The sequence below is a fragment of the Lissotriton helveticus genome, chromosome 1_1 (assembly GCF_964261635.1).
Source record: "Lissotriton helveticus chromosome 1_1, aLisHel1.1, whole genome shotgun sequence".
NCBI lineage: Eukaryota > Metazoa > Chordata > Amphibia > Caudata > Salamandridae > Lissotriton > Lissotriton helveticus.
In genome coordinates, this window is record NC_136057.1 from 2,145,529,209 (window position 1) to 2,145,601,297 (window position 72,089).

The following is a 72,089-nucleotide window of genomic DNA, read 5'->3' on the forward strand; positions in this document are numbered from 1 at the left end:
TCTAAAGTCAAGGTCTCCTCCCACTTGCTTGGACAAAGGAAGGTATATTTATACCTGGAATGTTAGCATTGACGTAAAGTTGAGCAGAGGAAGACGTCCGGAACAGTGCTTAATTTATTTATTAGGACCAGGGCTACACGCATCTGCACCTCATATGGCATTGATGATCTATTTACCTCACTGACTCGGGCAGAAAGTATTATGCTTGTTCGTCTCCTGAGTGAGTCCAAGACAGTGAAGAGTTTTGCGGCTGTGAGAGCCAAGATTCACAAGATATGATTAATTTCTGATCCAACCATAGTTGTTTATGCAATATCTATATCGCATGCGCATTGCGAAATTGCTTTTTGCGGCGCAGAGGCAGCACTTAGTTCAGTATTGCCGGTGGGCAGGCGCTGGGCGGGATACCGATTGGGCTGGATTTGGTTTGGTAGGGTGCCTGTGCAGCAGGCAACGTGCACTGATTTTTTTCAGAATGCCATGCGCTGGCACGCCCGCACCCCACGCGTCATCAGCGGTTCAGCTGGGTCAGCCTCGAGGCTGACCCTAGAGCTTCAAGGGCAGGAAGCAGCAGCACCAGGCCTATCAGTTTAATTAACCCCTTCGATGCTGGCCCGTTTCTGCCGCTGTGCGGTAAACAAACGAACATGGCGGGCCGTGACGAACCCCAGCCGTCATCCGCACACGAGCACCGCGGAGCGCGACGGCTGGGGGTCGTCACCAGCATGCAAGGGGTTAAGGCAGAGCCCGGCCGCCCACCACCAGCAAACCATAAGTACTAAGTAAATGAGCGAGCCTTTGCCAAACCAAGGTGCTATTTTTTTTTTTTGCCACGCGTGGTGGCATGACGGTCACCATAGTAGCTCCGGCTGAGTGCCACAAACTGAAAATTCGACGAATCCCAGGGCCCTGGTCAAGCTGTACATTATATCACAATAGGGCGGGAGGGGGTTAAGTTAATGGCCCGGCCCCTGCCCCTTGACCTGGCCAGGGTGCTGATGAAGACCGCGTGCCACTTAACCCTGTGATTAAACACAGCAGCTCCAGAACTGTCTGTGCATGTGTTGGGTAAACTGTCTCAGTGTTGCTGATCATTGGCGCTTGGGATCGAACTCCCTATAAAGATGCCGAAAGTTGTTTTCATTCCTGGCGAGGACCACAACCTGCAGGAACACAACATTGTACTAGTTGAGGGAGGTCGGACTCAGGATCTGCCTGGGGTCAAGCTGAAAGTCGTGAGAGGGAAATATGACTGTGCTCATGTGCAAAAGAAGTGATAGAAGTGCAAAACTGTGACCATGAATTAACTACTTCAAGGTCCGTTTGAGGGGAGTGGTACCTTTTCAAGGCACTTTGTGAACTCAACAACAAACTACTGTTTGGATGGCATTGTAGGATTCTCGGGTGTTGCTAACAGTAGAACAGAGTGCTGCAAGTAATGCTTTGTCTTCATAAAATATGATTTATAGTCATTAAACCACTTGAGGACATTTTGGGAAGAGAACACTTGCTGTTCTTTTCCAAGAGCACATCATTTCTCTCGATGCTCATACACGACCTCACCTGGCCTCCTCTCTCTTTTAAAACCAGTGCCCTGGAGCAAGAGTGTCTCAACGCTACGACTGGCAAGTTGAGAATGTTCTGATGAAGACAAATATTTACCAACATGCAAATAGGATTTACAAATACATTTTAAAATAAATATTTTGCTGACCTTTTTGTGCTTTGTGGAGAACATCTGTATTTGATGAATGAACCCTTTAGTTATCAGAGGTTTACCTTTTCTTTCTGTATTTTTATTAAAGTATTCTTAATGTAATTTGCAATATCTTTTGTGATCTAATCGCATACTTGCTAACCGATGCTATTGTCAAGTGCACATTCTATGTTGCTCTTCTCCACATGTGAATGAATGATATGATTTAATCTTTTTCAAAATGTTTACAGGGTAGGGGAACATCCTATCAAAAGTTTACTATAAGGAAGGCTCCCTTGCTGAAATTCAGATAGAATTCAGATAGGGTATTACCTCTGACTATTAGCAGTGCCAGTTGAGGATGTGAGTGGAGCCAATACAGTAAGTGGGTGGAGCTGGGGAAAAGTAGGTGTGGCCTCCGAAAAACATTTGAGCACCTGGACTTCATATTTTACAAATCAAGCACTGATCAGGAATGAACCCTTAAAAAATAGCGGCTCATGCATAATAAATTAGTTCTTGGGGAAATCAATAATCCTGTGCTAGGGGAATTCCCAAGAGCTTACGGGTCTGGTTTCTAAGAACTCATTGTGACGTTGGGGTTGACGGATGTAGGTGACCATTCCTGTATTTGGATAGCATGGCTAATGCCTAAATAAGGACTGGGATCTTATGCATATATAAGGGTAATGCGAAATGTGCCCATATAAGAACATGTTTCGGGAAAACCTATATACGGACACCTAAAGCGGAGTACAACACCCACTCCACTTTCGAATGAACGATAATACTAAATGCTGAACACTAAATGCTAAACATTAAACTGAGTACCACATGTTGCAATAAAACATTTGTAAAAGCATACTAAAAGAAGTTTTTAAAAAACTTTTGCTAAACAAGTAATGCAAAGGTACTGTACATTTTACAGCAGTTTTTCATTCTGAGCATATATCGGAAATAAATGCAATATGAATGATTAGAAATATATACAGAGGACGAAATGGTTCACAATTATTAAAAAAACGAAGCCATTTCATAACATCGTACTAAATGAAATTGTGGTGAATATGGTGACAATGTGGCCCTGGATATATTCAAAGAAGTCCGTTCTATATAAATAGTTCCACTGTAAGCAGATTGAATTGCCATGTATTTTCAAAAATAAAAGGCAATTTTAGGAAGAGTTTCAAGTTTGGCTCTGTTTTGAAAATATGGAGGCCAAATTCATAACTTGCCCGGTACACTGTGAGCCGAATCAAAGTCAGTGTATTGGTCTGATGTAAACACGAAATGATCTACTCCTGTAGACAAAAGGTTGTCTACCGATGTCGGTGACAGTTGGAACATCTCGTTTAGAAGGTTAACTGCACAGAGATGTGAAGCATCGCCTTCAGCATGGGATGCCACAGCAATGTTCGCGTCCGTTGTTACCTGTGTGCCTGTTGATCCATCTCGTACCTCAGCAGCAGCAGGAAGCATCTGTGAGATCTCAACTAATGCAGTCATCAGGATTGGTAGCCTCTGAGGACAACACAGCGTGGGCCATTATCGGGTCCAGCAGAGTATCGATATCCGTTGGCATGACTGATGGGAGTGTTAGACAGATGTCTAGCGTGCATTCTTCACCGCAAAGCAGGCAGCGTAGAACAGGTAAGATGCAATCTTGCCAGATTGGGCTAAATGACAGAAACCGTGTTGTATTAAGTTCCCGTAGACGAGGTATGCCCAAAAGTTGCACTATGCGCTCATACCACTTCCGTTCTAAGAGAGCTTTCTCCAAGTTGCTGGGAGTGAGCGTGGTGGATAGGCTTGCCATAGCGTAGTAGTAGGAATAAAAATAGGATTCCTGCAACGAGTGCTAGAATTAATGGTAGACCACCAAACACCGAATGCACGAAGTTTGGAATGATTCCGAGGACTGCCTGAAAAGGTGTTAACAGTCCTGAACATATGATCTTAAATACATGTACAATCCCGCACGTATCAGACATGTTTAAGATACGTCCCATCATTTCTACGAAATGTACAGGGCAGTTTGTACGTATTAGAGCTTGGATCTCAGCCGAAGTCTTTGCAATTTGTAGATCATACGTTTCTTTGGCCGAAGTCAAAGGCACATCTGTTGCAAAAGCATGGCTTTCATTCTGCTTTTAGTATCAAAACGTCTAAAAGAAACATTCATTTAAGGAAATAGAGGGGACTCCCTGACTGTGTCTATTTGGGGGGAACAATACTTGCCTACAACAAGTAACCCTGGAGCCATGGGATTCCTGGCAACATGCCACAGCAGCTTTGCTCATTCAACATGAGGTAACTCCCTTTAAAAAATTGGCCAAACGTTGGATTAATCACAGCAGCTGGTGGTACCCTGCATGTGGCAGGACAGATTTGCCACAGAATCATTACAAGCCCCGTGTAAAGAAATGCCCTGACATAAGCTTCAACCGCTCAGTGCATTTTCACAGTGTATACCGCTTTGAAACACTTCACGACCCCACTCCAACACCTGTATTCATGAGGTAAATCCCAGGATGTCTTAATGTATTCTTTACCCAACCTTTCATATTTGCCTGCTTGCATTTGTATGAGGCAATACTGAAAATGAAAAGTAGTGACAGGCAGTGTTATTTTGCTATGGATAAACCATTCTGTAGCTGGTTTTTCTACTACTGTAATTGGTCATTTTTCCAGTTTTTCAATGCTCAGCACTGTATACTCTGCTCCCCTTTGTGCCAGTTTGATCTGTTTATCCGTGAGATTGTATTCTGAAAACAGAGACAACGTGTTGATAAAACGCCATGGCACATAGCCTGCACGCAATGATTGCAGCGTCCAGCCTAATAACATAATAGAACGTAACTGAGACTGGCCTTGTTGTAACATGGCTAAATCTTGTTCCAGTATGTCAATAGCAGAGGATACAATGTTGCCCAGTGAATATATTCTAAATGACAAGGTTGTTAATCCATTGTCGACGATAGTGAGAGATTTCTCTAAGTTAATACGATCAAGCTCACATATTCTTTCTGCGGCCTCCGCCTGTGAAACCTTCCAGATTTCTTTATAAACAGCATAAATGCCAGCATATGTGAAACGTTTTTGACACGGTTGTCTTGGTCCTAGCAAGAAATCCCAAAGGTTGCACCTTCTTTAAGTAAAGATAAGTGTTGTTTCACATCCTTGAGTGTAGAATTTTGTAACCAGTCGAGACACAATTTTCCTACAGTGTATGTTGTTACTACCCCCGGATGCTGTCATTGAGCATAACGTGGGTCTGGCCTATGGATAGTAAAGCCCTGTATCTTGTTCAGGAATCTTTCTTGACAGATGTTTGTGTCTGTGGGCCAGAGCAACCATTTTTTCCAATCAGGATCTGATCTGTTGTTTTGTAGTATTGTGTCTACTCCCACTCCCTGTGTAGTGCTATTACTTGCAGGTGTTGGTAGAGAAGGTGTGTTCATGTCTTTGATCTTGGCTAATCCCAGTCAAGACGTTTGTTGCACAGGGTCATTCAAGCACATTATTTGCTGTGGGATGATACCGGCTCTAAACAAAGCTTCTATACCCTGCCCTTGCCAATCTTTAGAACCCCAGACTGATTTTGTGTCGATTGTGTCTTTCCAAAAGTCAAACCCTTTTCTAGAAAGTTGGGCAATAAAGGCTGCAGAATAAATCTGTTTTGTATTACTTAACATATTTTTCTGCCCTGTTTTGTTTACATTTCTATAGAAAACAAATTCTGGATTTGATGTATTGTACCCTGAAAATATGGAAACTTATTTGTAAATGTTTTTGAACTACCCTTTGGTGGTGTAGGACAATGTTCCCATTGGTTAAACATAAACACATTTCTAGGTGTTGCAGATTTATGCAAGAAATGGTGACCACAGTGCTTAAAACCCTTTAAGTTTTAATTGTTAGAGAATGCAGCAGACCTTTCTAGATCAGACATCATGTTATTAACAGTCCCAATCATCATAATAGGTACTGGAGGTAATAAAGTCACTTAATGAAATTTTAATTAAATGTGGAATCTTGAAAAGTTCAGTTGGGCCGAATATGTCAAAATCGGTTTTGTCCCAAACTATACCATCCTGTATAGGAACGGCTGTGTTGTTCACTGCTGACAAGTCTCTTGCTTCATGATGGGAAGATTTGTGTGGCTTTAAAAGTTTACATTTTTACTTTCAGTGTCCAAAGGAATGTATCTGCCATTCATAAGCACAATAAGAGTCATTTACCAAAGCTTGCCAAAGCAGAAAGAAAAATATTCCAGAAATAATCCTTATTTCAATTCATGGTGAAACCAGATAAGTCGCTTTCAGAAAATAAAAAAAGTCCTTTACTTGTTGTTTGAAAAATTTTTGGGCTGACGTTGTTTCAGGCTCACTTGGATCTTCAGAAAACGTATCAAAGTTAATGAAGTAGCCAGAAGCAGTTTGGTCAATTGTTGAAATTGCATCAGGATTCATTGAAATCGCTGGAACCAGTTGATCACGTGATACGTTGGTGTAAACAGGTATATGTGGACGACCTGTTATTTGTGTTTCAAGAGGAATGAGTTGGATAGCATTGCTGCTTAGTACTTCATTTGTTACTGCTGAATTCTCGATGGTTATGAGTCCTTCAGTCTCAACTTCTTGGATAGTAGTGAGAGGAGGGCATCTGCTACTAGGTCGGAGTCAACGAGGCCTACTATTTAGTATTGGCCACATAGTGTGGTTTGATGAGGTAGATTGACACAAATCCTTTCTTCTTTCTTCCAGCAAGGGGCGGCAGAAGTACTGTTCTTGTTCCGTGGATGGCTGGGACAGGTACTGGTTGTCTGTAAGAAGGCCCAAATTCCTTCTTGTCTAGAATCTTCTCCTTGACTAGATCCCCTACTTTTGGGATCCAGACAGGCCTTGCTGGGACTGCTGTTTTTTCCCCCAGTGGTGGTTGGCTTCAGGAACACATTGCTTTGTTTCAATCTTAGTTCATTTAGATCCTGTAAAACAGTCAAATGATCTTTGATATCAAAGGGTTTATTTTCCACCGCTGTGCCTTTACATTCGAGATCAGGAACCCACATTCTTGTCCCAAATAGGACCTCATAGGGAGTGACCCCTCCCAGATAACTTTTTGGCAAATTATTTAATGAGCGTTGGACCCTATAAAGATGTTTGACCCACCCATCACCCGAACCTAACACTCTAGCTGTTATAGACTGCTTTATGTCCCGGTTTTCCCTTTCCACAACAGAATTTCCCTCAGGATGAAACAGAGATGAGTACCACAATGCTACGCCCAAACTGGCCATAGCGCTGAGGCCATATCCATAGGAACGTTGACTTAGTGTTTGTGGGAATGCATTTGTCATACAGGAAGCCTGCTTGTAGATAGTCTAATGCTGCCTAACAATGGTGTCTGTACTGGGCAGGCTACTTCGTAGTCTGGTGTTTATTTATTTATTATTATTTGTTTTATTTTTAGAGTTTTATATAGCGCGAACCAGACCCACGCTAGGGTATCAGAGCGCTTTACATAGGGCGTACTGAGAAACAATGAAAATGGGAACATTCAAAATAAGTAACATGGAGTAACAACAATGAGAACGCTTATTCTGAAAGACATTTCAAAGATCATTCAAGTTCTAAGTTCTTGAGGCAGCAATGATTAGAGTGTTCAACCAACAAGAAAACAGGTTTAAGGTAGGAATTTGCTCATCAGGAATGATTTTGTTTCCTTTTTGAAGAGAGGGATAGAGGAGATATTTCTGATGTGAGGTGGAAGGGAGTTCCACATTCATGGGGCTGCCCCTGAGAATGCTCTGTTGGAGGTTTTAGACTATTTGAAACATGAGGGTTTCAAAAGTAGATTATTCCCACTCCTAGAATGTCTGTTTCCTCCAGATAGGCTGAATTTTTGGGCTAAGTACTGAGGGGTGTTGTGGTGCCGCGCCTTGTGTGTGATGCAAGCCATCTTTAGGTGAATTCGAGCTTCGTAGGGTAGCCAGTTGAGTGCTTTCAGGTGTGGCGATATGTGGTCAAATTTCCTGGATCCTGTTATAAGTCTTGCTGCAACGTTGAGACAGGCTTTTAGAGGAGCGGTTGAAAGTTTGGGAAGTCCCGCGAGGGTGGAACAACCGTACTCAAGTCTGGAAATAACTAAGGATTGGACAGCAGCTTTGAGGTCCGCGGTCTCAAGAAATGGTTTCATTTTTCTGAGATAGCTGAGATGGAAGCGGGCATTTTTAGCCAGTAAGTTGACATGGTTGTGCATATTCAGGTTCTTGTCTACAGTGACTCCAAGTGATATGGAGGAGTCCACTACTGTTGGCGTACAGTTCAACACCGTGATAGTTTTGTTCCATTCCTTTGTCTCAGTGGCGTTCTTAGGGGGGAAATTAGGAGAAACTCAGTTTTTTGAGAGTTTAGCTTGAGGAAGTTGGTTGATAGCCAATAGACTGTCTTTTAAAGGGCTGTATTCATTGACCTTGTATCTTCAATAGAGGAGATCTTGATATACAGTTGGGTGTCATCCACGTACATGTGGAACGATATGTTCTCCTGTTGAAGTAGCTCGGTAAGTGGTTCTACGTATAGGTTGAATAGCATGGGCTATAGTGTGGAGCCTTGAGGAACTCCCAGTAGGTTAAGGGAGGAAGCTGAGAGCTTGTTATTAATCAAGTAGGATTGCGTTCTATTTTCCAGGAAGGATTTGAACCACTGAAGGACTTTACCAGAGAAACCCATCCTGTGTTCTAGTCTTCTTAGAAGTTTGTCGTGGTTGACCGTATCGAAGGCTGAGGAGAGGTCGAGTAAAACTAGCAGACATGTTTTGTTGCGGTCCAGGGCTTGCAAGGCGTCATCCACTATATGTAGAATGGCTGTTTGTGTACTATGCCCAAGCCTGAAACCCGATTGGTGCGTATTCAGTAGATTGAAGTTCGAAATGTGTTGGTTTAGTTGTTGCTGAACACATTTTTCCAAGACCTTGGCTAGCATGGGAATATTGGTTATTGGTCGGAAGTTGTTGGGGTCGGAGTTATCTGCAGAAGGTTTTTTAAGGATGGGGGTGACTTGTCCTGTTTTTAGAGACAGTGGTCCCTAGACAAGAAAACGATGAAGAACAATTAAATATAGACTAGATAGTGCTATATTCCATGTGTCCAGCCGGACAGTTTAATTTCCAATAGTAAGTATACGAAGTAAATAACAGTGTGATACAAGTGGGACACCAGCCGATGTCCGACTAACACACTCGGGGAAACAAACAGGGGAATTTTAGGCAAGTTGGGGTCATCTGAGTATCATAAATCATAGACAGACAATCCAAAGACATACACATATGCATGCACAGAATTACAGTTCAACTATGCATTTAGTGTATTAGGTAGACGACGTTTCGAACCCTTTAGAATGTAAGGTTCATCCTCAGGACAATAATTGTTGCCTAAAGCACATTGATCTAGCTACAGCCCACACTGTGGGGTTAATTTGCCATAATAAACAGTACAGGAATATGGAAGGAAACGGGAGAGGTAGGGAGAAAGGGGAAACATGAAAACAATTAATTACGGCATTTCAATTTATAGCTCATATAAGGAGGCGTCAACTGCTTGGATACACTGAGTGCCCATCCCGTGCGCAAGTGACTCGCAAATCTGAAAGAAACAGGTTAGTATTAGATTCCTTACCTTAGAATATCCCCAGGCGTCAGTCTGGATCCGGAAACTTTTGCGTAGCAGTACCCCTGCGCGTCGGTAGGCGTCGTCTGCAGGCGTCCCCTGCGGCTCCGCGTCGTCGGCGTTGTGTGCCGTGATGACGTCGCTGGAGTATATAGACGCCGCCTCCGCGCGCTGACGTCAGTTCTTCTTTTTTCCGCGCCAGTTAGCGCAGATCCGAAGAGCAGTACTCCGGTCCTTTGACCTAAGTTTTTGTTAACTCTAACTCTTTCAGGTGCCGGTAGGATGCCCGGTTTTAAAAGTTGCGACGGGTGCGACCGCCTGATGTCGGTCACCGACCACCATCGACTCTGCCTCCGGTGTCTGGGCGCGGACCACGATGTGGAGTCCTGCGTCGACTGCCGGGCCCTGACGGGCAAGGCTAGACGGGAGCGGTCCCGCAAGCTGCTCGAGCTCCGGGTGTCGGCCCCACGTCGAGAGCGGTCCCGGTCCGGACGGAGGTCGAGGGAGCGGTCGAGAGAGCGGTCGCGGAGCCGCCACGAGCGCTCCGGGAGTCGTCACCATTCCTCCGGTTCCTCAGGTAAGCGACACAAGAAGTCGGGGCGTCACCATCGTACCCCCGACGCCCGCGCGATGCGGCCGGGGGTTCGGGTGGCCCTACCCCCGCGGCCCCGCGTGGGTCGCCGACGCCGCCTGCTCCATACCCGCCGGTCCCTGGGCAAGGCGCGTCGCGTGAAGAGGTAGAAGAGTTCCTCATGGCCATGAGGGCGCTGTCTCCTCCGGCGGGGCCTACGGCGCCTGCGGGCCCGTCGGTCCCGTCAGGGGGCCCGAGCGGTTCGGGTGCACCTGCCCCGACGCCGCCGGCGGTTCCGGCCCCGCTGGGCCCTTCAGGGTCGTCGCCGGCTGGTCAACCGGCCTCTCCGGCGCCGATTCCATCGGGGCAACCCGTGGTGCCGCCTCCGCGCGGTGCCGTGCCTCCGACGCCGGCTCCGGCCGGCGTCGGGGCGCCGGCGCCGCGCGGCGCCACCCCCATTCCAGTCGGACCGGCATCGTCCGACGCCGAGTCCAGCGCCGTTGGGGCCCATTGGCTCCGAGGAGCCGGTCTATATCGTTGACTCAAACTATGGCGATGAGGACGATTACGGAGAGGGTTGGGAGGGGTCTGAGGACCCTCTGTCACGAGAATGCCAGTACGACGTGGACTGGGTAGGTGACTTGGGTGATGCCAGTGGTCTGGACGAATCGCCTAACCCTGGGTTTGTCTCGCCTCCCACTGTGGCGTCGGAGGCTGGGGCTGCCTATTCGGTGGTACTGATGAGGGCTGCCAAGGCCTTGAGCCTTGAGCTCCCTGTCGCTAAGGTGAAGCCTAACATCCTCACCGAGGTATTCAAACCGCAGTCATGTCCACAGGAGCCTCTGCTGCCGTTTAATGACGCCTTGACGGATGTCCTTTTGGGCACGTGGTCCAGGCCCGCTTCCGGTTCACCTGTTGATCGGAACGTTGCCAGGCGCCACCGTCCGTGTGCGGACGACCCTGCCTTCCTGTCCACCCATCCCTCCCCTGAGAGTCTGGTGATCCAGGCCTCCACTTCCCAGTCCGCATTCCCGACGGCCCCGCCCGATCGGGAATCTAAGCGGTACGACCAGTACGGCAAGAAGGTCTTCTCGTCTCTGAGTCTGGGACTGCGGTCTTGCAACACCGCGTGCCTCTTGGGCCGCTATACCCACTCTCTGTGGGATACAGTCGCAGAGTGCCTGCCGCAATGCCCGCAGGAGGTACGGGACAAGCTCGGCCAGGCTTTGGTTGAAGGCCGAGACGCGGCGAGGTATTCCATACGGTGTGGTCTTGACACGACCGACTCGCTGGGCAGAGCAATGTCCACGACGGTGGCGATTCGTCGCCATGCTTGGCTGAGAGCCGCCAACTTCTCGCCGGATGTCCAGAATGCCCTGATGGACATGCCATTCGATGGCAGTCGCCTGTTCGGCGACAAAGCGGACAACGCGCTTGAGCGCTTCAAGGACTCCAGGGTCACGGCCAAGTCCTTGGGTCTCTCGACCCAGCGCCAGCAAACGGGTTCGTTTCGCTCCTTTCGTGGCCACGGAAGGGGCGGTCCCACACGTGCTGCCAGCCACGCACCGCAGAACGCTCCTCAGCGCGGTGGCGGCCGTGGATTCCGCCGTGGTGGCGGTCGGGGACAGCGGCGAGGTCAGTCCACACCTCCCCCCGCAGCAGCCTCCAAATCCTCCTAGTCCGAGCTTTCAGGCCCATGTGACGCCAGTGGGTGGCAGGGTTCGCCATCACCACTCCCGCTGGCGCACTATCACATCGGACAGGTGGGTGCTGCAACTCGTCCGAAGGGGCTACTCCCTCCCCTTCGAGACCACTCCTCCAGCCATGCCACCGCAGAACCACCGTGTGTCGGGGGACCACTTGACACTTCTGCAGGAGGAAGTTACGGCCCTCTTGGCCAAGGGGGCCATCGAGCGCGTTCCTGGGCCAGAAGTAGGGTGTGGTTGCTACTCCCACTACTTTCTGGTGCCCAAGAAGGACAAAGGGGGCCTACGTCCTATCTTGGACCTACGGAACGTCAACGGCTTCCTCCGGAAGGAGAAGTTCAAGATGTTGACTTTGGCTCAGGTCTTGGCTGCTCTAGACCCACAAGACTGGATGGTAGCGTTGGACTTGCAGGATGCGTATTTTCACATCCCCGTCCTGCCGGCCCACCGGCGTTACCTGCGGTTCACGGTAGGCCACGAGCACTTTCAGTTTATCGTGCTCCCATTCGGCCTTACCAGCGCCCCACGGGTGTTCACGAAAGTGATGGCGGTGGTCGCAGCTCATCTGCGCCGGTTAGGGGTTTCAGTCTTCCCCTACCTCGACGACTGGTTGTTGAAGGCGGGCTCGCCCCAGACAGTCGTCCACCACCTTCAGGTGACGGCAGACCTCCTGCACCAGCTGGGGTTTTCCATCAATGTGCCGAAATCACACCTGTGTCCCTCTCAAAAGCTCCTTTTCATCGGAGCGGTTCTCGACTCGGCGCAGTTTCGGGTTTATCCTCCGGAACGGCGGGTCCGGGATATTCAGGCCTTGATTCCCATCTTTCAGCCGTTATCCCGGGTTTCGGTCAGGTTGACGCTGCGGCTTCTGGGGCTGATGGCCTCCTGCATCCTTCTGGTGCATCACGCCAGGTGGCGGATGCGGGCTCTGCAGTGGGACCTGAAGTTTCAGTGGGCCCAGCATCAGGGCAACCTTTCCGACCATGTCCTGATCTCGGAGGGCACTGCGAGACAGTTGCAGTGGTGGCTTACGGACCGCGATTGGGTCAGAGGCAGATCCCTCTCCCTTCCCCAACCGGAGCACGTAGTTGTGACGGACGCGTCCCTCCAAGGCTGGGGTGGCCACTTGGGAGAGGCGGAGATCAGAGGCATCTGGTCTCGGGCGGAGTCCCGGCTCCATATCAACATGTTGGAGCTGCGGGCGATTCGCCTAGCACTGAAGGCATTCCTCCCCTTTGTCAACGGGAGTGTAGTGCAGGTGTTCACGGACAACACCACCGCCATGTGGTACTGCAACAAACAGGGCGGTGTGGGGTCGTGGACCCTTTGCCAGGAGGCCCTGCGTCTCTGGCAATGGCTGGAACGTCAGGGCGTGACTCTGACGGTTCAACACCTGGCAGGTTCTCTGAACGCCAGGGCGGACGAACTCAGCCGTCGGTGCTCGGTGGATCACAAATGGCGTCTGAACTCGGACGTGGCGAAAGGCCTCTTTCTGCGATGGGGAGAGCCTTGGTTAGATCTATTCGCCACAGAAGAGAACGCGCAATGTCATCAGTTCTGCGCGTTGGAGTTTCCAAGACGGCACTCGCTCGGCGACGCCTTTCGGCGCGAGTGGAGTTGCGGTCTGTTGTACGCCTTTCCGCCTATACCACTTCTGCCCAGAGTGCTGAAGAAGATCAGGCGCGACCGGGCCCAAGTCATCCTTGTGGCTCCGGACTGGGCTCGAAGGTACTGGTATCCCGAGCTACTCAGCATGTCAGTCGGTCCCTCGATCCGCCTGCCCCTTCAGGAGGACCTTCTGTCGCAGCAGCAGGGGACGGTCCTCCACCCGAACCTGTCCAGTCTCCACCTCCATGCTTGGAGATTGAGCGGCGACAGTTGAGGCCATTTGACTTGCCTCCTGAAGTCTGTGATGTGATTCTGGCAGCCAGGCGTCCCTCCACAAAGTCGGTATACGCCTGCCGGTGGAACAGATTTGTGGCATGGTGCACAGCAAAGGCTGTGGATCCCCTTTCTGCCCCTCTTTCCGAGGTTCTCCTCTTCCTTCTTTCTCTCGCCCAGCAGGGCTCTGCTCTGGGCACTATCAAGGGCTACCTTTCTGCCCTTTCCGCCTTCTTAAGGCTACCTGATCAGCCATCTTTATTCAAGTCCCCTATTGTACTGAGATTCTTGAAAGGCATCACGCACATGTATCCACCTGTTCCGTTCGTGATGCCTCAGTGGGACTTGAACCTGGTTCTGACGTTCTTGATGTGTGCTCCCTTTGAGCCGCTTCATTCCTGTCCTCTCCGTCTTCTCACTTTAAAGACGGCCTTCCTGGTTGCCATCACCTCTGCCAGGAGAGTGAGTGAGCTCCAGGCTCTTTCTGTTAAACCTCCTTTCTTGTCCGTTCATCCTGACAAGGTGGTTCTTAGGACTAGACCTTCTTTCCTGCCCAAAGTAGTTTCTGCTTTTCACATCGGGCAGTCCATCACCTTACCCTCCTTCTTCCCGCCTCCGCATCCTTCAAAAGATGAAGAGCGGCTCCATCGTCTGGACCCAAAACGTGCGCTTTCATTTTATATGGATCGCACACGCCAGTTCCGGGTGGATGACCAACTGTTTGTTGGCTACGTGGGTGAGAAGAAGGGAAGGACGGTACAGAAACGAACCATCTCTCGGTGGGTCGTCCTGTGCATCAAAGCATGCTACTCTTTGGCTCGGAAGGAGCCTCCTGTTGGGCTGAGGGCCCATTCCACTCGGGCCACGGCGGCTACTACTGCCCTGGGCCGGGGAGTCCCTTTGCAGGACATTTGCCAGGCGGCTACGTGGGCCTCGCTGCACACCTTTGCGAGGCATTACTGCCTGGACAGTCAAGTCCGGAGGGACTGCTTCTTTGGCCGTTCGGTCCTCCAGGATTTTCTGGTGTAGGATTGTATTGGTTCGCAGACCCACCACCGGGGTTGGTATTGCTGGGGTATCTATTCTAAGGTAAGGAATCTAATACTAACCTGTTTCTTTCGAATGAACAAGTTACTTACCTTCGGTAACGATATATCTGTAAGAAACAGTAGTTAGTATTAGATTCCTTACCGCCCCACCCATCCTCCCCGTTCTGCGAACTGATACCTAGGGTTAGGGACATCCCTTTCAGGGCCCTAGTTTCAAATGGCACCAGTGTTGGTTCTCACATGGCTCTGCGTGTTCTGGCGCGGAAAAGCTGTGTGCAAAGAACTGACGTCAGCGCGCAGAGGCGGCGTCTATATACTCCAGCGATGTCATCACGGCGCACGACGCCGACGACGCGGAGCCGCAGGGGACGCCTGCAGACGACGCCTACCGACGCGCAGGGGTACTGCTACGCAAAAGTTTCCGGATCCAGACTGACGCCTGGGGATATTCTAAGGTAAGGAATCTAATACTAACTACTGTTTCTTACAGATATATCGTTACCGAAGGTAAGTAACTTGTTCGTTCAGTAGGAAAGTCACTGTGTGGCGAGTGAGGTTCAAGGAAGCATTATGAGAAGGGCTGGGGGGTGCAACACTGTGTACCGCGTGAAAGCCGGAGGATGCCCTGAGTGGAACAATGACGCCGGGTAAAAAATAATGACTGTAGTCAGAGGCGGTTTGTAGGTGGTAATTATCTCATGCAGGCAATCATATTAAAATTAGGGCGAGTGATTAACAAGGAGGCACGAGATCAATTGGCGCAGTCAACAGTGAAAAGGCGGAGGGGGAGGAGCCAAGCTGGCGACCGAGATGGCTGCATAGTCGCTCGGCTCCGTGAGCCTTCTCACCCCGCGCATACATCCTGGCATCTATCCTGAGCAGTTACGGCATATTTAAGTAGGCAAAGGGCAACTTTCACTGACCGTTTGCTCCTGAGGCTTTTCCGTGCGGCGGACCCGTGGAAATGTCCCCGACTGTTTTGCGGCCTTCACGGAGCTGGGACCGGGGTGTCGAGTGAAGAGAGGGGCCTGCCGAGACTGCGACAACAGCGGCCTCTGGTGAGGGTGAGGAGTCGGCCGGAGGACACCGGAGATCAGAAGGGCCGATGGCGACAGTGCCGACCCAGTCCATCTAGTGGAGTGCCTTGTGGGATGTGCGGTGCAGCAGGGTTGAGGGGAGTGCACGATATTTGGCCCCCTTTCCGGTGCTGTGTCCGGGCACGACTCATGACCTCTCCCGGATTTGGCGGGTGACTCCCAGGGAGCGGCGGAGATTTTGTTTAGCCTTTTGGTGGCCCTTCCCTGGGAAGCCTGCCTTGACTTTCCGGGTCCCCGTGGTGACTCCTGTTGCGCTCTGGTTTGGGGCCCGGTCCCGAGGTCAGCTGGAGAAGGACGAGGCCGGATCAGCTAAGATGGCGGACGGCACCCTCCTACGCAGACCGCATCCAGGCAGCGACGCTGCTGTGCGAGAGAGTCCTGTGGTCTGGAGAAACGAGATGGAGCCCACGTTCAGAGATATCCTGGCTGCGTTAACAACCCTGCATACGACCCTGCTCCGGGACGCCCGGGATCTGGGAAGACGGATGGCCGCCATTGTTGTCCCACCGTTCCACCCGGGCATAGTTCGATCTCAAGGAGGCGCCGATGTGCCCGCCCCTGCGTCAGTGATGAGTGCTCCAGCTACGCCTATGTTCGTAGAGACGTTGGAAGACCCGGTCCATGAGTTAGCTTTGGCCAGATCTGTTGTACATGTGAGTGACTTGTCTGGGCACTCATCTACTCGCGGCTGGGGACACGACGTCGATCTATGGCTTGGGATGCATCGGCGGCGCACCGGCGCTTACCGGATGGTGTGACTCTCTTTCCCTGGTTGGTGAGACTGTGTCCGGACTGGAGGGGGTTTTCGGGGTCGATACTGACACAGACGGATTTCCGCCATATATGCTCGGCTGGGTTTTGGTGGCTGAAGTCCCATGGAATAACAACACCGCCCGGTCTACCCGGATCGCTTGGTCCCTCAACGCTGCTCTGTTTGCCGATTGATCAGTGGGCGTGTGTTGGTACTACTGATAGGAAAGGCCAGGGGTGAGACCGTCTAGGACATAGTGGAACTTATTGTTGGCTGACTGTGTTTAGGGGGACACTCAGCGGGGATGGTATTGATTGTGCTATCGGTGATCGATGTTTTCCATGGCTATTCTGATTTTTGCTTTTAGGATGTTTACTGTGCGCGGTGGTGGGGGGGGGGGGGCCGGGCGGCCGGATCGAGGGCCCTTCCCCGCGTTTTTCCTCTTTTTCTTCCTTTTCTTTTCTTCTATATTTCGGGTCTCTATTTAGGGCGACAGGCACGCTGCTGGGAGGGGGATAGGCTGCAGGGGTGCAGGGTGGGGGGTAGGGGGATGGGGTTTGTTAATTTGTTCCCTTTTTTGTTTCTATGGCCCTTTGTCTTTTTTCCTTTTTGGTGTCGTCGTTTTTCATGTCTCCTACAGTATGCTTCATCTTGAGGGGTGGGGTGCGGCCTTGCTACGTAACGTGTTTGTTTTTGCATTTATCCTGACTCGTGTGCCTTACCCCCGATGCTTCCACTGTATTTGCACTATTTGCGGAATTCCTGCTTTGTGCTTGCTATCGTAGGACCATGTATGACCGTATGGCATTGACTCTTAGTATTCTTTATTGAAAAATGGACCTTCTCAAATTCTGAATCATGCACAGTGCGTTTGACTACAAGTTATATCCTGGACGCTTATTATGCCCTGACTTTCGGGCTGCTGTATTTTCTGCATTACTTTGCTGTGTATATGTTTCGACTAGCGGCCGGCCGGAGTGGTTGTAGGCCCGTACTTGTATCTACTTGACGTGACAATAAAGGTTCTTAAAAAAAAAAAACAGTGAAAAGGCGAGTGAACAAATGCCGGCGCGACGTGGTTGTCAAGAACATGCCGGGTGGTCTAAGTGGTTGGTGATTCACTATCAGGGTGGCAGGATTACTAGTGAGTAGCTGGAATTAGCGAGGGGAGCCGTGTTGCTTACCGGGGTAGCTAGAGAACTAGTGCAGCTCGCGGGTGCATAATAGCGGAACCGGAGCGTTCGATTTCTATAAAAAAGGAACATGGAGTTAGAGGTGCAGGGATTGCGTGATGAGGCTAACGGGCCAATGTTAAGGACTGCTTACCGGGAGAAGGATATTCTCGTGATCAGAATCTGCAAGGGAAGGGATTCCATAGTGAGTAGGTGTCACTGGGCTAATGACGGTCTCAGGATAGGGGCAGATAAAAGCGGCGATGGCTTACCTCAAAATGGTGTATACACCGGTCCTCAATGGGAGTCCTTGTGCATGGTGGAAGGTGCTTCACGGATGGGCGACCTGGTGGAGTGCCGGAAGTAGTGGTGTGTGCGAGTCACATGGTTCGGGACGAGCCAATCGAGATTGGCTGCGAATTGGCGGCCATCAAGATCGGGGCAACCGGGAGAACCGAGTCACGTGTTCTCGTGTTGACGAATGGGGAGATGCTCACAAGGATGGTGGCCATCTTAGTCGGGGGCGAATAGGATAGGGCTTGGGAGCCCTCGCGTTTGCGGCGGCCATCTTAGCCAGGTGAATCACATAAGGGGTGAATGTGATCACGGTGACCTACGGGGTGGTGTGGGGGTGAGGGTTTAGGAAGGCGACGAGTGAATGTGACATACATGATTACACAGTCGAAATTACAGTCAGAATTCAGGAAAGGTAATACTAGCGAAAAACATCATGAAGTTACACTGTTACAGAATTGTGCTCTTGGTGACTTAAAAGGAGGGCAGTTAAATCAGTGAGGTCCAATCTTCCATCCGGTTAAGGCCAGTATGGAGGCTCTGAGTCTTTAAAATCCAATGTAGTTCTTCTTTATTCAGGAGATGTTGCAGGTCACCCCCACGGGGTGGCAGTTTGATCAGAGAGATAATTGTCCACTTGAAGTCCAGTTCTGTATGGGAAAGTTCAGTAAATTAATCCACTAGTGGGGCGTTTGGAGTTTTGCATCGAATCCGGCTCCTATGTTGGCACATTCTCATTCTCACTTTGTGGGTTGTTTGTCCTATGTAGATTTTAGGACAAGGACAAAGAATGGCATATACAACATTTGTACTGTTACTGTTAGCAAAATGCTTGCGAGCATTTGTTATTTCATTGAAAGTGAATTCCTTGCCCTCAATGGTGGTGTCACACATAGAGCAGTTGTGTAACAAAAGAGATTGTACAAAGTTCCCCTAGTAAAAAGTCTATACAGAAGTCTCGCTCTCAGTGAGGGTAGTGAAGGAGAAGGAAGTATGGGGAGCCAAAGGGTCCCTTTTCGGAACTAAGAAACCTCATACAACTACAGGACTGGATGACATGTCTCATTCAGCCCTTTTTGATGTTGTTTGCATCATCGGCTTCCTGCTCCTGCGTCAAGCCGGCGCTGCAATGCTTGACGGGTAACAACGTGTGTTACTCTCTGTCGGAGTTCTTTTGTTCCTTGCCGTGATATTCTGGTGTGTGAGGTACAAAAAACAGGTGGAGTAGTGAGCAGAATGTGAGTTTTAAAAAAAGTTGGGTAGTCCACTAAGAAAACTTTATTGGTGTGGCTAGCCACTTTGTTAAAAAGTGAAAAGAGGGGTATTGAGGCCCAGGGTCACCATTAGTATGGCCTCATTTCAACCCTCCAACATGGTCAACATGTTTCATGCCCACACGGGGCAATTCTTCAGGACCAAAAAAGTGCTCATATACTTGATAAGTGCCCTTGAGGAGAGCTCAAGAGTGTGGTTTATACAACCTTGTTGGTCAATGCCCGGAGTATAGCCAAAAAGTACTGTCACACCGTCAGACCAATGTCAAAGCTGTCTCGATCTGCGCGGCTGATTCAGGTGGGGCGTGCGCTAGAGGAATTAACCTTAGCCACGGAGAAACGATGCCTTTAGCAACCTACCCCCACTCGCATCGGCGTGTAGTGCAACGCGAACCAGCCGGTTGGTTCGCGTTCCACTACACGCCGATGCGAGTGGGGGTAGGTTGCTAAAGGCATCGTTTCTCCGTGGCTAAGGTTAATTCCTCTAGCGCACGCCCCACCTGAATCAGCCGCGCAGATCGAGACAGCTTTGACATTGGTCTGACGGTGTGACAGTACTTTTTGGCTATACTCCGGGCATTGACCAACAAGGTTGTATAAACCACACTCTTGAGCTCTCCTCAAGGGCACTTATCAAGTATATGAGCACTTTTTTGGTCCTGAAGAATTGCCCCGTGTGGGCATGAAACATGTTGACCATGTTGGAGGGTTGAAATGAGGCCATACTAATGGTGACCCTGGGCCTCAATACCCCTCTTTTCACTTTTTAACAAAGTGGCTAGCCACACCAATAAAGTTTTCTTAGTGGACTACCCAACTTTGTTTAAAACTCACATTCTGCTCACTAGGTAGGTGTTGTTGGAACCTAAACCAAAAAAGACACAGAGCTGGCTGGTATGTGTTACCACCTTTTCCCCTGCCACTAACTCTGTCACCAAAAGTATTAAGAAGCACTGGCCAGTAGTTAATGCAGGCTACCTAGATTTAGAAAAACCCATGTTTGCTTTTAAGAAGTCCAAAAACATGAGAGATCACTTAGTGCGTGCGGCATTGCCCGTCCCAGACCAAATGGAGACTCTTGACAATCTGCGGGGTCTCCCTCGCCTCACCGGGCATGTGAAGTGTGGGAACTGGTCTATGTGTGACACCACCATTGAGGGCAAGGAATTCACTTTCAATGAAATAACACATGCATGCAAGCATTTTTCAACTGTTACAGTACAAATGTTGTATATGCCATTCTTTGTCCTTGTCCTAAAATCTATATAGGACAAACAACCCAGAAAGTGAGAATGAGAATGTGCCAACATAGGAGCCGGATTCGATGCAAAACTCCAAACACCCCACTAGTGGATCACTTTACTGAACTTTCCCATACAGAACTGGACTTCAAGTGGACAATTATCTCTCTGATCAAACTGCCACCCCGTGGGGGTGACCTGCAACATCTCCTGAATAAAGAAGAACTACATTGGATTTTAAAGACTCAGAGCCTCCATACTGGCCTTAACCGGATGGAAGATTGGACCTCACTGATTTAACTGCCCTCCTTTTAAGTCACCAAGAGCACAATTCTGTAACAGTGTAACTTCATGATGTTTTTCGCTAGTATTACCTTTCCTGAATTTTGACTGTAATTTCGACTGTGTAATCATGTATGTCACATTCACTCGTCTTCCTAAACCCTCACCCCCACACCACCCCGTAGGTCACCGTGATCACATTCACCTCTTATGTGATTCACCTGGCTAAGATGGCCGCCGCAAACGCGAGGGCTCCCAAGCCCTATCCTATTCGCCCCCGACTAAGATGGCCACCATCCTTGTGAGCATCTCCCCATTCGTCAACACGAGAACACATGACTCGGTTCTCCCGGTTGCCCCGATCTTGATGGCCGCCAACTCGCAGCCAATCTCGATTGGCTTGTCCCGAACCATGTGACTCGCACAAACCACTACTTCCGGCACTCCATTAGGTCGCCCATCCGTGAAGCACCTTCCACCATGCACAAGGACCCCCATTGAGGACATGTGTATACACCATTTTGAGGTAAGCCATCACCGCTTTTATCTGCCCCTATCCTGAGACCGTCATTAGCCCAGTGACACCTACTCACTATGGAATCCCTTCCCTTGCAGATTCTGATCACGAGAATATCCTTCTCCCGGTAAGCAGTCCTTAACATTGGCCCGTTAGCCTCATTACGCAATCCCTGCACCTCTAACTCCATGTTCCTTTTTTAAAGAAATCGAACGCTCCGGTTCCGCTATTATGCACCCGCGAGCTGCACTAGTTCTCTAGCTACCCCGGTAAGCAACACGGCTCCCCTCGCTAATTCCAGCTACTCACTAGTAATCCTGCCACCCTGATAGTGAATCACCAACCACTTAGACCACCCGGCATGTTCTTGACAACCACGTCGCGCCGGCATTTATTCACTCGCCTTTTCACTGTTGACTGCGCGAATTGATCTCGTGCCTCCTTGTTAATCACTCGTCGTCCTAATTTTAATATGATTGCCTGAATGCGATAATTACCACCCACGAACCGCCTCTGACTACAGTCATTATTTTTTACCCGGCGTCATTGTTCCACTCAGAGCATCCTCCGGCTTTCACGCGGTACAGTGTTGCACCCCCCCAGCCCTTCTCATAATGCTTCTTGGAACCTCACTCGCCACCCAGTGACTTTCCTACTGAACTTGCGAGTCACTTGCGTACGGGATGGGCACTCGGTGTATCCAAGCAGTTGACGCCTCCTTATATGAGCTATAAATTGACATGCCGTAATTAATTGTTTTTATGTTTCCCCTTTCTCCCAACCCCTCCTGTTTCCTTCCATATTCCTGTACTGTTTATAATGGCAAATTAACCCCACAGTGTGGGCTGTAGCTAGATCAATGTGCTTTGGGCAACAATTGTCCTGAGGATGAACGTTACATTCTAAAGGGTTCGAAACGTCGTCGACCTAATACACTAAATGCATAGTTGAATGAACTGTAATTCTGTGCATGCATATGTGTATGTCTTTGGATTGTCTGTCTATGATTTATGATACTCAGATGACCCCAACTTGCCTAAAATTCCCCTGTTTGTTTCCCCGAGTGTGTTAGTCGGACATCGGCTGGTGTCCCACTTGTATCACACTGTTATTTACTTTGTATACTTACTATTGGAAATTAAACTGTCCGGCTGGACACATGGAATATAGCACTATCTAGTCTATATTTAATTGTTCTTCATCGTTTTCTTGTCTAGGGACCACTGTCTCTGTTAGCAAGTAATTACCCATGGTCCCTAGCTTATTGCGCCCTGGGTTCCCTTGTATTGTGTAAATAAATTGTCCTGTTTTTAAGCACTCTGGGATGTGACCTTGTGTTAGTGAGGCATTGATGATATTGGTCCAAAGAGGAGAGATGATGTGGAAGAGGTGGGGTAAATAGTTCGAGGGGACAGGGTTGTTGAAGTGGTTGTTAAGTTTAGTCGTTGCAATAATATTGGTGATTTCATTGAGATCGTAGAGTTTAAACGTGGCCCAGAGAGAGTTATTTTTGGGCCGTGGTAACTCAAGCATAGTAGGCATATTGACTGGATTGCTCTTTGGGGTGGCTGAATTGAGGTCTGCACCACGCTGTCTATTGCAGTCATTGATAAATATGTGAATCAGTGTATTCATTCCAGGCCACTAGTACATCTTTTTTAATGTTAATATTGTTTTAGAGATCCCCTGATGTGACAGACCCTCCCCAAGATGTGCTTCATGAATCAAAGCTGCTCTATGTTCCATGTTTGGAATTACCCTAACCCCCACTCCAGGGATTTGAGCGAAAGGAACGTTGTTCGCATCAATTACATAAGAGTAATTGAGTAGAAATGTTTTCGGTAGCGCTGCACCACTGCCTTTGCTTGAAGCATTGACAGCAAACAATATCTCACTGTCTATTCTCGTTTTTGAACGAGTGATCACAGCTATGGAAGCCGTCTGAACAGCCCCCTTTTCAGCTTAATCAGCCAACGAATTCCCTACAACGTGAACGCCATCACGTTGATGACTCAGCATGTGTATCACGTGAGCTTTTTGTAGTTCGTTTCTCAACTGAACTACTTGTAAAGCGTTTTATGCTTTATTGTGCCATCTTTTGCATCTTTGAATCCGTTTTGAAGCCAGTTCTGTAAATATTCATTATATGACTGAACACAGTAAAAGGAATCGCAGACTATAGTTTGGGGAATTTGTGATCTGTACTTTCAAGTGCCAGTTTGAATGCTTGTAGTTAAGCTCGCTGAGCTGTGCAATCTCCTAGAGATTTAGTTTTAGTGACCATTGGTAGGAAGTTACCATCGCGCATGCGTCCTTTAACGATTGCGCACGCTGCACTGTAAGCTTGCTTACGCCCTGTAGCGGGTTGTGCTGATCCGTCAGTATAAATTATAAATTTGTACTGATTGAGAGGCAGAATTTCAGTGGGCAGAGGACATTCATGTTCATATTGCAGGAACGCTTGTATTTTTAAATCTGAAAGAAACACGTTGGTGTTAGATTCTTTACCTTAGAATAATCCCAGGCGTCAGACTGGTCCAGAAAGTTTTCGTCAGCAGTACCATTGCGGGTCGGTAGGTGTCGTCTACGGCTCCGCGTCAGTCGTCGGCGTCGTGATCACCGGGATGATGTCGTCGGAGTACATAGACGCCGCCCTCGCGCGCTGACGTCAGTTCTTCTTTTTTCCGCGCCAGCAAGCGCAGATCCGGCAAGAGCAGTACTCTTAGTCATTTTTTGACGAACTTTTTGATCTATTTTGGATCTCTTTCTCGAGTCGACTTCGACTCCTGGTGCCTTAGGGATGCCTGGCTTCAAGCCGTGCAACGCCTGTCTCCGCCTGATGTCGGTTTCCGACCCCCACCATCGGTCTCTCTACCCTGACTGCCTGGCCTTGACATCGAAAGCTAGGCGGGAGCGGTCCCGCAAGCTACTCGAGCTCCGGCAGTTGCTCGAGGTCCCGGTCGAGGAGGAAGTCAAGGGACCTGTCGTGGAGCCGCAGTCGTCACTTGACGAGTCATCGTCATCAGCTCCAAGTCGGGCTCCAAGTGCTCCGGTAAGTCGAGACACTCTAAGAAAAAGTCGAAGAGGCGCCATCGCTCTTCTGACTCCCCACGCTGCTCGCACTAAGTGGCCGAGGGTTCGGGTGACACCACCCACGCGGCTCCATCGAAGCCGCCAGCGCCGCCTCCAGGCCCATACCTTGCGGTCCCTGCCCTTCGAGCTACGCCGGAGGAGATTTGTGACTTCCTCATTACCATGAGGACTCACTTCCCTCCGTTGAGGCCTGCTGGCGCGCCTTTGGGCTCCGCATGCCCGACTGGGGAACTCGGCGGGCCAGTGGCTCCGGCCCCGGTGCCGTCGGGTGCTTCAGCCCCGGTGCCGTCGGCGACTTCGGTCCAGACGCCGTCAGCCCCCGTGGGATCCGTGCCCGGAACCCGGTCGACGCCAGTTGACCTTATGACTCCTCCGCTGGCGCCGACTCCATTGGTGTCGCTCCCGGGGCCGTCCTCAGACGACATCGACCCCGGTTTCAGTCCGGGTCCGGCGTCAGACCGGCACCGCTCGGCGCAGTCTCCGGCATCGATGGGTGAGGCCTTCACCTACGACCGGGCTCCGTCATTCCAGCCTGTATACCAGGACACGGAGGAACGGGAGGACTGGGAGGGGTCTGAGGACCCTCTGACACAACAGTGCCAGATGAGCCAGGACTGGGCAGATGAGCCAGGGGAGGCTAGTGGTTTGGACACTTCGCCGACACTGGATTCATCTCTCCTCCCTCCGTGGCTACGGAGGAGGGTGCGACCTATGGTGTGGTGTTGCGCAGGGCGGCCAAGGCCTTGGCTCTTGAGCTCCCTGCTGCGGCCGTGAGGATTAACCTCCTCACTGAAGTGCTTCAGCCGCCAGTAAGCTCCTCAGAGCCTCTGCTGCCGTTCAGTGAGGCACTCACAGACGTTCTGATGGGCACCTGGTCCAAGCCCTCCACAGTGCCCCCTGTGGATCGGAACGTGGCCCAACGCCACCGCCCGGCTCCGGGTGACCATAGCTTTCTGTCCGTACACCCCACTCCCGAGAGCCTGGTCATCCAGGCATCTGCGTCCCAGACTGCATTCCCGACCGCTCCCCCAGATAGGCAATCCAAAAGGTTTGATCAGTTTGGCAAGAAACTGTTCTCCTCACTAAGTTTGGGGTTGCGGTCTAGCAACACCGCTTGCCTTTTGGGCCGTTATACCCACTCCTTGTGTGACACGATTGCGGACATGCTGCCCCAGTGCCCGGAGGAGGCCCGGACCCGGCTCACCCAAGCCCTTGCGGAGGGGCGGGATGTGGCACGTTATTCTATCAGGTGTGGACTGGATACCACGGACTCGCTTGGAAGGGCGATTTCCACAGTGGTGGCGGTTCGGCGCCACGCCTGACTGAGGTCCACCAATTTCTCGGGCGATGTCCAGGCCACGGACATGGACATGCCCTTTGATGGCCGTCGCCTCTTTGGTGACAAAGCAGACAGTGCGCTTGAGCGTTTCAAGGACTCTAGGGCTACGGGCAAGTCCTTCGGCCTGTTTGGCCAGCGCCAGCAAACTTCTGCTTTTTGCCCCTTTAATGGCCAAGGAAGAGGCACCCCCACACGTCCTGCAAGCCACAGGCCGCAGAACCAGCCTCAACGCGGCCACGGAAGTGGTAACTGCCGTGGCGGTGCCGGGGGGCAACGGCGAGGCCAGTCCACACCCGCTCCCGCAGCATCTGCCTCAAAGCCTTCCTAGTCCGAGCTTTCAGGCCCATTTGACGGCAGTGGGGGACAGGGTCCGCCATCACCTCCTCTACTGGCGCTCCATCACATCGGACAGGTGGGTGCTGCAAATCGGCCGAAGGGGCTACCCCCTTCTCTTCGAGGTGACACCTCCAGCCATGCCACCGCAGTACCACCGCATGTCGGGGGATCACTTGCAACTTCTGCAGGAGGAAGTTATGGCCCTCTTGGCCAAGGGGGCCATCAAGCGCGTTCCTGGGCCAGAAGTAGGACGTGGTTGCTATTCCCACTAATTTCTGGTACCCAAGAAGGGCAAAGGAGGCCTACGCCCTATCTTGGACCGACGGAGCCCCAACGGCTTCCTCCGGAAGGAGAAGTTCAAGATGCTGACTTTGGCTCAGGTCCTAGCTGCCCTGGACCCTGAAGACTGGATGGTAGCGTTGGACTTGCAGGACGCATATTTCCACATCCCCGTCCTGCCGGCCCACCGGCGCTACCTGCGGTTCACGGTAGACCACGAGCACTTTCAGTTTACCGTGCTCCCCTTCGGCCTTACCAGCGCCCCTCGGGTGTTCACGAAAGTGATGGCGGTGGTCGCAGCTCATCTGCGCAATTCAGGGGTTTCAGGTCTTCCCCTATCTCGACGATTGGTTGTTGAAGACGGGCTCGCCCAAAACAGTTGTCTCCCACCTCCAGACTACGGCCGACCTCCTGCACTCGCTGGAGCTCTCCATCAACGTGCCAAAGTCACACCTGTGCCCCTCTTAGAGGCTCCTTTTTATCGGCGCGGTTCTGGACTCGGCGCAGTTTCGGGCTTATCCCCCTGAACAGCGGGTTTGGGATATTCAGGCTCTGATTCCGCTCTTGCAGCCTTTATCCTGAGTTTTGGTCAGGTTGACGCTGTGGTTCCTAGGGCTGATGGCCTCCTGCACCCTTCTGGTGCAACACGCGATGCGGGCTCTGCAGTGGGACCTGAAGTTTTAGTGGGCACAGCATCAGGGCAACCTGTCCGACCACGTCCTGATCTCAAAGAGCACTGCAAGTCAGTTGCAGTGGTGGCTCATGAACCGCGTTCGGGTCAGCAGAAGATCCCTCTCCCGACCCCAACTGAAGCACGTAGTGGTTACTAACGCGTCCCTCCGGGGATGGGGGGGCCACATGGGAGAGAGGGAGATCAGAAGCCTCTGGTCTCCGGCGGAGTCCCGGCTCCATATCAACCTTCTGGAGCTGCGGGCGATCCGACTTGCATTGAAGGCATTTCTTCCCTCTGTCCAGGGAAGTGTAGTGCAGGTGTTCACGGACAACACCACCGTCATGTGATTCTGCAACAAACAAGGCGGGGGTTGGGGTCGTGGACCCTTTGTCAGGAGACTCTGCGCCTCTGGACATGGCTGGAACACCAGGACGTCACCCTGGTGGTTCAACACCTGACAGGTTCCCTGAACGCCAGAGCGGACAAACTCAGCCCCCGGTGCATGATGGATCACGAATGGCGTCTGAACTCGGACGTGGTGCAATGTCTTTTTCAGCAGTGGGAAGAGCCTTGGTTAGATCTATTTGCCACCGAAGAGAACGCGCAATGTCATCAGTTCTGTGCGTTGGAATTTCCAAGGCTGCACTCACTCGAGGATGCTTTTCGTCGCAAGTGGTGCTGTGGTCAGTTATACGCCTTTCCGCCTATACCACTTTTGCCTAGAGTGCTGAAGATCAGGCGAGACCGGGCCCAAGTCATCCTTGTGGCTCCGTACTGGGCACGAAGATACTGGTATCCCGAGCTGCTCAGCATGTCAGTTGATCCCCCGATTCGTCTCCCTCTTCAGGAGGACCTTCTTTCGCAGCAGCAGGGGACGGTCCTCCACCCGAACCTGTCCAGTCTCCACCTACATGTGTGGAGTTTGAGCGGCTGCAGTTGAGGCCATTTGACTTGCCTCCTGAAGTCTGTGATGTGATTCTGGCAGCCAGGCGTCCCTCTACATAAACGGTATAAGCCTGCTGGTGGAACAAATTTGTGGCCTGGTGCACAGCAAAAGCTGTGGATCTGCCCCCCTTTCAGAGGTTCTCCTCTTCCTTCTTTCTCTTGCCCAGCAGGGCTCTGCTCTGGGAACTATCAAAGGCTACCTCTCGGCCATTTCAGCCTTCTTAAGGCTACCTGATCATCCTTCTCTTTTCAAGTCCCCTGTTGTAAATAGATTCTTGAAAGGCATCGCACACATGTTTCCTCCTGTTCCATTCGTGATGCCTCAGTGGGACTTGAATCTTGCACTTACATATCTGATGTGCGCTACCTTTGAGCCACTTCTTAACTGTCCTCTTCGTCTTCTAACTCTTAAAACTGCATTCCTGGTCTAAGATGGCGGCCTGAGAGGACGCGTCTTGAAGAGGCTCCTCGTCCCAAACCCCCAACACACCATTAACGCAATATATTTCACCCCCTGAAACGCTCCACCGGCGGTCCGCTTTGATTGCCAGGGGCCCAGACGATCCTATACGCACCAGTAGTGGAGGCACGGGCCCTGCGGCGGCGGAGAAGGCTGTCCCCGGCCCCGGAAAGGATCATAGCGGCCCGGCCCGCCAGGCGATAGCAGCCGGTGGGGCTCTCTGCGACGGACCGACCAGCATCGCCACAGCACAGTCGACCCGCGTCCCTGGGAGTAGGGACGGGACGAAAGGAGCAAAGGCCCGGCAGCCGACCAGCCCGGGAGAGGTCCGCGGGACGAAGAGACGGCCCAGGCGGTGACAGGCACCACTCGAAGAAGAAGCGACCCTCGGGAAGCAGGCGGCGCTCCACGCTGAGGTGAGGAGCAGGCCAGTGACGCACCCTGGGGACAGCGCTCGGGGGGGGCAGGTACTCAAGCACCTGGCGAGAAGCAGGTCGAGGCCTAGGGGTCAAGGCTCCCTTGCGCTAAGCCCTGCAACCGAAAGCAGCACCACGAGGCAGGTCCGGGGCCCGGCATTACTCGAGGCCCCGGCTTGGGCCTACACAGCCGGAGAAGAAAAGTCCACTTCGGGGGGCAGTCGGCACCCCTGCGCGGAGGTGAGGAGCGGGCCGGAAAGGCACCCAGAGGACAGCACTCGGGGGGCAGATACTCGAGCCCCCGGCGAGAAACGGGTCGGGCCGAGGGGTTGAGGCTCTCTTGCGCTAGACCCCCAACCGAGGGCAGCACCGCGAGGCGGGTCCGGGGCCCGGCACTACTAGAGGCCCCGGCTTGGGCCTGCCCCACCGGTGAGGACAAGCCCACTTCGGGGGGCAGACAGCACCCCCGCACGGAGGTGAGGAGCGGGCCGGAGAGGCACCCAGGACACAGAACTCAGGGGGCGGGTAATCGAGCCCCCGGCGCGCAACCGGTCCGGACCCAGAAGTTGAGACCCATTAGCGCCAGGCCGCGCGACAGCGGGCAGCACCGAGAGGCAGGTCCGGGGCCCGGCACACACCGCACGCCCACAAGGCCATACCCGGGCTGGAGGGGAGTAACATCGCAGGGCGGACACTAGGCAGGCCAGAGGACCAAGGGCATATGCTCGGGGGCACCCATCGAGCCCCCGGGGACCGGAGGTACACCAATCAACGGACAGCCGGCGAGTCAGCCAGACGGGTATATCCACGGGTCCAGCACTGATAGCGGCCGGACCAGAAAGTTCCCAGATAGCCCTAATACGAATCTCAGGCCGGTGGACCGAGGGGCCCGCCGAATCACAACGAGTTCCATATCGCTGGCACCCAGCCCCCCTCTTAGACCAGCCAAGACTGGGGATATACCGAGAGTCATAATGGACAAACGGGGCATCACCGAAACTGAACGGGAGGTATATCATGTCCTCCAATCCTCGCCGAGGCGGCTGCACCATCCCAGAAATGCTGGCAAAGGGCGCAACCAATGGGGAAAAGAGCCCCGATAAGTCAACGCCATCGACTCAACTTAAAGAGAAGGGACGGGATGAAGGAGAGGCCCCAGCCACAAAATCGTTCATGGAGGCCTTATTCAACTCTCTTCGAGAGGACATTCAAACCCTCAGGCAAGACATGGCGGGAGGGTACAAAGAGCTGCGCCGAGACATAGATGGCCTGGGTGAACGTGTGGCAGAGGTTGAGAACACCGGGCACGCCAGAAGCGAGGAGGTGGAACTCCTGCAGCAGGAAATTATCAGGCTCCATGAACAGCAAACAGATCTGCAGGCACACACGGAAGATCTGGAGAATCGCTCAAGACGCAACAACATTCGGGTCAGAAATGTGCCATCTAAGGCGGAAGGAGGAGACATCACGGCCTACCTACAGGACTTATTCCGAGACATTTTGGGGGAGGACGAGGGCTATGTGATAAGAATCGACAGGGCCCACAGAGTGGGCATAGCAAGACAAGCGCCAGCTCCCCCCTGACATTTTAGCCTTCTTACCCGATTATCCCCTTAAGGAGCGCATTCTGAAGGCGGCGCGCCAAAAGCAACCCATTAACTTTAAAGGCCACACTGTGGAATTATTTCAAGACTTGTCCGCCATCACCCTACAGAAACGACGGGCATTCAAAGTGGCTACCACCTTCCTACGAGACAATGAGATCCCGTATTCCTGGGGGCACCCATTTCGACTTATTTTCAAATGGAAAGGGGCCCTCCACCACCTCCAGTCCCTGCGAGACACTTGCGACCTGCTGGGCATTCCCCTGGAAGGGGACACAACGAGCAACGACTCGGGGGTCCGTCCCTCCCAATCGAAATCCCCGCTGACAATAAGAGATGGCTGGCAGAAAGTGAGGCGTGGACGTCTATCTAGAAAAGGCCTTAAACCGCACCCTGAGACCATGGCGCAAGAACATGCAGCAGCGATAGAAGAAGTTTCTAGCGACACGAACGACGGGTCATGAGAGAACATAAGCGGGGGTGTTATCATGCATGGAAACAGCGATGAGTTGGGGGGGCGGACGGGGGGCCTTGAGGCCGCCACTGCCACATTTTCCCTTCACTCGAAACTCCACCACAGGCCTGGACTGCTGTTGCATAGGCCTGGGACAATGTTCACCAGTTGGGGATTCATAGTTGGGGTTGGGGAGGGGCGGGAGGGAGCGGGTAAGGGGATGTCCTTTGAGGTATGCGACGTGGGGGTTCAGGAGAGGGAGTCGGGGAGGGGGGAGGGTTCCGGTGTGTTCAATTCGTTCAGGCAGTAGGCACAAGGGCGAGAGGTGGCATCGGACCGGGACATAGAGGGGCAGGGCACACACCACCGTAAGGCTGACGAGCCCATCCAGGTACCGTAAAAGGGCTCAACAACCCAGTCAAGAGGAGGGCAGTGCTCTCCTTCTTAGAAAACTCTGGGGCAGCCATATGTCTGCTCCAGGAGACGCACCTACTGGCTAATGTTTGGCACCGCATGAAATCCAGAGCCTTCCTGAATCAATTTTACTCCTCCACCACAGAGAAGAAAGCAGGGGTGGCCCTTTAATTCGCCAGACACTTCAAAGGACGGGTGGGAGATAAAGTGGCAGAAATCAAAGGCAGACTCCTGGCCCACACTATCTTTATTGGAAATCTGTCATTCGCAGTCGGGTCTATTTACGCTCCCAACACCAAACAAGAGGCCTTTTTGCTTCACTGGTTTACAACTTTCCCTGGTTGTGGGCCTGCTAATCAGACCCACAGCCTAGCTGTTCTCTCTCTAAATTGACAACAATGTACTTAAGGTGCATTTACCAATTGGTACTGGGCCACCTTATCAGTCCCTGTACCCAGGGCCTAGGTGTACCCAGGGCCTACCAGGGGCTGAAGCATGTATTATGCCACCCCTGGCTGGCCATCTAAATCTGACACAACTGGCTGCATGACAGCTGGGGCAAGGTGGTGTAAACACCCTTTGCTGTAGATATAGTATACCTATATCTAACCCTAAAATGGACACATATATTCCTATCAGTCACTCCTATGCAAGGCCATATCAATCCTGAAGGCAGAGTGCTTGGAATTATGTGAGATGGTGCTCTGGCATGAGCTGAGCCCGTTTGCAGCTTGCGGAACCAAGTCCTAATAGCTGTTCCATGATAACGCTATACCATATACTCTTAAGTGCATTATCAACCTCGCGGTTAAATGCTAAGTCTGGTATAACATTATCAAAACATGTCGAGTAAGGTGTCATACGATTTGGAATACTACCCCCAATTCTGGCGACGGGGGTAGCATTCCACCCTTCTAGAGGGACACGACATGTATGTAACTGTGAACCCCGGTTAAAATTAACTCGAGCCTCAGCATCACAAAATGGATGCTGCCACCACAGACACAAGTCTGACCTCCTGCTGCTGGGAGTCCTTCCAGCGAGGATGGCGTGGACAAAGGGTTTCCTGCCTTGGGAGGTGCTAGCACCACCCCAGACAGGATTTTGTGTATTGAGGTAGGGAGGCCTGAAAGGAATGAGACATGCCTGGGGCACACAAGGTGCCCTGTGCATACACCGGTTCAAACCAGTTGCTGGGGCATCCCTGCCCCAGCTCTGGCGGGAAGCCGGACAAAGGATAGGGGGTGTAGCCACCCCCCTTCCTGGTCCCACCCAGGGGAGGGACCTAGTCAGTAGTGCAGCCCCCTTTAGGAGAATAAAGGTAGGAGCTGGTCCCATTCCAAATGAGATTATCCTGAACTATTCAACAAGAAGAAACTCTGGCCTTCGACGTTCTGCTCCACAGAAGACTGAAGAATCTCCCTTGTGGACAAGGAGTGTCCACCCTGCAACTGCAGGCACCATCAAGCGTCCAGCGGCTTCACTTTATCGTCTTCCCTCGAGGATCCAGACTTCAGAGCCCGACGAGACCCGGATTCCCAGACCTCTACCTACATCTGCAGCAAAGCTGAGACCCGTGGGTGCGATGAGACACGTGGGACTGGCCATCTTGAACGAACCTGCACTTCGCTTCCAGCACGACTCCCGAGGTAAACTCGACCAAGTACTTTGGGGACTGAGAAGCCCCAACCCTGAGCAGCCCTTGCACCGAAGATCAGCCCTCCAGCATCCACGAGATCTGCGTGGGGCCCTTCTGCTTGGTTCCTGCTCGACACGTTGTCTGGTCACTTGCCTGCTGGCTAGTGGCCCCCTAGACGACGACCCTTTGAATTTTCACTGCTGATCTGGTTGCTCCAGATTGGCCCTTGCTCCCTTCCAGAAGAGGGGCACCCCGGACTCTCCTAGTCCGCACCAGACGCTTTCTTCACTCACCGCGTGGGTTGCCTTTGCCAAGGCCTGTTGCCTCCAATCCAACACCGCCGACAGCGAGAGCCTGCGTGGGACAGCTCGTGCCTCCATCCTGGTCGTCGAAGACACCTCCTGGTCCACGTGGCTGCAGAGTCAAGCGTCCACTCTTCACCTGATCGCGACGTCGACATCTGGTTCCTTCCTGGTTCCACTCCAGTCACTGGCTAGTGACTGTGAACATTGTCCCCTCTGCTTTCAGGTCTCCTTCTTCAACAATCCACCCTTGGATTGCACCGGACATCTTCCTCCTGGTCGCCTGCAGCATCTTTTCTTTCAGGCTCCATTGACTTCAACGCGAGAACCCGACGCACTTTGACACCTGTGCACCCGTGGCCCGTGAGTGAGGTAACACGAGCATTTCGGTGCTCAAGGGTAGTTTAACTGTCCTAGTGTCGAGTTCCACAGTCGTTTTAGTCCTACCTAGTCAGGATTGTCTGTACTCACCCTTAACTGGAACTGTACTGTCCCTAGACGTTGATACGCATCTCGCGTGTGAGTTCACTCTCTGCACACGCGTTCCGTGGGCCTCCTATTACTTACCTGAAGTTAGTGTAGCGTGGTCCCATCGATCCTACAGCCTCTGGACCGCTCCATTCCTTTTACTGACTCTCACATTCCACTTACTTAGTATATGGTTTGTCGTGCCCCTGGGGCACCATTGTAATTTTGTGCAACTTGAAGTATTTTTCGTAAGAGATTGTCCTGTGCTTAGCCCTCTGACCTCATAAAGAGTTCAGAGGTGTTGTTATTAATAAATATACTGTTTATTTTCATAACAACCTGTGTGGTGTCCTTTCACTTGGTATTCAAGGGGTTATATTGTGGTAAAACAGCTGGCTTCACATGCCAAAAGAGTTTAGCCTAAGACTGCTTTGTCCATGCTACCATTAGGATAGCTGGTCTATAAGGTTGACTTACAACCAATCACCATAAGGGTTGTTTGGACTGATACAAGGTGATCACTAGAACTAGTGAGCATCATATATCAGGCCAACTTCTCACAGGCGCTATCGGATGTGATGGGTAACGAAGCGAGACACATCTTGATAGGGGGGGACATAAATTTGGTCATGGACAATGAGCGAGATAGATCAGGGCAGAGGTTTGGTGATTCAGGGGCTCTCTCCACTGCAGGGAAGCAATGGCTGGCCAATGGGGGGTTTGTAGACGCATGGAGAGAGATTCATCACAACACCCCAGGGTACACTTTTTATTCCCATGTGCACAGCATGTACGCCAGGATAGATCACTTTATTGGCTCCGCAGAACTGGCCCCCATGGTCCGAGACGTAGAAGTCACCCCAGCGGCCCTGTCGGACCATGACGCGGTGGTCCTGCACTTGATGGTCCCACGTACACAGTCGCATAGGGGTAAATGGTGCCTCAGCGAGAATTTGCTTTCCCGCAAGGGGGTCACACAGCAACTTTCCCAGAGCATCACAGATTATTTAAGCCGAAATGACACGGGGAGGTGGCCTTGACGGCGGTTTGGGGGGCGCTCAAGGCGGTTGTCCGAGGAGAAATACTGGCGATCGCGGCAGCAGACAATAGAGAACGGAAAGAACGGCGCCAAGAGCTGGCAGATCAAGTGCTAGAGCTGGAGAGGGTTCACTGTCGGACAGGGGCCCCCAGTATATGGCGCAAGTTGAAAGCGGTCAGAGCGCAGCTCGCGAGCCTTGATTTAGATCGGGCAGAATATGCGGCACTGCGCCTTCGTCATGCGTACTACGTGGGGGGGGGGGGGGGGGGAACAAGACCGGCCGCCTGCTGGCCAGTAAGCTCAAAGCAAAAATTGTCCGTTCCAAAATCCTGCTCATCCGCGCAGAAGGGGAAGAAGACATTCGAGAAGACGACTGCATTGCGGAAACGTTTAGGGCATTTTATGCCAAGCTATACGCGGCTGACTCAGCATTGGATGAAGAGGAGGGGACAACATATCTAGATGCCGTAGACGTCACGGCCCTCAATGAAGCGAATGCCCTAGCATTAGATGCCCCCATACGCGTGGAAGAGGTGATTTCGGCGATTGCCAGACTCAAACCGCTGAAGGTGCCGGGCCCAGATGGATTCTCCGCGGGCTTTTATAAAACGTTCTGCCCCCTCTTGGCGCCGGTACTAACGAAATTATTCAATTCCTTCCAGGGCCCAGGCTTGATCCCACGGGAGATGCTGGAGGCAGACGTCATAGTCCGACCGAAGCCAGGCAAAGACCCCGACACTATGTGCGGCCTATAGGCCGATTTCGCTCCTCAACCTAGACTTAAAATTATTTACAGGGATTTTGGCCGCGCGGTTGGGCCCATGTCTTCCAGGCATAATAGAACCAGACCAAGCGGGCTTTGTACCCTCCCGGCAGTGTGCAGACAACACCAAACGCCTGATGCATGTAATTGAAAAGGCACACTTCAATGCCTCAGATGCGGCCCTGCCATCAGTCGACGCCGAAAAAGCGTTCGACAGGGTTGATTGGAAACATCTGGATAAAACGCTAGCGAGGTTTGGCATGGGGGACAGGTTCCGAGCCTGGGTGGCCCACTGTTATGCGTCACCCCAGGCGACGATCAAAGTGAATGGGATAAGCTCCAAGCCGTTCGACATTAGACGAGGCACGAGGCAGGGCTGCCCACTCTCGCCACTGCTGTTCGTCATCTACATCGAACCCTTCGCCCAACACATTCGAGACAACCGAGACATCACGGGCATTAAATTTGGAGGTGAGGAACAGACCATCAGCCTCTACGCGGACGACATTCTTGTCGCCGTGGACAATCCTAGGGTATCGATACCAGCATTTCTGAAGGAGATGGAGATGTTCCGGAAGGTATCGGGCTTCAAAATGAACGTAGGGAAGTCTGTAATTCTTCCCCTGGGAAGCAACACCCGTCAGGCCAACAGGGGATAGCTACAGATGGGGGGGCTAGCCGTACAAATGGCACTGCAGTACCTGGGGATTGAGCTGACACCCACGACAGCCCAGACAGTTGAACTGAACTACTCCAAACTTCTGACGCGCATCCAAGGGGATATTTTGAGATGGCGACAACAACCGCTCTCGTGGTTGGGACGGGTGGCTGCTGTCAAAATGTCCCTATTGCCAAGGGTGCTTTACCTTTTCCAGACCATCCCGGTCACCCCTCCTCTAGGCATGATCAAGAAGTTGCAAGACACCATGCAACAATACATCTGGGCCGGTAAACGCCCTCGACTGAGGCGTGATTTGATCACACGGGTGACGGCGGAGGGAGGGCTAGGCGTGCCAGACCTACAGCGCTACTTCCAGGCATCGCAGATGCGATACCTTTTAGAATGGTCCCGGCCACTTTCGGAGAAACACTGGCTATTCCAAGACAGGGCCATGGTGGGCATGCCACTCTGGAGAGTCCCATTCCTGGCACGTCCAAATAGGCTGGCCTACATCAAAAAATCACCTATTACCAGGACGCTTCTCCAGGTATGGGATGCAGTGCCGGTCCCTAAGGGCCTTACATCCTTTCCATCACCGATGACGCTTCTACTGGATAACCCGGCATTCCCGCCTGGGACGCTCCCAGGCTCCTTCCCACAGTGGCGGCAAATAGAGTGTTGCTCAGCGGGGCACTTGTTCAATCTACAGGGCTTCATGACATTGGACACAGTAAGGGACATGTATGCGATTGACAAACCGCAACGCTTTCAGTACTTTCAGCTCAGGCACTGGCTTACGCACAAGGACATTGTACCTCACGTGAGCCGCCCCCTCACCCCGAATGAGAAATGGCTTCTTACCAAATCCACAGATTCACGGACAATCACAGAATTATATAAACTGCTGACCCTCCCCCCCCCCCCCCGCCCCCCCCCCCCCCCATGCGGTCAGCAGGTCAGAGGCGATGGGAGCGAGAACTGGGACGCACGCTCTTGGACAAAGAATGGCAAGACATCTTCTATCGGGCTCCCCACACCGCTAGAAATACAGCCAGTAGAGAATCGGGGGTAAAGGTGGCCTATTACTGGCACCTGACACCGGAGCGTTTGCACCAGAGTAACCCACGAAAAGACCCCACGTGCTGGAGGGAATGCAGACACACGGGGACCATGCTCCACATACTTTGGGATTGCGCAGAGGTACAGGAATACTGGGAGGGGGTGCTCCGGGACATAGACGTATACTTTGAGATGGAGATCCCCCGTTTCCCGGCATACACGATACTATGTCTCCCTAACAAACTCATGTTCCCGCTCAAATCACTACGGGGGAAACAGATAGGACTGGCTATAGGGGCAGCAACGCACCACATCCTCTCACACTGGGGCACCTCACGAAAGCCTACACACACAGGGTGGCTTCACCGGCTATGGTACATAATGGGGATGGAGAGGATACAAGCCTCACTCACACAAACATCAGACACTTTTAAAGAAACATGGCTGCCATTAGTCTCCCTGCTAACCCAAGAATTGAATGAGTTTACGTGCTCAAAATACCTAAGGGTCCTCAGATTAGCGGATGAATTCCACAAAACAACGGACGATACGGGGCGCACTGTCTAAATCAGGTCCATTCAGTCACCCACCGACGACTCATCAGAACACACCGGAGGGAGAGGGGAAGAAGGAGGGAGGGCACCAGGGGTGGGAGGCAGTTGGGGTTAGGGAGGGCCACGAGGGAGGTATGGGTCCAGGAATTCTAGTTTGCATTGCCGTGACAGATTTCTATCTCACGAGCTCACGTGGACACATGGCATCCGTCCCCAAAGCTCAGATATCTAACGCATATGTAGCGACTGGGATTGGAAGTCACCCGCAACGTTATATCTGTCCAAATGCTATTATGTATTGCATTTCTGAACTCAATAAAATAAATTTGATCCCCCAAAAAAAACTGCATTCCTGGTTGCCATCACCTCTGCCACGAGAGTGAGTGAGCTCCAGGCTCTATCTTCTAAACCTCCTTTCCTCTCTGTCCATCTGGACAAGGTTGTTTTGAGGACTCGTCCTTCTTTCTTGCCCAAGGTGGTCACAGCCTATCATATCGGGCAGTCCATCACCTTGCCCACCTTCTTTCCACCTCCGCATCCCTCGAAAGAGGAAGAGAGGCTCCACCGCCTGGACCCAAAACGTGCGCTCTCCTTCTATTTAGATCGCACACGCCAATTCCAGGTGGATGACCAGCTCTTTGTTGGTTACGTGGGCGCAAAGAAGGGACGAGCAGTGCACAAGCGGACCATCTCTCGGTAAGTCGTCTTGTGCATCAAGGTTTGCTACTCTTTGGCGAAAAAGGAGCCTCCTGTTGGGCTGCGCGCCCATTCCACTCTGGCCACGGCGGCTACTACTGCCCTGGGTCGGGGAGTCCCCTTGCAGGACATCTGTCAGGCAGCTACGTGGGCCTCGCTGCTCACGTTTGCTAGGCACTACTGCCTGGACAGCCAAGTCCGGAGAGATGGCTTTTTCGGCCGTTCCGTTCTGCAAGACTTTCTCGTGTGATCTTAGTTCGCAGACCCACCACTGGGGTTGGTATTGCTGGGGTATCTATTCTAAGGTAAGGAATCTAACACTAACGTGTTTCTTCCAGATGCACAAGTTACTTACCTCGGTAATGATATATCTGTAAGAAACATTAGTTGGTGTTAGATTCCTTACCGCCCCACCCATCCTCCCCGTTCTGCGAACCGATATCTAGGGTTAAGGACATCCCTTTCAGGGCCCTAGTTTCATGGCACCATGGCGCGGAAAGCTATGCACAGAATTGATGTCAGCGCGCGAGGGCAGCGTCTACGTACTCCGACATCATCCCGGCAAATCACAATGCCGACGACGGACGCGTAAGGGTACTGCTGACGAAAAGTTTCCGGATCCAGTCTGACGCCTGAGGATATTCTAAGGTAAGGAATCTAACACTAACTAACTAACGTTTCTTACAGATAGATCATTACCGAAGGTAAGTAACTTGTGCATCAGGATCAAAAACATATTCAACATCTGTTGCAGCAAGATAATTAACCCATTGTATCCATCTAGGACGTAAAGCTCTTGTATTTGGAATGCTCACTTTTGTAACCGCCTCTAAGGCTGGTACTGGAGTCACAACAATAATGCGTTTCCCCTGAGTTAGAGCTCTTTTTTTTGCTACAGTATTTTTTCTGTTGAAGTCAAGCGCATTTCTGCTTGTGTATACAAATGTGATTTGTATGCTATTGGTACTTTTTTACCCTCATTAAATGTTAAAAGGGTCAAGCCGCATTGACCCGAAATTATTCGGATCACTAAATTGCATTTATTTACGCGTGTTTGCAAGTGATTTGTTGCTAACATGTTAGCTTGGAGTGAACGCAGGATGTCTGTGTTCCTGTGTCCAATGTTTTGTTAAAAAATCATGTTTGATTAATTCGTAGAGAGGTTTAACCCTTTCTGCACAATTTAGAATGTAAGTTCTTCCAAAATGTAGGAAATCCAAGATGAATTGTACATTTTTCTGCGTTTTTGGAGGTTGGAGCAGCGCACACTTTTCTAAAAAGTTAGTGTCCAGGCTTTTGCCTTCACTTGAAAGCTCATATACTAGGAAAAGGATGGGCTATTCTGGATTTTTTAAAGTTGCCTTTATAGCCATCAAAGGCGAAGCCCAGTATAATGGTACTCACCCTGTTCAAGTGCCTATTTAGGTCATCGTCTGTCTGATAGATGTTATCGACATATGACAATGCCTCGTCATCATAAATTTGCAGTAACTCTGTTACTCTTGCTGAGAATAACATACCTTGCGGCTGACTGGTAACTGTCCCCTTTGCGCTGGGTTGCTCACTCTTAAAAATCACCCCTCCACAATGCGTGAGTGTGCGCCAATCCCAACGAGGACCCTGCCTCTCTGGCCGCCAGCTACTCGCAGACTTACAACCCGCCCCAGGCTAACACGCATGCTGCACTCGGAACGGCAGCCCGAGTGTTACGTGGGGGGGTTGTTTCCTCTCCTGCGTGGCTGGCGATTCTTCAGTCAGCTGCGTGGCTTCGTCACGCTCAGGGATTCCAACGTGGCTCTTTGCAGACGAGCCTCCCCGTTGCTAGGCGACACTCTGAGATTTCTCTTCAGCGCGGTGAAATTGATACAAAGCCTCCGGGCAGCCCACTAGGCGCTCATACTCCCGGGCCGGCGGCGCTGAAATTCAAATATGCATGCCGCACTTCTGGAGATCGGGGGCGGGTGATGATAAAAGACCAGCCCCCAGTGCTTCACTTTGTTCACGGGCAGGCGGTGGTGAAATGTACACAAGGCACTTGCGAAGCACGGCCCGGCGGCAGTGAAATTGGCACAATACTCCCTTCTTCTTCAGGGCATGCCTCACGCAGAGCCCTACTGTGTGCCGACAAGCACACCGGGTCACATATCACAAGCAGGCAGAGGCAGGCTTTCATGAAGGCACAGGCTGTGCGCAGAGACACGCACACAGCGTTGATAAAAATGGTTTCCTCTTGTGAACTTTTGTGTCCCTGAGTTTACAACAGGAGGCCAGCTCTTACCAGGCCATTGGAGATAGGGGGGCTTCAGAGGGGGAAAAGCACTCAGCACAGTTCCTCTTGAAGGGGGACACAGCACACAGCATAGAGCCCCTCAGTCCTTCTTCCCAATATTAACAGCAACTGCAGGTCAGCTTCCAGACCCTCAGCAATGGCAGCACTTTTCCTAAGTCTTCCTGGAGGTTCTTCTTGGGAAGGGATTCCTTCTTGATCACAAAGTTTCCTAATCTAATTTTACAGGGGTTGCATTCCTACTTTTATCCCCCAAAAGTCTTTGTTCTTTTTGTGTGAGGGGTCCTGCACTCAGTCTAAACCAGTTCTGGGTGCACTCTGCCAGTGCACCTCTTCTTCCTTTGTGAGTGTGGGCCCGGGCCATCAGTTGCACCGCAGGAGGTGGAGCCAGCATTGTGGCAGGCAGGCACCACCCTATTGAGACCTGGGTGCTTCTCCTCCCCACCACTCTACATGCAGATGGGGCTATTCAGCCTAGTGCTGACTCACCCAGCCTCCTGGAGCCAGCCCCAGCCCCTGTCACTCACAAACCAGACAGCCAATACACAGGCATACAGAAGGGGATAACAGGAAAATAGCCACTGGGATATCAGATCACATATGTCTATCTTGCCGTTATGGGAAGATATGCAGGTAAACATGTTACACAGCATTCCCCATGTTATCCTATGGGCAAGATAGCCTTTCAATAGTGAAACGTGAAATTGGCAGTATTTCACTATCAGGACATGTTAAACATACTAGTACATGTCCTAACTTTCACATACACTGCACCCTGCCCAGGGGGGTACCTTGGGCCTACCATAGGGGTGTCCAATGTATGAGAAAAGGGAAGGGTCCGGCCTGGTGTAATGACCTGAAAATTCTGCCAATAATCAGGACATACGACCTTATCCCCTCTTGGGACCCAAAAGGACACAATATTTCACAATACTCACCCAAGAAAGGAACACTAACACTAAGAAAGCTTTTATAGTACTAGCTGAGAGGCTCGCAAACAACAAGAAGCCTCATGGTGACAGGCGCTGTGCAAGAGGCAATTAACCGCTCCTCTCTGACCACAGGATACTCACCCAGGTAGGACTACAACGCATACCTCTCCAGCAAGACTGGGGAGTGGAAGAATTAGAATTTCGCTCCTCACTAAGGACCAGACAACCTTCCGAATCGGCAATTACCCATTAGAAGGGAATTCACCCATCCTTCTATAAGCATCTGGTCAAAAAGAAGCCTGTTCTCCCTTCACAAAGAATACAGACAAATAAATATATGCTCTGGGGTTTCTTTTATTACACAATGATAGGATGAAAAAGAATCACTACTATATCACGATAGGCCTTCTTCATATTAGCACCTAAGCAATTGCTAAACGCAATCAGTAAAACATTTATAGAACTTATATGTATATAAATGTATAGAACCTGAAAATAGCAGAGGATAGTTAGGCAAGAACAGTAGGAATATAAGAATTAGTGGAACACCTCACCAAGTATCTACACATCCCATTTCCACTTCGCCTGTAGGGGAGTCCGTTTCTCCAGCCGAATCAGGGTTCTGCTCCACCGTCACAGCTACACGTCTGCACTGTGATGAACTACCAGTGGTCGAGACCTAGATGCCCCCTTTAGTACAAGTGGAAACGTAAGCAAAGCTCCTGACGAGCCTTGCCCCCTCGTTCTCATTAGAGCCAGCACCAGCCTGCTCCAAGGCCAAGGCATTGGTTGATCAGGCCTTTGCTATGGCTTCGAGACAGAGCATGTACATTCCTCTGATAAGAACCGGTTTCTACCAGCATGCGAGGTGCAGAAAACAAGTGAAAAGCATAAAATGGCTTCTCACCTAGAAAGGCGCAGAAGATGGCGACAGCTTAGAAAATGGAGTCACTTAAGCATAGGCCACTACTCCCGTAAATTAGCAAAATTAGTATGCAAGACGGCATAAAAGTATGCCAAAGCCAATAGGCAAGCACTACCATGAAGCAAGATAAAGTTGGAAACAGAGAAGGCATTATCAAGCCCTACTTTGTAGCTTATTCATACTATGCAGGCCTACACATCACTATATGAGATTAGAATATACTGAGATGGTGGTGGGCAACGGTCATAATCGGCCCATTCTACCATATGAATGGCACAGTCACTACATACCTCCCATGACCATTGACAACACCGTTGAATGTATAGAGACATCAAACAGAACGTAAATCATTGCTTGAATAATAAGAAACAGAACTAACAGATCTAGTCAAAGTACCAGGTCGAAACATATTCAAAAGGTTAGGCACACATTGAATGCAACAGCAGATTGCAATCAGAAAACAGATGATCAAAAGTGCACCACCCAAAATAGAACGAAGCAAATTAAGATTAGGTAACCACCCAAAGAGCCAATTCTACCATCCTTGATCCAAATTGTGTCGAACTTCTAAAGATAAATTGTGCAAAGCATTAATATGAGACTGGATAGATTTAGAGTGCTCAGAAAGATTAAAACAACATAAACCTTCGAAATCCGAGCATCCATGATTGTGCTTTAACAAAAGATAATCAATAGCAGCTCTATTCTGCAAAATAACTCAGCGTTCACCCTGTGCATCTAATAAAAATTCTGATAAAGCAGTTGAAGTGTGATTGATAGACCTAACCATAAGACAAGCCAGTTTACTAATGGTTCTGGAATACCTACAATTGAGGCAGCTAAACTAATATATTCAGATTTAGAAAGTAAATGCAAATTAGATTCACAGTGTTTATCTAATTGAGGAGCCTCACGTACAGTTAGACTATGAGTAGAAAGAAATAAAGAAAACATCATCAACACGTTACTCCATCCATATACACAATAATTTAGTCTAAAAAACAAGATAAAAACTGTAGAAAAACTTATAAAATTCCAACCCATAATACAGTGAGTACCGCAGAATTAATATGACTAAGTTAATAATTACGTTACGAAGCCTTTATATCAAGCTTAGCTTATATGCATGGATTGCCCACATCCAGTGTAAAAATTTGGCAACAGCAATTGCTATTGATTCTGTACAGTCTGTTCTTAGTATCCTTAGCGCCTCTTTGCCAGTTTTGATGCCCTTCAACAGGCAAATGGGCTTCAACAATGTGTGCCTCGGATGTTTGTACACTGGGCATATAAATAAAATATGTGCTATACTTTCAGGCTGTGAAGGACAAAATGGACATCTCGTGCTAGACTTGGCGCACCATTTACCGGTAAATGAATTAACCTGGAGTGTACCCACCCTAAATTGGTGGTAACTTTTCCTATCACAAGAAAGCATATTAAAATCCCTTCATAACTGTTATCATGTTTGATCTCCAAGAAATCTCTTGTTAGAGAACGACTAGTTAGAATCCTGAAACGTTTCATGGAGACCATATTCAAGTATAACTCCTTAAAGGCCTTTCTGGGTGGAAAAACATTAGCTGCGGGGTTTTGTCACAGGGAATTTAGACCCATTGCGTTGTAGGTTGCCTTAGCCTCTTTCAACCTTGAAATGTCTGCTTCCGTGACCTCAAGGATAGCCTGGGTGTACTGGGAGAGCTCAGGGGTGACCCACAATCTCCTCCAGTAGGCCACGGGTATGTAGCATGCCACATCCTCTATGCGTTGGCATCCCAGATCATAGTAAAGGGGCAATAGTGGCGTGGATTGAGGGAGGCCGGTTACTCCCATCATTAACTTATTTTGAGAGCTCGTCAGTGCCGCTAAATTACTGAACCCCCAAAGTTCTGCCCCATACAGGACCGACGCACTAATTTTGGCGTTATAGATTTTAAGGACGGGAGCAATCGGTTTTGTGAATGAGAGGCGCTGTTCCTTTATTAAGGCACCAACTTGTTGTGCATGTTTAAGGGCCAGCTGATCAGTATGAGGTTTCCAGTCTAATTTAGAGCCTAGGGTTATACCGAGGAAGGAGAAAACATGGGTCTGCTCTAACGTAACTTCGTTAATAACCACCCTCCCTCTTCCAGACTTATGCTTATGTAGCACCATGAACTTTGTCTTGTTCACATTAATAATAAGACCATCGTTCTTGCAAAACACCTCAAATCTCACAATCGCCTTCTGGAGACCTTGTTGTGTTTTGGAGATTAACAGGGTGTCGTCTGCAAACAATAGCAGAGGGATTTTCCTGCCATCAAGCGTGGGGGAGTCAGTAGGATAATTCGTAAAATACTGGATCACCCTATTGATGTACAAGGAAAAGAGTGTTGGTGCAAGTACACACCCTTTTCGGACCCCTCTGGCGATCGGAAACCTGTCGCTTGCTGACCCCAATGCACTTGTGCGAAGTTTGCATCACGAAGTTTGATTAAAAATGCCAAAAGGTCAAGGGGCATACTCTGTTCGCAAAAACACTCCACATCTTGGCACGTGGCACTAAGTCAAATGCCGACTTAAGATCTACAAATGCGGCATACAACATGCCGCCTCTAAGAATTACCACACACCAGTAAATTAAAACAAACCTAAAAACCTGATAGATAGTGCTCAAGTGTGAGCGGAACCCGGCCTGTAAAGGAGACAGGATATCAAACTCGTCGATCCAGCCTTGGATTCTGCTCAACACGAGCCTAGCAGTCACCTTCTGGACAGAATCAATTAAACTTATAGGCCTGTAATTTCCAGGATCTGAATGATTCCCCTTTTTAAAAATCGGGATGATCTCAGCACCCTTCCATGAGTCGGGTATAGGGGAGCCTTTTGCAATAGCATTTGCCAGGGACTGGATGTAAGTCACCCATACTTCCTTATCGTACAAAAACAGGTCAGCTGGTACACAGTCCAACCCGGGCGCTCTACCCCTCGAGACCGTGTTGAGTGCTGTTTCGACCTCCAGCTTGGTGAAATGTAAGGGAGGGATGTCTACAGGACTGTTAGGAAGACCATGGGGCAGCTCAGAATCTCGAACGGAGGAGGCAAACTGATTCGTAAAATACGAAACCCACAACTCAGGTGCTACATGGTTGGAAGGATGGTTCACTAGGCTTCCCCTTGCCCCATTTAACCAGATTCCAGAATGCAACCATATTTCTATCTTTTCTGGCATGGTACAACTCAGTCCAGTACTGCTCGTCCCATTCCTTTTTTGCCTTGTGTTGCACTTTCTTATATTCCACCCTCGCTTTTTTGATTCTATCCCTGTTTTTAGTTCTTATCGCCCTGGCTAACACTTTGTATGCTTCCCTACAAGATTTCCCACACCATGTTTCCACCCCTTGTTTGGCCCTGTTCTTGGGATTTTGTACATTGATTGTAAAAAAGCCCTTGAGCTTATTAAAATGTTTGGTATGGATTGGAATAACTTTAGACATCATTTCCTGCTGCGTAAGACAATTTTGAAGATCTACTATTGCCTCGGAAACAAACTCGCTCAAAACAACTAGATGATCCTCTTTGTTGAGGCAGTTCGACCATTTTACTCTCCTGGTATCGTTGCTAAGCTGAATTTCATTACCCACTGGACAAACTTCTGGGGCATAACTTCCTAGCAAGTGAAGAGACAATACCAGGGGATTGTGGTCACTTTCCACCCTTTCCATGACAGGCATGTCCTTGAGAAAGGACCAATGTTCCTTGTTAAAAAGTATGTAGTCTTGTAGTGTAGTTCCTATATTCCCAGTAGGCTCTGCGCATTGGAATAACATAAACAATAGTTTAGACGTAGGACTGAGGTCATCTAGGTCTCTACTGAATATGTTAGACTTAATTAGGTATGCCAGCTAGCTCAGAGGTCACTAGAAACTTTCTTGAATGAACAGGAAGGAGTTAACTTTCCTGATTAGACAAGAAGGGATTAGTTTCTGACAACCGCATAAACATGACAACTTTGCTCCCTCCAAAACAAGGAGTATATCTCCAGAGTCGTGTGAAAACAATAGACAGCTATTCCACTCAGTCAATCGTGCAAACTTAGTTTCACCAGGACTGCAGAGAAAGAGAGAGATGGGCATTTTCAATAAAAGTTGTTATTTATTGAGCAGTCCTCTTTCTCATGCAAGAGAAGTGAATTGCCACAATTGCAATACTTGTCATAAAGTAAAGTGCTTACAGTAAAAGTAGTATTATGAAATAATACTGTAAAAGCATTGATATGGTTTCTGAGCCATATGATACTTAAAATGGATAAAATATATACATACATAAAATCATTGACTAAACGTACTCAACTGGTGCTTCTAAGATACGCCTACCCCGGTGTACCTGACCTAAGCTTAATACGTGGGAAGGAGTAAGTAAGCTGCAGTTTAAGTTAAGTTAGTTTTTGCCAAGAATCTGAATCAAGAATTCTCTAAGGAGTTAATCGGCTCTGTACCATGGTTATAGAATGAAGGAGGTCTTGTATCTCTTTCTCAGGACTTGATCTCCCAGAAACCCAGAAGGGTCGACTGGAAACACTGGAGCTGGATTTCTCAGCAGGAGAGGAGACAGCATCTCTCTCAGTGTGTCAAATGGGAGGGTCGGCTTCCTTCAGCATTCGCATCAGCTGGGCGTCGGGCAAGTAGATAGCCGCTCTGCTCCAAACCACAGTGTGTTTGCTTAAGGCAACGTTGGTATATTTATACCTGGAAGGTGCCGAGTTTGACGTAAGGTTGGACATAAGACGTCACTAAGAACTTACAGTTCTTTCTGGACTCCAGGAGTTCTTGTACAAATCAAAACAAAAGCAGGGGGAATTCCCGGGCTGCTGGAGGCTTGGTTTGTTTAAAGAACACGTTGTACTTTCTAGGAGTCTATGGGAGTAGCCTTGCCGTATTTGGACTGCATTGACTATGACTAAATATGGATATTCTTCTTTTTTTTTGTTGAAAATCTTTTTATTAGCAGTGTATACAATCTTTCTCATGTCATGGTATTCTCATACATAAATGTTACGTTTCATACGGATAATCACAAACCATCTCTTCGCAGCAATAAGTCATTTTTCAATTAACACAATTCAAAAACGTTCCCCGTAGAACATCCCCCACCCACCCCGTCCCACCCTGGGCACTTTGGGACATCATTCAACAATCGCGTGACATATCCCACTCTATTGGGGTACACTAATTTTAGTGCGTCTAATACAACTCCCCTTGGGAACACATGTAAATCTCTAGGACGTCGCGTCTACCCTATGCACCTAGAGATAAGCATAGTCCGCAGTCCGTGTGCATGGCCTGCTCTAGCAACCGCTAACATAGCTATTCATTACACTCTATGGCTGGCTAATCATCACATCAGAGTCATCAGAAGTACCATCCTCTCCTGCCTCGAAAGAGCCCAGTAATGCGTTCCAGTCTAATGATATGGGGGTCTTCCTGAGCCCCCTACGTTCTTCCGGTTGCAACGTCATGCTTTCAGCTTTCCCCCATCGCACCACCTCCGCCCTCCACATCTCCGAATCTGGCGGTTTAGGCGATTTCCACCTCATTGTTAAGGTGCGTTTTGCCAGTAGCAGGGCCAGATCAGTGAAGCGTGATCCCACACTCCGTTTGCGCTCCACAGGGCCCAGCCCCAGCAATGTGTATTCCAGTGCAGTGTATGGTTTGGAGGGGACCAGTCTGGCTAGGGCTGTATGTACTGCTGTCCAGTAATATCCCAGTTTTGGGCACTCCCTGAGCATATGAATCAACTTAGCAGTCTCCGCACCACATCGGGGACACGTGTCTGGTGCGGTAGGGAACATTGCATGGATGCGATGTGGGGTCAGATACGCTCTGTGCAGTATCATGAGTTGTATGAACTTAAATTTCGGGTTTCTTGACACTTTTTTCGGGAATGCAAGTATTCTGTCCCATTCCTTGCCCCTGAACGGTCTGCCTATGTCTCCCTCCCATGTGTCTCGGAGAGTCTGCAATGAGATTGCTCTGCCCTCCCGTATACCATGAGTTAACCATCTAGTGAGGTGGCTGCCCGTTCCCATGAGGTATTGCATTGTGAGCAGAGGGTTCGTGGGCGGCTCCGTCCCGTCTGGTGCCCACATGTGTGTGATATATTGGCGTACCCCCGCATGTAGCAGGAATGAACCTCCCTGTGCATGGTGCGTGTCGCGAAAATCCTCAAATGACAAGATCTTGCCACCCGCGAACAAATCCCCGGTCTGCGTCACACCCGCTTCCCTCCATCCCATAAGCCTTTGGTTCGAAAGTGGTCTCAGTCCCACCGGGAGGCCGAGTAGTGGAATCGTGGGGGCATAGGAGGTCGTGTGTGAAGTATATCTCACTGCCCTCCTCCAGTAAGCAATTGCAAGCGGGAGTAGAGGAGGAGTCGATCTGGGAATGTCCACTCCTGGCAGCATCAGGCTGTGCACCTTCCCCCTGTTCCAGTCCGCCTCAGTGACATTGATTTCGTGCAGGTTCCTCTCGGCCACCCAGTAAGCCAGCCATTGTAGTTGGCAGGCGAAGTTGTAAGTTTGCATGTCCGGGACCCCCATACCACCCGCCGCAGTGGGGAGTTGCAGCTTGGCAAAGCTAACCTGCCTTCTCCCTGTACCCCACACCAATTCAGTCAGCAATGTATTTATCAGTTTGAACGTGGATACTGGAATCAGGAAGGGCATGCTCGTGAAATAGTAAAGAAGATGGGGGAGTACAACCATCTTAGATATAGTCACCCTGCCCGATACGGACAGTGGCAACGCTGTCCAAAAGAGGACCTGCGACTTCAACGCCGCGATCGCCCTCCCTAGGTTGCCGTCCAGCATATCTTTCGCGGTTCTGTAGATCTGTATCCCAAGATAGCGGAAGGTTGTCTCCGCCACTTGGAAGGAGTGCGGTGCGAAGGGCAAGTGGGTCTCTGCCCCCGTCGCCGAGAAATAGAATCCATAGGATTTCGGTTTGCTTATAGAGAGGCCTGATAATGTGATGGATATTATTCTTATGCCTTTACAAGGGTATGTTTTGTTATAACCACATAAGGGCATGAATCGGGAATATTTAAATAGGGTCCTAGATACATTGACAACACCCACTCCACGTATAATGTCCATCATTACTAAATACTAAGCAATACTAAACATCTAACGATGCTTGTGTTTTCTAACCCACCCCAAAATACATAAATTGCATTTGAAATGGTATATACACGAAAATGAGTATTTGTACTGTACGTTTTTCAAGCAGTAGTATCATTCAGCTAATGCATACATAAATAGTGGCTGAATGAATTGCGAAAATTACATTCATGAAATGGCTCTTAATACAGAAAAGAAGGTCGAGACTATTTCATCACATATTTATAAAATACTGTACATGTGCTAGAGGCTAAGTCAAAATATTGTCTCTAGAGTCTCTAAAAACAGAAGTTCTGTTCTCTAAGAATAGTTCTACTTTAACCCCTTCCACGCTCATGACGAGCTGGGCTCGTCATGAAGTAGCCTCCTCGCACGCTCATGACGAGCCCAGCTCGTCATGTTGTGTGGGATTTCCGATTTCTCAGCACAGCAGGGGAATATGCTGAGCATCCATGGGGTTAAGCAGAGTACCATGTGCCAAAAAAAAGGTCAATATTTTGGGAATGGAAAAATAATTTCGCTTTCAGGGGAAAAAATAGTTCCAATTGTTTTCAGTAGTGTTGTTTATCAAATAACTGAAGGCCGAATTCAGAGTTCAGGGAACGCTGTGTGCTCGTTGTTTTAAAAGTTATTCTCGTTGTTAGGAGAGAACATCATATCAGACAGGCTTGAGAAAAATTGGTCTACAACAGTAGGTGAAAGTTCAACCAAGTTCGAAAAAGCTGAAATAGTGCATATGTGAGAATCATTGCCATCATCGATGTCTGGATCAGCAATGCTCACAGAAGGTTGTACCTGTGTGGTGCTGCTTTCATTTCGTACTTCACCGCCACCTAATCGTAATGGTGAAGTCTCAACGAATGCCGTCATCAGAATAGGTAGCCGCTGGGGACAACACGATGCATGAGCCGTTACAGAACCAAGCAAAGTATCGATATCCATAGGTACTGCTGATGGTAGTGTAAGACAGACGTCCAACACGCATTCTTCTCCGCATAGCAGACATCGAAGCACAGGTAAGATGCAATCTTGCCAGATTGGTCTGAATGAAAGAAACCAGGTAGTACTCAGATCTCTTAGCCGGGCAAAGCCGAGGACTTTAGTGATCCGTTTTTCGGTAACGTATGGCCAGGATCGTTTCTTCCATTGTAGCCTGAGTTTTGTCTGTAGCTTGGCTTGCCATATCGGAGCAGAAGGATCAAAAATAAAATTCCTGCTACGAGTCCCAAAAGAAGTGGCAGGCCGTCGAATACAGAATGCACAAAATTCGGGAAGATGCCCAAAACTGTTTCAAAGGGTGCTAACAGTCCCGAAAAAATTGTCTTAAATACATGTGCGATGCCACTGGTATCAGACATGTTTAAAATTTGGCTTAACATTTCTACGAAATGCACTGGTAATTTGTCGATAATAGGGTATGTATCTCTGCTGCTGTCCTTGCAACTTGCAGATCATACGTCTCTTTGGACGAGGTTAAAGGCACAGTTGTCTGTAAAAGAACAGACTTCATTCTGCTTAAAGTATCAATTCGAATAGAAGAGATATTCAGAGAAGGCTATATTGTAGCCTCCATGTCTGGTTGGCTGTTTGGATACAATACTTGTATACAGCAAATGACCCTGGAAGTAACGCTCACTAGATAGGCTTTTCCTGGCACCATGCCACAACAGCTGTGGTCACTTATTAGAACGTAGCTGCCGTTGAAAAGCTGTCTGAAAAAAGGCTCTATCTGTGTTGCAGGAGTGCCATGCAGGTGACATGAAAGGTTATTTGATGAACCTTTGCAGGCTCCATGCAAGTTAATACCTTGACACAGAAGTGTACCGCTTAGTGATTTTTTACAATTGTTACCACTAATAAATACTTCTTTTTTCCCTTCACTATAACATTTATGTGTATAAGGTAAATTCCAGGTTGACTTGATGTATCCTTTACCCAACTTTTCATACAGGCCTGCTGGTATATACTTTTGGCAATACTGAAACTGAAAAGTTGTTATCGGAATTGTAATTGTTCCATGTATTATCCATTCAATGACAGGTCTCTCTGACATTGTCAATGGTAATATCTCAAGTCTTTCAATGCTCAGAATCGTATAGTCTGCTCCTTTTTGTGCCAAACTGATTTGTTTATCAGTAAGGTTAAAGATAGAAAATAATGACGTTTTGTTGATAAGACGCCATGGCACGTAACCTGAACGCAGGTTTTGTAACGTCCAGCCTAGCTGTACAATAGAACGCAATTGCGACTGGCCATGTTGTAACATTAGCAAGTCCTGCTCTATTATATCAATAGCAGATGATACAATGCTGTCCAGTGAATAAATTCTGGAGGACAGAGTCGTTAACCCATTGTCCACTACAGAAAGTGATTTTTCCAAATTAATACGATCAATTTCTCGTATTTTTTCTGCAGTTTCAATTTGCGTCACTTTCCAAGCTTCGTTGTAAGCAGCTTATATACCGGCGTATATGAAACGTTTTTGACGCTGTTTGCGAGGTCCCAGTATGAAATCTCGCAAGTCAGCACCTTCTTTAAGTAAAGTCAAGTGTTGCTTAATTTCTGGCAGTGTGGATTTCTGTAGCCATTCGAGGCATAGTTTCCCTACACTGTATGTTGTAATTATCCCTGGATGTGGTCTCTGGGAATATCTTGGGTCTGGCCTGTTCTGTTTGAACCCCTGTATTTTGTTCAGGAATCTATCTTGACAGTTATTTGTGTCTGTGGGCCAGATCAACCATTTTTTCCAATCAGGATTTGTTCTGTTTTGATGTAAAATATGGGATACGTCTATCTCCACATCTGTAGTGCTATTACCATCAGGTATGGGCTTTGGAATAGACTGTTTGTTTAAGTCTTTTATTTTGGCTAAGCCAAGACAGGTTGTTTGTTGAATGGTGTCATTCAGGAATATTATCTGTTCTGGGATCATGCAGGCTTTAAATAATGCTTCTAGACCTTGTACCTGCCAGTCTTTTGTACCCCAGATGTTTTTTGTCTCAATGTTGTTTTTCCAAAATTCAAAACCAAATGTAGACATTTTTTCATAAAAATTTTCAGAATAAATAAATTTAGTATTTGTCAACATTGTTTTCATTCCTGTCTTATTTAACATGTTAAAATAAAATGTTTCTGGATCAGTGTTGTTAAACACTGAGAAGTATGGGAATTCCTCATAAAATGTTTTCGAACTGTCTTTTGGCGGTGTTGGAAAATGTTCCCATTGATTATAAGTAAAAACATTTTTAGGATTAGCAGATTTATGCAAATAGTGATGACCATAACGATTATAGCAATATATTTCTTCATAATTTGATGAACCCTGCAAATAATCATGTTCTGTGAATTTAGCTGACATTTGTAAATCTGACATCATATTATTAAAATTTTCAAAGTCCCAATCATCAGAGAAAGTACTTAGTGTTACAAAGTCACTTAATGAAACCTTGAATTGATGTGGATATTTCAAGAGCTCAATCGGGCCATAGATGTTGTAATCCGTTGTGTCCCAGGCTACCCCACCGGGTATAGGATTGGCTGTGATGTTCACTGATGACAGTTCTCTTTTTTCAATGTGAGAGGATCTGTGAGGCTTTGGGACCAAGTTGATGTTCTGACTTGCTGTGTCCATTGTACTATATTTTCCATCAATAAATCTACCCAAAATTAAAATCAAGATGAGCCACAGAAGGAGGAAAAGTACACCTAACACAATCCATAATTCAATCCATGGTGAAATCGGATATGTTTCTTTTAGTTGATGAAAAAGTTCAGTCATTTTTTGCATGAAAGTTTTAGTTGCTGGCGTTTCTTCATGTTCACTTGGATCATCAGAAAAGTCATCGAAATTGATGAAGTAGCCAGATGCAGTTCTGTCAATTGTTGGAATTGCTTCCGGATTTTCATTAGTCTTTGGATCTTTCTTTGTTTCATTAGTATAGTCTGAGGCTACATTGTTGTAGACAGGTGTTTCTTGACGAACTGTTGCAATTTGGCTTTCAAGAGGCACACGTTCCATGGCTTTGTTGCATAGTCCTTTTTTGTTCACTACAGGTTTATCAAAAGTGATTAGTCTCTCAGTTTGAACCTCTTGGATTGTAGTAAGATTTGGTCTTCTGCTACTTCTTGGGAGTCCACTGGGCATACTACTTATTATTGGCCACATGATTGTGGTTTTACCAGGTCGATGGATACAACTCTGTTCTCCTTTTTACCAGCAAGGGGCAGTAGTACTACTGATCTTGTCCCGCTGACAGCTAAGACAGGTACTGCTTTTCTGTAAGAAGGCACAAATTCCTTCTTCACCGCGATCTTTTCTCTGACTAGATCCCCAATCTTTGGAATCCAGACAGGTCTTGCTGGGACCGGTGTTTTTTCTTCAGTGGTTGTTGGCTTTAGCTTTATATTACTTAGACTTCTTCTTGTTTCATTTAAGTCCTGTAAAACAGCCAAACGATCTTTGATATCAAAGGATTTTTCTTTCACCACTGAAGTCTGACAATCTAAATCCTGGATTATCATTATGTTATGTTAAATGTTATGTTAAAATTCTTATACCGCGCACATACACCGAAACGGTTTCTTGGCGCTCATAACAGACATGGCGAGTAAGAGCAAGGATATCATACTGCAGCTGCTTTAAAGAGAAAGGTTTTCAGGGTTTTCCTAAATGACTCATAAGTGGGACAGTGACGAAAAGAAGAGGGGAGGGAATTCCAAAAGAAAGGGCCAAGAAAAGAAAAACGCAATCCGCCATGCTTTTTTCGGCGGTGAGATGGAGTGCAAAGGAGATTATCAGCCGATGATCTAAGATTGCGGGTAGGAAGATATCTCTTTAGTTTGGAGGACACAAATTCGGGGGCGCAGTTGTGAAGGGATTTGAAAACGGTGCATCCGAGTTTAAAGGAGCACCGTTGGGCTACTGGGAGCCAATGAAGGCTCCTCAGGAGAGGGGAAACATGCTGGTGTTTGGGTTGATGAAACACCAGACGAGCCGCCTGGTTCTGAATTAACTGGAGTTTTTGGAGCTGATAAGCAGGAATCCCCGCGTACAGGAGATTGGCGAAGTCAACCCTCGAGATGACCAGAGCCAGTAAGACTAGAACAAGTGCCTCACGGGTGAGAAAACGACAGATCTTACGGATCCTGCGTAGTTGAAAAAAGCAGGATGATGTCACAGCCGAGATCTGGGGTTTCATGGACAGATCCGCAGAAATGACCACTCCAAGGCTTTTCACCGTGCTGACCGGACGAGGGGAGGAACCAAGAGAGGGGGGCCAATAGCTGTCATCCCAAGGATTAGTGGGGCCACCCACCAGGACAAGTTCCGTCTTTGACGGATTCAGCTTGAGCTGGCTGTGAGCCATCCAATCAGAGATGAACAACATAGTGTTTTGAAAATTAAGTTTGGAGGAAAGTGAGGTGTCCAAGGGAAAGACCAACTGAAGGTCATCTGCATAATTATAAATAGTGGCAGGGTAGTGACGAAGGGAAACCATAAGTGGTTGCAAATATAAATTAAAAAGGAGGGGAGAGAGAGCAGAACCCTGGGGGACACCGCAAGTGAGGGGGGAGAAAGAAGCAGTGAAGGTCGACAGGTGAACTGCCTGCGATCGGCCCTGCAGAAAGGACCGCACCCAGTCCAGGGCGATGCCCTGGATGCCGGCATTTCTGACACGGTCGATCAAAATAATATGATCGACCGTGTCAAATGCCGCCGAAAGATCCAACAATACCAGGGCTTGAGAGAGGTTATTGTCGGCGCCAGCTCTAAGGGTGTCCATGACGGCCGCAATCACCATCTCGGTGGAATGGAGGGGGCGAAAGCCCGCCTGCTGGGGGTCCAAGAAAAGAGAGGTCTCCACAAACGTGCTCAGGCACCTGGTGACATAAGTTTCTAGGATCTTTCCCAGGAAAGGAAGGAGAGAGATAGGCCTGTAATTGCTCAGCACAAGTGGATCTGCGCCGGGCTTCTTTAGAATAGGAAGTACCACGGCCTGCTTAAAGGTCTCTGGAACAACTCCCGATGTTAAGGAGGAGTTGAGGAGGGCCAAGGCAGGACCGGGACAGGCCGTAAAAATTTCCTTCAGTATGTGAGGGGGGCAGCAATCCCTAGGAGAGCCAGAGCAGACTTTATGAAGAAGGCTGTGAAAATCGGAAATAGAAATCGGAGGGAAAGAAGAGAATTCCTGAGGGTTTACCGGGGAAAGGGGGAAGGATTGAGAGGGAGAGGGGGGAGAGATGTTGGTTTTGATGATGGAAATTTTTTCTTGAAAGAAGGTATTGAGCTCATCACACAGAGCCTGAGTAGGCACCAGGGGAAGAGTGATGCGGTCAGGGAGGGAGAGCTCATTGACAATTGAAAAAATGTCTTTTGTTTTAGAAGCCGACTCCAAAATTTTCCTAGAAAAATAGGATGTTTTAGCCTCAAGTATTGAAGATTTGTATTTTTTCAGTAGAGTGGTAAACTCTATCTTAAGTGAGGGATCGTACTTGCGGCGCCAGCGACGTTCAGCCTGGCGAAGAGCGAGTTTGTCAGATTTAAGCTGGTCGTTAAACCAGCGCTGGGCATCGTGGGGGCGCTGGACTTTTATGATCTTTAAGGGGGCTACGGAATCGGCTGCATCCTTCAGCCAGCACTCCAAAGAGGAGGCTTGGTGCGACACAGATTCAAAATCTGAAGGGGCAGAGGCTGCCAAAAGAGAATGAAGTTTCGGCAGGTTGGCATTCTTCCAATTCCGGGCCGTGATGTTCGCTGACCGCGGGGGACGGTGAAATCTGGGAAGGTCAACTGAGAAAGAGATAATATAGTGGTCCGACCAGGTGCATGGAGTGATCAGGGGAGGGTCGATATCAAGATTGGCCGACCAAACCTGATCAAGTATATGACCCTTACAGTGAGTTGGACTTGAAATCATTTGCTGGCAGTTCAGACTGGTGAGGGTTTCAGAGAACCGTTCAGACAGTCGACTTTCTTGAGGATCATTGGGCCAATAATTATTATTATCATTCTAGTACCGAACATAAGTTCGTATGGAGTGATACCTCTTAGAGAATTTCTTGGCAGATTGTTAAGACTACGTTGGACACTTGTTAGATGTTTGACCCACCCATCACCCGAACCTAATACCCTCGCCGTTATAGATTGCTTTATGTCACGGTTTTTTCTCTCCACTACCGCATTTCCCTCGGGATGGAATGGACTAGAGTACCGCAATGCAATGCCCATGCTGGCCATGGCCTCCTTGTAAGCTCGAGAGCTAAACGCAGGACCCTGGTCAGAATGTAGCATGCCAATTGCGTATGTGCCGATAAAGACTCGCAAATCTTTTATAACAGTTCTGGCGTCAGCCGAGTGCTTGGGTCTCATCTGAATGAATCCTGTCTTAACAATTATGGGATCGCCTTTTTCCGTCTGGATGTTTGCGTATAGATAGCCTAATGCTTTCTAATAGAGGTGTCCGAGCTGGTGTCTGGTCCGGTTCACAACTGCGATCTCTGTTGCAGTTCTGGCAATTCATTGCAAAGTTATAAATGAGCACGTTCATTCCCAGCCACCAGTATTGTGATTGTAATTCTATTAGAGATTTCAAGATCTCTTGGTGCCTCAGACCCATTCCCATGTGTGCTTCTTGAATCAAGTAAGCCCTCCGGTTCATGTTTGGAATTACTCTATCCCCCACTCCAGGGTTTTGAGCAAAAGGAACGGAGTTCGCATCAATTATGTATTTATTTCCGAGAGGATAATTTAGAGGTAACGCCGCATAGTTGCCTTTCATTGAGGCTTTTACTGCTAGTAGCGTTTCACCGTCTATTTGTTTTTTAGTACGCTTTTTTGTAGCTACGGAAGCCGGTTGAACAGCTGCCGCTGTGGCTCTGTTAGCCAATGAATTCCCTGCAACGTGAACGCCATCACGTTGATGACTCAGTGTATGTATCACATGAGTCTTTTGTAGTTCTTTCTGCAAAAGAACTACCTGTTCCCAAAGTTTTTGTGCTTTATTGTGGCACCTGTGTCATTCTTGTAACCGTTTTGAATCCAGTTCTGCATGCTGTTATTGTAAGACTGGACGCAGTAATGCGAATCGCACACTATTAGTGTGGGGAATTCGCGATCGGCATTTTCAAGCGCCATCTTTAAAGATCTTATTTCAGCTCGCTGAGCTGTACAGTTTCAGAGTGATTCAGTTTTTGTTATTATCGGTCTGAATTTACCTAAGCGCCAGCGACCTTTAACAATCGCGCACGCAGCATTGTAAGATTTTTTATCCACAACGTAGTGTTGTGCAAATATGTCTGTGTAGATTACAAAGTTGTATTGTTCGAGAGGCAGAAATTCGATTGGCAGAGGATATTCATGTTCGTATTCTAGATCTTCTAGTGTTTTCATTTTCGGATCAAAAGCGTGTTTCACGTCTTCTGCAGCAAGAGAATTTTCCCTTTGTATACATTTTGGATCTAATGCCACAGCATTTGGAATGCGTGGTCTTGTTACTGCCTCAAGGGCTGATATTGCTGTTAAAACAGATATGCTTTTGCCTTGGGCTAGGGCTCTTTCTTTTGCTACAGTAGTTTGAACCGCTGTTAGAATTTTGTCAGTAGAACTGAATTTCATTTCAGCTTGTGTGTACAAGTGTGATTTATAAGCTATTGGTACCGTTTCTCCCTCATTAGAGGTCAGGTAGGTGAATCCGCATCTTCCTGGGATGACTCGGATTACAAGGTTGCGTTCGTTTGTGCGTGTTTGCAGTTTTGTTTTAGTTAACATGTCTGTTTGTAATGATCTTAGTATTTCTGTGTGTTTCTGAGTCCAATTAATTGGTTTGAAATCAGGTTTCATTAATTCGTATAGAGGTTTAACCCTCTCTGCATAGTTTAGAATGTATGTTCTTCCGAAATTCAGGAAACCTAGTATTGATTGTAAATTCTTCAGCGTTTTTGGTGCTTGGAGTACTGCACACTTCTCTAAGAAGTTGTCTGCTAGGCTTTTGCCTTCACTTGATAATTCATATCCTAAAAACAGGACAGTTAGGTGAGCAATTCGTGACTTTTTAAAGTTGAATTTGTACCCTTCAGCTGCAAACCCAAGTATTATGGTGTTCACTCTTTTCAAGTGTATCTCCAGGTCGTCGTCTGTAAGATAGATGTCATCGACATAAGATAATGCCTCATCATCGTACATTTGTAGTAATTCTGTTACCCTTGCTGAGAATAATCCTGGCTATTCTTGAATCCCTGTGGGAGACGGCAAAATTGTTTTTGTGCCCCCATACAGGAGAAAGCGGTCAAATACCTGCTTTCAGGTGCAATGTTTTGACAAAAGAAACCATTCGAGATATCTAATGTCGTTTTATATTTTTTGCGCACGATGTTCTTCATTAGTGCTGCACTGTGTGAATTTTGTACTGCAAATGTTTTGCAGCGAGAGTTTAGGTGTCTGTAGTCCAAAACTAGAGGATATGAATCGTCTGGCTTGGAGACAGGAAACAAAGGATTGTTCATTTGTGAGGTGCATGTTTCAATTGCCCCCTGATATTCAAGTTGATCTAAGATCTCCCTGACTTGTTTTTTAGCTTCTTGCTTAACAGGATACTGCCTCTGTGCAGTAGGTTAATTTTTTAACTGGATTTTATGGTGAGGAGAATCCTCATCCCATCCTACATGATTTTTATATAATGCTGGGGCTTGGGCTACTGCCCATTTTCTTGCAAATGTGTATTTTTTATGAATTGGAATGTGATTTGAGAAGGCAGGCATAATCATTTCTTCGCTATGTGGGCACTCCCTGACAAACTCTGGTGGCCAGTCTTTTTCTGCTAGAAGGATATCATAGCCTTTCGATACGTTATCCCAAAAGAGACCTCTTATTTTCCTAGTTTTGTCCCCCTCTATACGTAATGTTATTTCATATAATTTATGGGGTTTGCTAACTCTGGTGTTTGCAGTTTCCACTTGAATGTATTCATTCGTGTCCACTGTCTCCAGAAAATTCATCAGGATCTTTCGAGCTATGGTCACTTCTGCTGCGCTGTCTGGCATTGTCTGGGCCCACTCACCGTTTTTCAGTTGTGTCCTCAGAATCCTCGGCATGTTTTATTTTAATACTAGCTACCTTCTTCTTTGGAAATTGTAATTTTTTACTTTGATGAGCAGGTGCCTTGTCTTTGGACTTGACGTGCTCTTCTTTGTGTTCTGACCATCCTCTTCTTTCCGATTTCTGTGAGGAAGTCTGAAAAGATCGAGAGGGACGTGTATCAATATCTTGATATCTGTCAGGTTTTCTCAAATTATCCCTATTTGTAAGGTTGTATCTTTTCTCAGAGGGCTCCCTCTGGGGAGACTTGCCTCCTCGTTCTGGAGATCTATCTCTCCATTGAGGAGACCTTCCTCTGGACTGAAACTGTTTTTCTCTGGGAGTGGTTTGCTTATTACCCTCCCACCTCTTTTTTGGAGTATTGAGATTATTCTTAAAAAAGGTTTTTTCAGGATTTTCAGTTAGTTGGGGTTTTAGTGGTTTCCCACCCAAACTATCTCTACCTAGTTCTTCATAGGATTTTTCTATGATTCTGGCAAGTTCAAAAGGTTGTTCTGCTATATCTGTCTCTTTCAATTTCTGGCAGATCGCCACAGATGCTGCTTCTCCTTTTATGTTGGCTAATAATATAGACGAGACCTGCTTGAAGTCTTTAAGTAATTTCATACCCTGAGTTAAAGCAGGTTCTGGACCGTATTCATTTTGAATCTGTCTTAGTACGTCTGGTATAACCGCCATGGACGGAACACCATGTGTTTTTGTGTAAATCGAGGCAAAGACTGTGCCCCAAGTGTCACAGTCCTCCACATGTGGTGTGATCCCCATTGGAAGACAGATTGTCAGAATTCTATGTTTCTCATGAGGTGTAGTATCAGGAAATACTGCCTCTATTTGAGTGATTTTTTGAGCTAACCAGAATGGAATTTTTTCCCGTTTGGGGGTATTTTGCCAATGGTTGATTGTATATTCTGTGGTGTGATTTTATTTGTGTTCCCCTGGTGAGGGGTGTGCTGTGGAATTTTTATTGCTGGTTGGACTGTTGTTGTCCGCATGACATATTGGACTAATTGTCTACGTATTTTAATTAGTTGTTTGAGCTGAGCTAAAAGTTCCCGGTCTGACATTTTTTCCATGTCGGGATGTGGTGTGTAGCTGGCTAGAACCGGCCATGTGGCTCCTGGTCTACCTAGTGGACCGAGCCTGGTAATGTGATTTTGATGTTTTAGGGCGCCATTAAACCAGAGCAGGTGCTCTTGGTATGTTAGTGGAATTTCAACGTCCTCGAAAGGAGCGTATTCCTCTGGAGATTCCTCTATTTTGTAATAGTGGAAATCTTGTGTCACAGCGTGTGCTGCTGGAAAATGTATCCATGAATAGAATACCTCTGTCTGCCGATATTCATGGGCCTCTACCACAAATATGACTGTACCACCTCTTGATGATAGTCCATTTTCTATAAGTTTAAGAGTTATAGTTCTTCTTACATTTACCGGAATGATTATAGCATTCGGGTCTTCTTCTCGGAGACTTGTGTCATCCGCTATAAGTTGAGCTGCTATTCTAGCTCTCTCTTTCATCCTCACTTTCCCCCATTTTCTGACAGAAAGTTTTGTTTGCAGAGCAAGTTTCAAGGAAACAAAGATTAGGTGCACAATATTTTGGAACACCGTATCCTACAACGTTGACTAAACCAAAAACTAATACATAGGAATCTCTTCCTACTAAGTTCCGGCGGATATTAACCTTTTACCCACTCCAGACGACTATTGGCATTTTTACGGGAAAAGGGGTCTGTGTGAAAAGCACGACTGAGTTACTCTAGCATCTAGCGTTAGATTATCGCCTTTCCAAACATTGGGCGCCATGTAGTGTAGTTCCTATATTCCCAATAGGCTCTGCGCATTTGAATAACATAAACGATAGTTTAGATGTAGGACTGAGGTCATCTATTTCTCTACTGAATATGTTAGACTTAATTAGGTATGCCAGCTAGCTCAGAGGTCACTAGAAACTTTCTCGAATGAACAGGAAGGAGTTAACTTTCCTGATTAGACAAGAAGGGATTAGTTTCCGACAACCGCATAAACATGACAACTTTGCTTCCTCCAGAACAAGGAGTATATCTCCAGAGTCGTGTGAAAGCAATAGACAGCTATTTTTTTTTTTTTTTGGTAAATATATTTTTATTGCAGGAAGTGATTCTAAGTACAACGTTGGCATCTGCTTCATTATGCAATCAAGTGTGGGTGGGAACCATATAATCATTATACACGGCCATTCAGCCCACAACCCGGAGGTCGGGCGGCGTACGCCATTTTCTGGTATCGTATACCACTCTATGCACATAGTATATTGCAGACAATATAGTTAGTCCCATCTGCTTTTATCCAACTACCCCCAACCTATCCCCCTCCCTCCCTCCGCTTACTCTACCCTCCAGAGGAAGACAGTGTTGTTCATCACTATTCATTGTCCCGGTGCCTTAAAAAACAAAATCACCCCGCCTCCTCCATCTCCCACCCACCACCCCACTCGTCATCGGTAGATCAACTTTGTATGTTCCTCTTCTGTTAAATAGGCCGTGAGACTGCCTTGGTGGCGTCGTGCTATGCTATTACGTCGCGTCTGTGGGATCCAGGCCTCCCCCTTCCGTGCTGTCCGTGTCAGTATGAATGCTATGGTCGCGCAGGGCCTGCACTATCGTTTCCCAAGCCTGAGCCGTCTCCAGCGCCCGTTCATCCTGTCTTCGCTTTGCCTGCTGGAATCGCAGCGTGCTTTCACTCCCTGCCCATTTAAGCAGCTCATTGCGCCATTTAGTGTCCGACGGACCAGCTCGCGCCTTCCAGTGTCTGGTAATTTCCCGTTTAGCTAACAGTAATCCCAAATCGATGAATTTACTGGTAATTTTAGTTTTAGGTGTATGCGGAAACCAGTGTAAGATCCCCACAGCTGCGTCCATCTGTAATGATCTACCAGTCGCCGCGGTCAGTGTGTCTCCTACGATCGCCCAATAGGAAGTCAGCACAGAGCAGGACCACAACATGTGCATGAGGTCCGCCCCGGGTGCCCCACACCTAGGGCAGGCTGCCGTCTCCAGACCAAAGTATTGCTGCAGCTTCACCGGAGTCAGGTAGGCTCTATGCAACACATAGAAGTGGACCAACTGGAAGCGTGCGTTCCTCGTCCCCTTCCAAGCTCTCTGCAGCAGCTGGGACCACGTGGACTCCGGAATTTCTCTACCTATGTCCGTCTCCCATTTGGCTTTGAGGGCCGCCAAGGGGGTCAATCTCCCCTCCACCAATCTGGAGTAGAGGCAGGACACCGCCTTCACAGTCCCCGCAGACATCATGACATATTGGCATGCCGTTGACAACTGCGGCTCCTCGTGGCCAGTCTTCCAGTGAGCCTGAATCGCTCTCGTGATTGCGGCGTGGATCAGGAAATCGCCCCTAGGGATGTCGTAGCGGTCCAAAAGGGCCCGGAAGGGCAGCAGCCCCCCATCCTCGTAAAGGTCGCCTACCGTCTGTATCCCCATGTCTTCCCAAACACTGAGACGGGACCAGTCTCCGCCGTGGGGCAGTGCGGTGAGCATTCCCAGCGGGATCTCCGGGGCATAAGGCCGCGATCCGCCTAGTTTGCGATGTACTCGGTTCCAGCAGGAACGTATGGTGCGGTCTTCCTGAGTGAGATGTTTCAACTCTAGTGTCTGTTGCAGCACAATGTACGATAAAACATGTCTTGGTGTGCCACTGCCCCGCAGTTCCTCCGGGCCGCGGAACTCACGAGCGACTTCTTGGGTGTAAAACTGCAACTGGGCTGCTAAATAGTATGTCTCAAAGTCCGGGGCCGCCCAACCTCCTTCCGCTCTAGGTCTCAGCAAGGTCTGGAGCGCCACCCTGCGCCGGCCTGTGCCCCATAGGAATGACACGATTATGGAGTCAAGGTTCTTAAAAATAGACCTGGGGATCCACACCGGGAGCGTTCGAAAGAAGTACAGCAATCGGGGAAGTGCCACCATCTTTAATAGTGCTACACGCCCCGCCACCGATAGGGGTAGGGTAGACCAAAAGGACATGCTACCCTTGAGTGCTCGAATGCCCCTGGAGATATTACCCTCTAGTATGTCAGCCGGGCGGTGATAAACATGTACCCCCAGGTACTTAAAACAGGTCGGTTCCCATCTAATTTCTCTATGCATGTCCGGTTGGAGGCCACCATGGCGTACCGGAAACAGGCAGGTCTTAGCCCAATTCACCTGAAGTCCCGACAACTCCCCAAAAGACGTGAGCACCGAGTCCGCTCCCGTCAGGGCCGCATCAGCGTCCTCGAGGAAGAGCAGCAGGTCATCAGCATACAGGGAAATATACTGGGGGCCCAACGGAGATTGTAGACCCCTATAGTGGGCACCTGTGCGGATTGAGATAGCCAGCGGTTCCACCGCTAGGGCAAATAACAATGGGGACAACGAGCAACCTTGTCTCGTGCCCCGCTGTACTGGGTATTGCTGAGACACCAGCGGGCCCGATTTCACTCTGGCCACCGCCGAGGCGTACAACACTCTGGTCCATTGCAGGTATCCCTCTCCCAGCCCAAATCTCTCGAGGACCTTGTGGAGGTAGACCCATTCCAGGCTGTCGAAGGCCTTCTCCAGGTCTATCGAAAGAATCATAGGATCGGGAGCATCCTCGTGCCTCGCCTCCAGTAGTCTGAATAATTTTCGAATGTTCATTGTCGTGTTACGTTTGGGGATGAAGCCCGCCTGGTCGGCGTGCACCAGGGAGCCCATATGTTCAAGTAACCGCTCAGCTAATATGCTGCTCAGGATCTTGTAGTCAACCGTGAGCATTGAGAGTGGCCTATAAGAGGCCGGGTCCGTTCCCTCGCGTCCCGGCTTAAGGAGAGGTATCACCAGTGCTTCCCGCATCGAGCTCGGCAATCGTCCCAAAGATTTCGCTTCCTTGTAAACCTGCAGGAGCTTGGGGGCCAATATATCTGAGTATGCGGAATAAAATTCCACAGGTAGGCCATCCAGGCCCGGCGTTTTGTTACGCGCCATTCTTTTGATCGCGCCCTTGATCTCACCCAGTTCCACATCGCGACCCAGGGCCTTCGCCTGTTCCGAATCCAGCGCGGGGATAGGCAGGACCCTCAGGAAGGCATCCGTCGGGGAGGCATCCGGCTGCAGTCGACTACGATACAACTGCTTGTAGTAGTACCAGAAGCAGTGGAGGATTTCAGGCGGAGTATAAACTTCCCTGTCCTCGCCAGTCCTCATCGCCACGATGGGTGAGGAGCGTCTGGTAGGGTTAGCAAGCCAAGCCAACAACGCACTAGATTTGTCGCTTTCCGCTAATGATCTAGATAGGTAAGTCTTATAGTCGTAGCTACGTAGCCGCTCAACCTCCACCGCCACCGCCTCCTTAGCCGCCAGGACCCGCTGCTGAAGCTCTGGGCGACCCGGTCGGGAGAGTTCCAGATCACGGAGGACCTGATCAGCTCTAGTCAGGTCTTCCAGGAGCACGCGGCGCACTCCGACCCTTTGTGTTATACAATAGCCCCTCACCACTACCTTAAAGGCGTCCCATTCCGTGGCCCGCTCCGTCGTCGTACCCTCGTTTATCGTAAAGTAACTTGTTATCCTATTCTCCAGGTCCCCGCGAAACACCTGATCCTCCAGCAGCTCTGGCCGCAGTTTCCAGGTAGGTACACAAGGGGCCCCCTGGAGCCATTTAAGGCCCAGCAATAGCGGATTGTGGTCAGAGATCGTTCTCGCTAAATATTCGGATTGTACCGGCGTAGTGGCCACCTCCGCAGATCCCAGGAAGCTGTCCAACCTCACATGTAACTCGTGCATACCTGAAAAGTGTGAGTAATCCCGAGTAAGCGGGTTGTGCGCTCGCCAGATATCCGTTAGACCCCACCTAGTCTGCCAGGACAGTCTACCCTTCGCCGTTCTGTGCGCCGGGGAGTCCGGGAGGGGAGGATGAGATCTATCCAAGTCAACGTCGAGCACCGAGTTAAAGTCCCCACCCAACAGGACGGGTCCCGACAGGTAACGAGCCAAAGAACCCGACAGTGAATTGAGAAAGGCGAGCTGGTCCGTGTTGGGCGCATAAATGCAGCAGATGCTCAAATCTCTGCCCCCAAGCTTCCCTGTTAACGCGACATATCTCCCCTCTGGATCTATAGTGTGGCTATCCACCTGCAGGGGTACTCCCGCCTTTATCCAGATCAGCGCGCCCCTCGCATAAGCTGAGTATGTGGTGCAGTATATCTGTCCCCGCCATCTACGCTGCAGCGCAAGCCCCTCAGATTTATTGAGATGCGTTTCTTGTAGCAAAGCGATCTGCACCCCTCTACGCTTCAAATAAGCATGGACCTTATGGCGTCTGGACATGGTGTGCAGACCCCGCACATTCCAGGTGACGCATTTCAAATTCGAGAGGTCAGCCATTATCCCACAACGCTTTCACCAGTCTCTCCAAGCACAACACGGCCATGGGAAATTGCCCAACAACCTCCACATTGATGACGAGTCCCCCCCTTAACAACTGTAACTCAACTTGTAACCATGAACCCCCGTCCAACCCCCCCAGAACAGGTTCTAAATAGTACCATCTAGTCCCCATCCAAACTGCAGGTTCCAAAACCTCCCTTCCCGCTATCCTACCGGTAGCCACCGTAGGCGTGCCTTAAGGGCAATGTAGGGGACCGAGCGTCGACGCGGGATCCCCCTGCAGGCCGCGGAGCAGCCGAACCCCACAACAATAGAATATGTAGAAGGAAGTCCCAGCAACCCCCCCTCGCAACCAGTGAACGAAACATTTACCCTCCTGTTTCCCACGACTCCTACGCAACCCCCTCTCTCCCCTCATTTCCCCGACCAGAACCTCCTCACCCCATATTATCATTGTTCATCCAGCAGTCCTTCAGCTGTATCGGGGGTAACCGCCGGAAGTCGCACGCTGTCCGTCTCGGAGCCTTCTGTGTCCGATTGGCCACCACTCTCCCCCGGTTCAGAATGAGCTGCCCGATGTTCCATCGAAGGGCCAGATAAGTTAGAAACCATCTCCAACGCACCACGTCGTTCTGCTGCAGTCTCCACCGTGGACGGTCTAGTAGTTCTGCCTCTTCGGTGTCTGAATCTTTTAGGCCTCCTCCGCAACGCATCCTCCAACGTGGCTTGAGAGGAAGTTCCGAAGCCATCTTTGCCCGCTCTGTACAGTTCCAGCCAACCACACACCTCGTCTGGGGTGTCGAAGAACTTGGTGGAGCCATCCACGATGATACGAAGTCGCGCCGGAAACAACAGGGAGTACTGGATGCCCTCTGCTCGTAGTTCCCGCTTGATGGCCAGAAATGATGATCGACGCCTTTGCGTGTCATAGGTATAGTCCGGAAAGATGTTTACTCGGCTGTTGTCCACCTGATAAGGACCTTTCTGTCTGGCAGCTTGGAGTATAAGGTCTCTGTCTCGGAAATGGAGCAGCCTCGCCACCACCGGGCGGGGAGGCCCGCCCTGAAGGGGGGGCCTAGCCGGCACTCTGTGCGCCCTCTCCAATGTGTAGAAGGGGGACAGCCCCTCCTGCACCACCGTTGTCCGTAGCCAATGTTCTAGGTACGCCACCATGTCCCCTCCTTCAATTTTTTCGGGAAGGCCAACTACGCGAATGTTATTTCTTCTGTTTCTCCCTTCCGCATCCTCCGCACGCTTCTCCAGTGCTGCTATGCGGGTCAGGGCGTCCTTCATCGTGGCATCCAGGACTTTTTGTGCCGGTTCCAAGTGTTTCATCGATCCCTCAACTTCTTTCACTCGGTCAGATAGCTTGCCATGATCTGCACGTAGCAGACCCAATCCTGTCGCCACCTGCGCAATATCTTCCCGTAGGGCTGATCTGGTTTCTGTGATTGCCAATAGGATTTTGTCCAGTTGTGCCTGAATATGGGGGCTCCCTGAATTTTCTGCGTGCGATCGTTCCTCGTTGTCCGGCGGTTCTGCGTCCGACGCCGTCCGGGCGCCCCCCTTCGGGCCTCTCGGTTTTCCCATGGCGATAGGTGCCTGTTGGTCAAGTGTACCCTAAGCGGGCCGATCAAGGCCGTGCCGTGGTCGCTCGTCTCGTTGCTGCCTCCAGTGGGCACCCTTCAGTCCAGTAGGCCGGTAGGTGGTGTTCCGGGCGGCCGCCCACCGTTGGACCGGATCAGGCCCCTGGGATGTCAATAGGGGCCTTACACTGTCACCCTCCGTTGCGGAAGCTCGTGCCCCCTGTCGCAGGTGAGGTCGAGGCAGGCCGCAGGAGTAACGCGCCCTCCGCAGTGCTCCGGGGTCGTTTCACTGGACCTCAGCCACTCCTGAGGTCCCCGTCGGTCCGCAGTATTCCAGTTCTCATGCTGGGCCCGGCGGAGGCTTCCTCTTTATGCGGGCAGAGGTCAGTGTCTGATCCCCAGGGTGTGTCCCCCGGCGCCTCCTCTGGGCCAGCAGGTCGCCGTAGTGGTCTTCGCGTTTCTCCCTTCCCCCTGGCGCGGAGGGTGAGCTCACCAGAGGGCTCTCCTCGGTAACCACTTTTCCCCCGTCGGCCGCCTCTTAGTGCCCTATCACAGGGCTCAATTGGAGCAGAGTCGCCATGGTCGGGGGGCCCAGGGGCGTCCCACAACGTCCCCCGCCGGTTCCTCAGCGCCACTCAGGGATCCCCGAGGCAAGCGCCCCGGTCACCGCCGTCGGCTCCCGCCTCGGCGCACACCAGGCAGCGATCGGGTCACGCCGCCCCTCCCCCGCACCTCTACCGTATAGCCGGTCACTGCTTCAGGGTCCCGGCATGGGATCCTCCAGAAATCGGGCACAGGCAGACGTCTCAGCAGGGGGAAGAGACACTCGGTTCTGCAGGGCTGCCGCACAGATCAGGGTCCCGGCCGTCCTCAGTGCGGTGTCGGCGCCATCTTGGGCTCCTCCTCGCTGCCTCCGTTCTTCGGCGTCGCCCTCCGCCCCTGGGTCTCCTCGGGCCACCGCGAGCGTAGGTGGTCAAGCGGGTCAACAAGAGTGTCCAGGGGGGGGTAATAGAAATACGGGAAACCCCTCTGTGTCAGGATTAATGGGAGTCCGGCCGCAGAGCCGAGACGCTAGGCGACCTCCGCCATCGGCGTCCAAGCCACGCCCCAGCAATAGACAGCTATTCCACTCAGTCAATCGTGCATACTTAGTTTCACCAGGAGTGCAGAGAAATAGAGAGATGGGCGTTTTCAATAAAAGTTATTTATTGAGCAGTCCTCTTTCTCATGCAAGAGAAGTGAATTGCCACAATTGCAATATTTGTCATAAAGTAAAGTGCGTACAGTAAAAGTAGTATTATGAAATAATACGGTAAAAGCATTGATATGGTTTCTGAACCATATGATACTTAAAATGGATAAAATATACACATACATAAAATCATTGACTAAACGTACTCAACTGGTGCTTCTAAGATACGCCTACCCCGGTGTACCTGACCTAAGCCTAATACGTGGGAAGGAGTAAGTAAGCTGCAGTTTAAGTTAAGTTAGTTTTTGCCAAGAATCTGAATCAAGAATTCTCGAAGGATTTAATCAGCTCCGTACCTTGGTTATAGAATGAAGGAGGTCTTGTATCTCTTTCTTAGGACTCGATCTCCCAGCAACCCGCAAGGGTGACTGGAAACCCTGGAGCTATATTTCTCGGCAGGAGAAAAGACAGCGTCTCTCTTAGTGCGTCAAATGGGAGGGTCGGCTTCCTTCAGCATTTGCATCAGCTGGGCGTCGGGCAAGTAGATAGCCGCTCTGCTCCAAACCACTGTGTGTTTGCTTAAGGCAATGTTGGTATACTTATACCTGGAAGGTGCCGAGTTTGACGTAAGGTTGGACATAAGACGTCACTAAGAACTTACAGTTCTTTCTGGACTCCAGGAGTTCTTGTTCAAATCAAAACAAAAGCAGGGGGAATTCCCGGGCTGCTTGAGGCTTGGTTTGTTTAAAGAACGCGTTGTACTTTCTAGGAGTCTATGGGAGTAGCCTTGCCGTATTTGGAGTGCATTGGCTATGACTAAATATGGATATGATTCGTATGCCTTTATAAGGATATGTTTTGTTATAACCACATAAGGGCATGAATCGGGAATATTTAAATAGGGTCCTAGATACATTCACAACAGTCTATGCGACTACTAATCGATCCGCTGTTGAATGAAGGAGCACCCTGCTTGTCAGAGATTCTGGCCTCTCATTCACAGCCCTTAACCCGTGTTCTAGGCATAATACTTTGAGCTGCAGTGCAGCTTCTGTCCACTTTTAATAGGAGCTAGGGATAATTGCGGGATGTCCCAAGAAAGGTCTTCCTCAAGGGCAAGATCTATGTCATTACTGTCTAGAGGTTCAAAGCAGCAATTGAAATCTTCCGTTACTAATATGTTCCCCATTCAATTGTAATGATCAAGATGAGAGTCTAACAGGGCAACAATATCCGAGGCTTTGCCCCCAGGCTTCCCTTTTGCATAGATATTAAAAATGAAGAGGTCCTTGATCTTCGGGCTTTGGATTTTGATTATTAAAATATCACTACTCTCAGAGCCCATCTGTTTAACTTTATACCTGCCATCCTGTCTCACCCAGATGGTTAAGCCCCCCATAGGTCTATCCAGCTGACCAGGAATGGCAAGCTTAAAGAAGCATAAATAGCCTTGTCTAAATTCCAGGTCCACTGACCAGGATTCCTGAAATATTATAACACCATTTTTATCAATAAAAGATAGCCAATCAAGTGTTGTTAATTTGCTCTTTAGCCCGGCTATGTTCCATGAGACCAAAGCCAATTTTAGGGTACCAGGGCTAGGATTACTACTTTGATAAAGCTGGTTATCACCAGGGGTTACACAAGAGGCAGTTTTACCCGTGGCTGAGCACACAACATTCTTTTTGGCCTCGGTTACACTGTCTGCCTCCCCTGATCGATCTTCCCATTTGTATGCACCCTCTGGTGCATCAGTTGTTATTAACAGAGGGCCCCCTTGACTTTGAATATTCGTTATAGTTATGTGGTCTCCTAAACCCTTGGTTACGAGTTCCCCAGGAGTAATAAACCCAGTTTTGGGAAACAGTCAATCATTTTCCTCCAGCATGCTAAGTACCTCAAATCTATTGGAGGTCGGGACTGCACGATTATTGGGCCCTAGCAGGTTCAAGGTTGTCCTCTGCATTGCTACCCTGGAATTTATAGTTTGAAGTATCCCAACGGGAGAACACTGATAGCCTTTGCGCTAACCCTAATGGGGGCTGCCCGATCCAAGATACACCAAACCATGTTCGGAGACCTGAAGCTTAGAACTACGCAGTCACCATCCAAGCCTTTGTCGGAATATCCAACCCAAGAAACCCTTCTCACCATCTTAAACTCTGAAAAGAGATGGTTCCCAAGCCCTGTCTTAGTATTCAGAAAGTGGAGGGCCTTATTCTTAAGGGAGGACCAATGTTCCTCTTCTCGAGGTTGGAGTTTCGGGACATTTGCTAGTACTATGGTGTGTGGTGTTGCCTCGGGTGGGAGATGTAGAGAAACAACCGCCGGCAAAACCCCTCCCAATCCCTGTATTCTCCCTACTGGGCCCTTTGGCCCTTCCCTATCAATCAGTGCGTGTGGTGTGGATGGGTTCGGAGGGATTGTCGTGGAAGAGGATTGATGTGATGATCTAGATAAATTTCTCGTCTGACTAGTAGCTATGTCTTTAGTCTGTCTATTCCAAGACAGGCAGGTTGGTCCTTAGATATACTTGAAAGAAGAGGGAACGACCCCACTGTCCAAGAGAGGGGGTACCACAGGTAAATAGGAAACAGAGTTCTCTTGGACGAACAATAAGGTAATTTTCACATCAGCATTTGATCCACTTTTTATCTCACCGACAACATGCAAAGTCGCAATCATACACAATCATTCAGAGCGGCCCCAGACCCTACTAGTCAATTATAATGTATGTAGATTTACAAGAAAATGCATAAAAATCTTTTATTTTTAACCAAAGAAAAGATCAGTATATATTAAAAACACAGTGCATAAAAAATCAGTTAATTAAAAACAAAATGTCCACACTTTTGTTGTGCCCATCTCGCCAATCCAACCAGTCGGAACTCTGCGTCTCCACCTCTGTCTTAGAGATTTTAGCATTTTCGTCTGCAATGAGGTTAAACCACCTATCAAGTGAATCAATTGTACAATGAGCATCTACGTGAAAAAACAAACACAACACTTTGGGGGAGCATATCCCACACCTCTTTCCACAGTTCTTTTCCCCATACCTCCTTAGAGTTGATTAACCAGTTGTGCGCGAATATACGATCAAATCACACATTCTTTATCTCCGCGGGGA